The sequence below is a fragment of the Ambystoma mexicanum genome, chromosome 9 (assembly GCF_040938575.1).
Source record: "Ambystoma mexicanum isolate Mex_15411 chromosome 9, UKY_AmexF1_1, whole genome shotgun sequence".
NCBI lineage: Eukaryota > Metazoa > Chordata > Amphibia > Caudata > Ambystomatidae > Ambystoma > Ambystoma mexicanum.
In genome coordinates, this window is record NC_090931.1 from 968776126 (window position 1) to 968848214 (window position 72089).

The following is a 72089-nucleotide window of genomic DNA, read 5'->3' on the forward strand; positions in this document are numbered from 1 at the left end:
ACACATATGCCTGCATGGAACAAGTGGCATCAGATGTGCAGGTCACACTTCAACATGTTGCCACATGTAAATGTCTGGTTTATGCATGGGATTACTGATGATGCACAGACCTCCATCCTTCCACTGATGTGTTTCTCTGCAACTCATGTTCAGGTGTATGTATGTACCTTTGCACACACAGACCATGCCATGTTGCACTGCCTGATATGCCTGGACATGACTGTGCATGTCAGCATATACCATACATCTGTGAAGTACAGCTCACAGTGTGCAAGTTCACGATGCGTGATGTATGTGTGTCTAGCCATTTGTTGTCTGTTTGCATTGTAATGCACATGTGCATGTTTGTCAGGGTACTGCTGACTCAAAATGCTGTTGTCTGTCCATGTGCAGGTGATAATGCAGTGGATGCAGAGGAGGAGGAGGATGGGGTGGTTGTACTTCAGTCCACCAGTGGAGGCCGTTGTGTCATATGCCATGAACATCCACAGGTGCTACAGATGATCCTCAGTTGTGCTCCTGACTCTTTAGACACTTCTGACTATGCAGGTTCAGATGCAGAACCAGGTATGGATAGCACATTGAGAGACAGGGCGGGTGCCCCAATGGGCAGGTCGATGGGGCTGTTGAGTCTGCGGAGGTGCACCGGGCTTCACGTGTCCAGTCAGTGGTAAGCCCCATGTCAGTGGCGGTTACGGCTGCAAGATCATCCTCCCCTGAGTTGGGGTCAGGATTCTGGGACTGAGGTCTAACAGGGGGGTTGTAGATCTGCAGCCAATGATAGGGGTCCCACTGTGACAGGCCTGGGCCCTGACATCGCACTGCCGTCTGCCCCACACACATGGTGGACGTGTGTATGCCGGAGAGACAGTGTTGGAAAAGAAGATAATGTGTGTGGCTATACGGCATGGCGATATGTTGCATGATACTGCTGGTGGCTTGGATCACCTGGCTGAGAACATGTCCACACCAGCTTCCCAGGATGCACACCAGCAACAACTCTTGTCCAGTCTGTAGAATAAACTGCATGCTGAGATGTGGTCCTCAAGACTCCCCCACAAACTGCACATGGAGGCCAACATCAGCGGCCGACGTGCTGATCTGAAGTGTCTTCAGGACTACCTGCATGCAGATGCTGCAGCACATAGAGAAGCCCTGAAACAAGAGGTGTTGGGATCTAGAGACTCCAATAGCCATGAGATGGAGAGCTTAAGGACTTCACTGCACGAGGAACCTTCAGCCACAAGGTCACAGCTCCACAAGGAGATGCATGCCGTGAAGCCGACACTGTCTCAGCAAATTGATGCATCACGTGTGACCACACATGCAGACTCTGTGGCCACTCGAAAGGGCATTCATTGTGACCTCTCTGCCATTGGGCTGCTGGTACATGCATCTGTATCATTTCTGATTTTTTTTTTCTTGAATTTTAATAAAGCGCTAACTTGCCCGCAGGCCTCAGAGCGCTCACATGACAGTACAAACAGCGGGTTCTATGGATAATATGGTGTGCATCAAGAATAGGAAGGGGCCCATGGGTGGCCCTAGCCAATGAAGACCATGCTTTGCCACTGCGTGGACAGGATGCCCCACCACCCCGCCACCACCTGATGATCCACCGCAGGATGGCAGTGCTGGTACACTGACACCACCTCAACCGCCTGTGCCCTGATGTCCATGAGCCCGTTGAGTTATTTTAGTTTTTGTTTTTGTGGTGTTGACTTTTTGCATGCACTCATGTGGACATGGACACACACCCTGCCCCCTCCAGGGTGGACATTTTCCCCCAGTCCAAGGTGGACATTTTTGTACTTTTTTATTTGCCTGTCTGGGATGGTCTGATTTTTATATTTTTGCCCTCCCCCCCCGTTTGGGATGGACACATTGGTTTCCTTTTTAGTACCCCTGTCCAGGATGGATGCATTTGTATTTTCTTTTTTCTTTTACCCCTGTCTGTGATGGCCAAATGTTTGTTTTGTATGTTGTACCTTGAGAGATGTGTTGTTGCCCACTGAAGGAATTTATCAGTGAGGTACAGGACATGCAGCCATGCATAGCAGTGTCAACTGCCATGGTTCACTTGACTGCAAAAGGGTAATGCATATCGGTGACAATCAGTCAAAAGCATTTTGTAACATATATGCAGTGTGCATGATTTACTCCTATGACCCAAACAGTTTCCATTTCCCTTAAAACATGTGACCAGCCAACTGGTTTAGCCATGTTCATCTTAACTATTGCTCCTTGACTTCAAAGGGACTTTGCTCTGAGCTTAATGCACTTTTTATGTGGAGCCTAACATTAAAGGTTATTTCTGTTGGTCATTTTATCTGCACATCCCATACTATCACTTGACAACCATTCTTCCCCTGGGGTCTTTAGCCAAAGGTCTGGAGTTCAGATTTTCAAAGGGTCTTTGTTCAGGGCTAATGCACTTTTTATGTAAAGATTGAACCTTAAGTTTGCTTCTGCTGGTTGGCTTTATCTACATCATCCACAGTTTAGATCTCTGGCTTGGTATTTAATTATATTTTTACTGAACTTACAGGCCGGTTGCTTTGGTGAACCCAGACCCCAAAGGTCGGGTCACAATTCCAGATTCCCAGCAGCTCAATGCAGAAAACCAACAGCTGCCAGTTACCTGCATGGTCCTAAAGGACTAACATTTTCCATTGGCACTGTATCCCGGGAGGATAGCTCAGCGGCAACGTGATCGCTTTGGAAGCAAGGCGACATGAAGTGACATAGGTTCGATCCCCGGGTCCGCGCTTAGAAACCTCTGCGTGTTATAAATAACCTATCATATCATGTTTAACATGTTGCATTTCGGATTACATTTAGGGCCTGTTGTTCATGAATACAATCTTTCTTTACATACTGTATAAATAGTAATAAATTCACTCTATCCACACATATAGGTCACAGTTACATAAGGAAGCAATACTCAAGTCTACACCAAATGAAGTAAGCCCTTCTTTGTCCATTCTGTCATTTTGTACAACGAAATTAAGTATCTTTCTTCCTGATGAATGCATTCTGTCCTGCAACTTTATTTCTTAAATGTCAGGTATCATTCCTCCTTTTTAGTTTCCAAATGCATGACTTTTCCTTTTCATCCCTTGTATACTGCTGCATTTTTAATATAATCTGTCCATGTGTAATGTATTTCTTTAATATTACAGTTGAAATAACATGAGTATCCCTTTCGGTATCGTCCATGTATAGTCCATTATTTACCATGGGAAGCCAATGTCATATTTAATACTCCAAGTAGGCCTTTCCATTTAAATGTTAGTTCATTTGTGAAAAGTAAGTGTCTTTCTCCACTTGCGCACTTGTCTATTTTAGTAGAATTTAACAAGGCCCATTTCTTTCCATGTCACTAGGCATTAAGTCGGAAAAAGAAGTGTTTGGACTGGCCTGCATTTTCCAATGGATAGCACAAGCCACCTTCACTCTTAAATACTGGCCTGACATTTAGGGGCTATATTTTACCCCACAAATCCCCCCCCTTGCTCTTTGATTCAAGTGACTCAGAGAAAAGAGCAAGGAGAGAGTGGGGAACACCCCCGCTCTGTTTCCCGTCCTGAGGGAGTGATGCTTTGGTCTGCACTCCACTCTTTTTGGATTTTGTAGTTTTAGTCCTGGGCCTCTCCCTTTCTGGCAACTCCAACCTTCAAGCTGTAGAGGCAAGGAGTTATTTAATCTGCCGAGAGTAAAAGAGAGGTTAAGTATTTTATACAGTACTTATTTCCCGGTATTGTCGACGTACAAATTGACAACACAACAACAAGTTATACATTGCTTTTCACTTGACATATACAATTCACCACATGGTCTACTTTTGGTACATTCCTTATAAGTATACATTGCTTTACTCCCGCTAAATGTGTGATATTCTCCATCTGGGTTTTCATACTTTCCTTTCATTCTTCTGATGGTTTCTGTGTTCTACCCTCACTGGGCTCTTCAATCAGTCATAGCGCCTGTCTGGGGTGACAGCTCTTCAACTGATTGATAAGGACCCATTTGTCTTCCATCTGTTCTCCTTTAGGGGTGCAGATGGTATAGGCAACAAGTAAGATTTTTGCAACAATTTCAAAGGCACCAGGCCAAGAGGGGAGGATCTTCTGCTCTTTGGTTTGGTTCCTTTTGAAATTGTACATGTAGAGCCTGTCTCCTATTTCAAACTCCTTCTTGGTAGTTTTTAAGTCGTAGTAGGCTTTCCTTCCTTCTGCCGACTTTATTAAATTTTGCTGATCATAAGCAAAAGTGTGCTGAAGGTGTTTCCTTAAATTTTCAATCTAATCATGGGTCGTGGACACGTTGATCAGTGTCTGCTCTTGAGTTCGGGAGGGCAGATGCTGTGGTAGCACCCTTTTTTGTCAGGAGAACATGAGCTCAAATGGAGACATTTTTGTTGCAGAAGATGGCGTGGACCTAATGGCCCTTAGGACAAGTGGTAATCATGTGTCCCAACTAGGTTCAGATTCCGCCATGAACTTCTTCAAGATGCCCACAATTGTTTTATTGCACCTCTCTAGTCCCCCGCTCGAGGCTAGGCGGTAGGCAATGTGGAGTTTTCTCTTTATCTCTAGTATCTCCCACATCTTGGTCATCACCTCGCTGGTAAAATTACTTCCTCGGTCCGACTCAATCCTTTGGGAAAGGCTGAAACGAGAGAAGATGGGATTGATCATTAGTATGGCAGCTTTCTCTGCCTTACAATTTGAGGCCAGAAGACATTCTACCCACTTGGTAAACCAGCATGTCACGGACAACATGTACTTTTTTCCTCTAGAGGAGCGAATCACTGGCATGATTAAGTCGACTTGCAAATCTGACCAAGGCAGTGTCATTCCCCTTTGCTGTAGGGGAGCTCTGTGTGTGAGGGAATTCGGCTGAACCTGAGCACACACAAGATACCCCTTTAAATAGATGTCGAGGTCCTAGCCCATGTGTGGTCAATATGTGACCTCACGCAAGATTTCTAATGTTGTATGAAAGCCCCTATGACCGGCAGTGGCCGTGTCATGGGCATGACCTAACATCAGGCTTCAGAATGAGGTAGGTACACACACTGGTCCCATCCAGATATGGATCTCCATACCAACAAACCGTTATTGATTCGGAACATTTTGGAATACTTCATCAATTATCGGAGATCCTCTTTCCCAATATAATCGTATTCTGTCAGAGGAAAGTTCACAGGGTCTTCAATATGTTAATACAATTTCCCAATAATTGGGTCCTCTTTTTTTGCAGTAATTAAATCTGCATCTGGGGTTTCTTTACTCCCCTGGGCAGTTCAGAGTTCATATTTGGCCTGGGTTTGGGACCTGGTGACAGCAGCAATCTGGATTTCCCCCAACAGGGATTTGGTTTCTAGGAGATCCCTGTGAATGGCTCTGGTTTTGGCCAACTGGTCAGCCAAGTAATTTCCACTTTTGTCTGGTCCCTCTATTTTTTCCAATTGATGGTCATCTCATTAGAGGTTACCAGATCATCAATTGATTGGATTAATTTCCCGTGCTTGAACGGTTTGTTAATCGCACACAGCATACCTCGATTTTTCCAATTAACCATGTGCTCCATAAACCCATTCCTGACATAATCTAAATCAGTAATTATGACCAGTTCTTTGAGTTGGTGTAGCACGATAGTGAGGATGGCTTGATATACCGCCATCAACTCTGCCACCTGACTACTTCGGGGACCTATTTTGTACCCACCAGAGGGCTCTGGGATATCATTCACCCATGCATTCCCAATACCAGCCAGTAGCTCTTTTTCCCCATGATTGTCAACATGGTAGGAGCACCCATCCACATAAACTGTGGGTGTCCCCTGACATGTGTCATCCTCATAGACCTTTGTGCGGGTAAGTAAGGCACGCCTCCAGATTGTCATTGGTCCTTACACTTTCGTCCTCGAGACAGTTTTCTTGAGTACAGTCATGCATGTCAGCCAATCCTTGCGCTAGAAGACTCTTCTTGTTTTGGCCTTACCTGACCTCCACGGGAAAGCCTTGCATGGACAGAATCCAGAAAGTAATTCTGTAACTACTCACATTCCCTGTTCAGATTCAGTCACTTTGGAGATATTGCAAGGGTTGGTGAAGAGTCTCATGATGATGTGCTCCCCCTGGATGAACGGGTGGTAATTCTTCAACGCCCACACCATTATCAGGAGTGCCTTTTCGCAATCATTGAATTTTTCCTCCACATAGGACAAAGTCTTGCTTGCGTACAAGATTACTTTGTTGACCTTGCCATGCTTTTGGTATCATATCGCCGTTAAACAAATATCTGAGAATCCCATTACAAGAAGAATTCCTTGTTCTTTATGGGGTAAGCCAAACAAGGGTCATGGAAATGGTTCTCTTTAGTTGTTTTACTGCCTCAGATTGTTCTGAACCCCACTCCCACTTGACGCCAGCCTTTAATAAATGGACCATGGGTTTCTGTGACCTCTGCATAGTCTTCAGTTAACTTTCTACTATAATTAGTGAGTCCAAGAAGGCTTCTTAGTTCTCGCAGAGTGGCAAGGTCTTTCAATTTCAATAATGCTTCCACCTTTTTTTGCCTGTGGACTAAGTCCCTCAGGGGTGATTTCATGCCCTACGACGTTCACACAGGTCTTACACCACTGTGCCTTCTGAAAGACAGTTTTGCTGCGGCTTTCTGCAACTGGTTCAGAACATATCACATTTCAGCTATGTGTTCCTCCAGAGTTGAGCTCACGATTAAGACATCATCTACATAGGACAGGTTTCGCCCAAGTCGGGCAGGTCCTTTTGTAGGAAGATATTAAATTCACTGCCTGAGTTTATGTATCCAAAGGTGGTTTGGATCCATGTGTATTGCTGCCCCCCGAAGGTAAAGGCAAGCTTGTACTGGTCTTCCCTACTCACGGATACTGTCCAGTAACTATTGGACAGGTCAATGGCGGTATACACTTTTGACCCTTGGATCTGGGCCAATCCCTGATCGATGTAGAGAAGGGGCCATCTTGACATGTGGACCTGTTTATTTAAATCCCTAAGGTCTGCGCAACGTCTCCATTGGCCATTGTCTTTGGGTATCCCAGTACTGGGTTGTTAAAGGTACTGTGGATTTGATGAAATTATCCCATGGGATTCTTAGTTTTTAATAATTTCTGTGAGTGACTCCATAGATGTGAGAGGCAACCGGTATTGCTTCACAAATACTGGAGCCACCTTGGAGTCCATAGGTGTGGTGGTTGAATGTGGTGGTTGAATGTATCTCTGTGCGTCCACAATCATAAGAATTCACTGAAAAGATATCCTGAAAATCCAAAAATACCTGTTTCAGCTTCTGCTTTTGCTCCTCGGTCTCACAGGCATCAGAGAGATTGATTCGTTCTTTGACCATCTGCTTAAAGCCTGGGAAGACCTCAAGCTTGGCAATTTTGGCGGTATCCTCAAGTTGGGTGGAGAGATCTCTTGTTATGGTGTTGTCCTGGATGGGAGGTTCCAAGGATGGGAGGTAGTCACTGTTGACTCAGAATACCACCTCATCCTTCCTGACGTCACAGGTCACCTCTTCCCCACCATAAGGGAAAAAAGAGTACACCAAGAAATTCCCCTCTTGTCTGGTGAGGGATACCGTCTTCAAAATTGTGGCAGTCATTTGGAATTGGTCGAATGATCTCATTGCCTAAATCAATAGAATAATTTTGGGCATCAACCGCCATTCCAATAAAGGTGTCTGCACCCAAAGTGATACTTTGAGGGTCGGTGTTATCCACCAATATTCGAATGGTGTCATGTTGTAGGTCAACTAGGGGTGTCGGCTATAAATACAAACCTTGCTGTTGGAGATGATAGTTCAGATTTATATAGGCATCCTTGTTTTTGAGGTTCTGTCCCCGCTTAATTTTAAGTGACAATTTTAAATTGTCACTCCTGTCCTGGGATGGTAACCTCTTCTCTCACTTGAACTTCAACCATGTCTGGCAGCAATTGACCTGACTGAAATGCTTTCTCAGTGTTGTCAAAGCCCATGGGGTTACCCGCCAGTCTGAACCTTGCCTTGTGATTAATTAGGTGCAAATTAATTGTGAATCGATTGAGAATGTCACTGCCTAAGTAAAAGGCATAGGGGACATCTCTCACAACCCAACAATTATGTTCTATACTTTGTCGCCAATGGACATTTTTGGCATGCACCTAGGCAGGAGATGTTTGGAATTTGGAGTTTGCAGGCCCATTTCCCACTTATCAAAAACGTGGGAATGGTCTGATCTTTTGGGAGTTTCCTGAATAATGCTTCGCTGATTAAACTTCTTCCGTTGTTCAGGCATACTCTGGCAGGAACAGGCTCCTCCACCTCATTTACAGGAATGGGGGAAAACATCTGTTCAGCTTTTATCTGGATATCGGTCAAGCTTTGAGCTGGTTTTTCATCATCTTTTGTCATGGAATTTGGATTTTCTTCTGATTGTGGATTGGTATAACATTTCAGAGTATTTCCTTGCAGTGTGGAATGCCACTTAAAAGTGGGAGGGAGGTTGCTTTTCAAAAATGGAGAAGGGTTCCCGTCACCAGTTTGTGCTCCTACAGAGATTACGGTAATGTCTGGGACTTAATTATTCCTAAAATGGAAATCTATTTTGTCAGACCATTGTTCAATCATGTGGCATGTGGCATGTGGCATGTGCCATTCAAACTCACGTAATTTGTACTTTATTTTAATTTGATTGGCTGGTTAGTCGGAGTCCAGAGGACCTTGTTCACGCAGTCAATCAGGGGTGATAACCTCCAAAGGAGATCCTTCCCCAGTAGACAAGGTGTGCCCTCTTGAGTGACGACTATTACTGGGTGTTTTACCGTATGTCGCCGAATTTTGATCTCCAGATACACAGTCTCTTTGATGTAAATATCATTCACATACAAGTTTTGGAGTTCTCCGGGAAGCGGTGTGAGGGGAATTTGGTGACTCTCCCCCGTCCTGAATTTAGTTGGTTAAAGGCCTTTTTGGACAGGAGGGTGGCTTGGGATCCAGGATCAACCAGTGCTGATAATGCACACTGACCCTGTACCTTGATGGAAGCATAAACTCTTCCTTCTTTCTCCTCAAGAGGGCAAAGAAAATTTGCATTCTGTGCCAGCTTGGCAGTTAATTATTTTATATTGATCTCTGACACTGTGTGATCTTGGACAGTTTTCTGCGTCAGAGTCCGTCAATCTGTAAAAAAGATATTGCACCCAGAAACAAATGGGATTGAGAAGTCCCCTTTTTCCCCTGATTCTTTGCTGTTCCCCTTTTCCTGGAGACAGTTACCCGAACCTGTTTTGGGGGAGGGTACTGCAGTGCTTTCAGGGTCATCTGGGTGACAAAGTTGGGGTTTACGAATGTATTGCTCTGGGTCAGTCTCCATACTTATCTAGTCTAAATCAGGGTCTTTTGGGACCCAGTTTTCCTAGGGAGGGAACCCTCCATCCCTGAAAGAGAAGATTTTCTTCCCTGAATCCTCCAGGGATTCTTCTCCTTCGAAACGGATGATGATGACTTCCTCCACAAAATGGGTTATCTTTTGCTTTCGATTTTTCCTACTTACCCTCTGTTCCCTAGGTTCCAGCTTTACGGGGGTCGAAGATTTATGTTCCGGTTCAGATGTTTATAGGGGTTTTCTTCTGGTCGGAAAGGAAGCTTCCTCTAGAGCTTTGCATCTCCCTTCCATCCAGGCCCCCTCCTCTGGAACCGGTTGGTTGTCAGAGGTTTCTTCCCATCATTGCACTGGGGCACCAGACCCAGATGTTGAGTTATTTTTGGCAGCAGTTTCCAGTGGAGAATTCTGCTGAGCCCTCAACATGCGACCCAGGTCTTGGGTTAAGTGTTGGACTTGTCGCTCCATTTGAGACATCCTTTATGGTTGGTGGGGTGGCCTTAATTCATACCTTTGCTGCTCCCGGAAAGGGTAGCTGTCCCTTCTCCCAGAGTAGCTTGGGTATTGGCCGTTTCCCTGATAACCTTTCATCCTGGGTCTTCCTTCTCCCTGATTTGGGAATATATTCTCCTGAAAGTGGGTAGAGAGAGTAGGATTGCTCTGGAAATTGGGGTTTCAAGCATATCTGGGAAAGAAACTTAGGTTAGGGAGTGGAGTATTTCTTCCCTCCGGAAGGACGTTCTTAACAAAGTTTTGAGGGAGGTTTCCTGGGGCAGTATATACATGATTGCCCCCCCTTTTCCTGGGGGAGTCCATACATACCCCAGAATGGGTCTGTTACCCTTGTATCTTGGGCTGATATAAGTGTCAGGGTCAGATGGAGTGTTGGTCTGATACACTGCCTGGCTACCACCTGATTGGGTTGATCTGAGGGTCTCCTCTGCCTCGCATTCTGCTTGTTGGGGTTAATGGGAGGAGTATTTATAGGCCCCCCATTTCCAAGTCCAATATGGGAGTATGTATCACCTCCGCTACATTTGCAGCGGCGGGTATGTTGGTAGTTTGGGGGTTTTAGGGTTGTTTTTGTTTTCTGAGAGCTTTTGGACCTCATAAATCGAGATGGCCTGTTCGATTACCAAATCCAGGGTCCTACGCTCATGGAAATCCCTTACTAGTTGCGTCATAATGTATTTTGGGGGCGCATGGAACTATGTGTTGATGAACTCCCGGCTATTGGTGTTCACCCACCTAGCAGTCTGTGAAAATGCTTGCTTCAGCTCTTGCACAAACTCTCTAGGCGATTGATCTTCCCCACACTGCAGGTTGTAGGCCGTCTTGCGTTGTCTCCAGATGGTTCCTGTGAATGGAGAAGTGTTTTAAGATGGCCGACTTGTAGGTGGACCATTTTCAGTGATTTAGCCTCTCGCTCTGCATTTGCTTGCTGTTGCGTTGCTAACTCATCTTTTAGTTGTTGAATAATATTTTTAAATTTGTAGTCTACATTTTTACTCTGTTGCACTTTTTCTTCTAACTGGTTCAACTCTCTCTAGGCTTGATTCAAAAGCTCAGACTGGTTTTGCACAGAGGCTACACTATCCTGGTATCTTTATTCCATGATCATCATATGGAAGTACATATACGCTGTGAGCTGAGCCATTTGAACTTGCTCATCTTTACTGGTCTCATATAAAAGTTGGGCAGGGCCTGACGTAACATCCCATTATCCTGCCACATATCATTTTCAGAGGTAACCTCCTGCATCATTCTAGCATGCCACATTTCATGTTCTTGTTATACCATTCACCTTTAATAAACAATTTGGATAGCAGGTGCTTCCTGGCCATATGGATTTCTAGGTTGCTCATTCGGAAATGTGTTCTGTACCTGATATACTCTTGATGCAAGGGCAAAAATCTCAACCCTGTTCCTGCTTAGTTTCCACTCACAATGACAACTCAAAATCAACACTGTTTTATCTATACACCGCCCTAGAACCCAAGGTACATGTCTGAATGGCACCTTCAAAATGCAACACAACTTTCCATCCACTGCAATGCAATTACACCCATATGAATAGTATGCTGCTACTACACTGACACAAGCGAAGACTCTCTACCAATCCCAGACGAGTGCGTAGCTTTGTCACGGTTCAATATGCGGTCACACTCAACTCGGGGACTTCCTTTCCCCCCCAAGCAAGGTGGCACACAATAAAGCACTATTTCTTTCAGATTCACTTTGGTGGAGCCTCCAACCCGTCTCGCACCCACCCCAAAACAAATATTCTGTGTATCCAATGGACTAGTAACCAGGCTGGTGTATGGTAAGAATTTATATTTACTTTTTAAGGTTTGATAACGAAAACTAACAGTCGATATCAGCCACCAATACTGTGGCAACACCCAATATCACAACAATAACTTGGTTATTAAAACACCACAGTTACAATTTTGAAATATGCAGTGACAACTTACAACACATTTAATTTCAATTTAACCAATAGAAATCATTCACAATACAATGGTAAAACAGTTTTGCAATGCACATTCAAAGGGCAGGCAGTACTTTGGGATTATGGGTTGGTAGGCAAGGGAATCAATGGGGAATTTCGTTTTATGCTTACATTTGAAAGGCACAGTTGGGAAAGGGGCCTCAAATGTGGAAATCGTTTTTTCAACACACATTCAAATGAGAAGCAATGCCTGAAAATTCTGGTCAGAGAAAATGAGAACAAAGGGGAAATTTTGTTTTGCAACACACATACAGATGAGATGCCATGCTTTGTAATTCTGACTTAAAATGAATGGGAAATTTTGTTTTGCAGCCTCCACACTGACTTGAAAGGCAGTGTTTTGTGGATTACTTCTTTTGGGATTCAGGTCACCCCCTTTCTGTACAGAAGTCAAGGGTTTCAGAAAACAGTCAACCAGGTTTTATGGGCTATACCGGCTCTAACACGCTGAGCATGAGCTTTGTTAGTTACGAATTCTAACAACACTCATCCTGTGATTTTTATATGGGAATTAATTGATTTACTTTAATAAAATGTGCGAAGGGTCTACACAAAGTCTCCCCCTTTCCTCACAATTTAATGGAAAGGATTAAGGCAGGCAGTTCCCAACACAATTAAATTTCAACAGAGAGGGTGGATTTGAATGTGATTTGATAAATTGTGCAAAGGGCCTACCCAGTTTCACCCGCTCCCTGTTAAGATCACATGAAAAGGATACTCATGTGGCATGTGTCTGGTTGTGTGGAAGTAAGGGAGGTATTGTGACTGGTCATCCTATGATTCATTTCTCTCCTTGCTTAATCCTTCCCCTGAATACATGGTGTGTGACTGTAGGTATGAGGCCATGATTGTAATGCCAGGAGAGTGACGGGAATGTTGAGTGTGAATGTGATTACACCCAGGACAATTGGTAATGATGTATCCTGGGTGGTGGGAGCCTGTGGGCTTCCCTCTGACTGTATTTCATATCCTCCTTATGTTCCTGATGTGACTTGATTGGCATTGAAACCTGATTAAACCAACTTGAAGAACTGAAAGCTGACTACCTGAGTATCCTTCTCTGCTCTTTGCTCAGGAAGTCAGACAGATTTTTAGGACCCTCTTTTGGTAGGCATCTCACACCAGACCTCTCCCACAGCAAGGGCCCTCCAGATAGGCCTCTCTCAGATGTGTCTCCCAGGTTTCCAGGCAAGCTTTACCCTGATGGCCTTAGTAGCTCTCTTGGCTTCTCTGCTAGTTGTTCCTCGCAAGAGTCCACCATCAGGCTATCTCCCAGAATTAAGTCAAAAAGCCTTGTTCTGAAGCAAACATACACTCTTATAGGGCTGGTGACACTCCAACATGGTCATAATTCCCATGGTCAGGATTGGCTGGCTCGCTCCCTTCCACTCCCCCACCACACCCCCCTACCTGCTGATAGGACCACGAATTGAGTGGAGTGTATAATGTAGGCTGAGAGAGGAGAAAAGATACATCATTTCAAATGGACAGGGATTTGATTTTTACATTTTGTGTTCTGAAAAATCTCATAAGGTGACAACCCCCTTAATCTTTCATATAACCACATGACTATAGTTTTTTTTTGTTCTATGTTTTACGGTGAGACGGACAATACTAATTTTATTTCGGCACGCCCTTCCTGGGTGGAGATATCATTTTTCGCGGTTTTCTGCTGTGCCGAAATAGCAAAAAATTGGACCATTTCCAATTTAAAACTTGCTTTCATGATCTATCCTTTTGCCAACTTTCCCATTTTTCAGATGTATGAAAATGGCAGATCATAATTTTTCCCATAACTGAGTTTGTTTACAACACACTAATTTTATTTTCTACAGGGTCCCAATGGCTCTTTGGTCTTTTTAATTTAAGCCTGAAGTGAGCTTGGTTGGACACTCGTTGCACTTTTTAAGAAAACATGCGATCAATGTTTAATCAATGGCAGGGCATAACATGGCCCTAAGTTTCACATTCAGATCAGACCCAAGCAGTTTCCATTTCCCTTAAAACTTGTGACCAGCCATCTGGTTTAGCCATGTTTATCTTAACCTTTTCTCCTTGATTTCAGAAAGACTTTGCTCAGAGATTAATGCACTTTTTATGTGGAGCCTGACATTAAAAGGTTATGTCTGTTGGTCATGTTATCTGTACATCCCATACTATCCCTCTACTTCTTTGTATATCTTAGCATTTTACTTGACAACCAGACATTCTTCCCCTGGGGACTTAGCCAAAGGTCTTGAGTTCAGATTTTCAAAAGGTCTTTTTCAGAGCTAATGCACTTTTTATGTGAAGATTGAACCTTAAGGTTTCTTCTGCTGGTTGGCTTTATCTACATCATCCACAGTTTAGATCTCTAACTTTGTATTTCTTCATATTTTTACTGAATTTACAGGCTGGTTGCCTTGCTGAGCAAGCCCCCAAAGGTCGATGTCACAATTCCAGATACCCAGCAGCTCAGTGGAGAAAAACAACAGCAGCCAGTTACCTGCATGGTCCTAAAGGAATAATATTTTCCATTGGCACTGTATGTTTAACATGTTGCATTTCGGATTACATTTAGGCCCTGTTGTTCATAAATACAATCTTTCTTTACATACTATATAAACAGAAATAAGTTCACTCTATCCGCACAGATAGACCATAGTTACATAAGGAAGCAGTATTCAAATCTACACCAAACAAAATAGGCCCTTCTTTGTCCATGCTGTCATTTTATATGATGAAATTAAGTCTCTTTCTTCCTGATGAATGCACTCTGTCCTTCATCTTTATTTCTTAAATGTCAGGTATCATTCCTCCTTTTTAGTTTCCAAATGCATAACTATTTCTTTTCATGCCATGTACACCGCTGCAGTTTTTTAAAAATCTGTCCATGTGTAATGTATTTCTTTAATATTACAGTTGAAACGACATGAGTATCCCTATGGTATCGTCCACGCATAGGCCATTATTTACCATGGGAAACCGATGTCCCATTTAATACTCCAAGTAGGCTTTTCCATTGAAATGTAAGTTCATTTGTGAAATGTAAATGGGCCTCATTACGACCTCGGCGGTAGCCATGCCGCTATTGGCGGCATGGCTACCGCCGAAATCGCGTCTGGGTCCGGGTTCCCAGAATGGGAATTACCGGGCCATTCTGAGTTTGGAGGGCCCGGTAATTCCTCCCTCCAGGAACCCGAGCCCGGACCTTACCCATTCCCATTTCAGCCCACATAGGGCTGAATGGGAATGGGAGCAAACAACGGGCCGATTACGAGTGGCCCTTTGTTTGCTCCCTCTTCCCCTCACGGGACCCGGTAACGATGGCTGGTTTTACCAGGCGTCCTTACCGGGTCCCGCGATGGGACCTTGTAATGTGGCAGAACCGGTTTAATGGGTCCACCTCCATTTTCCATTGGATAGCACCAGCCAGCTTTGCTCTTAAATACTGGCCTGGCATCTTTATTTCTGACATTCAGGGGCTATATCTTACCCCACGCAATACCTGGTGTAGACACAAGGATTTCATTGCCTGCCATATGCCACCAACAATGGAAGTGATACGCTGAAAGGATCCTGTGGCTAAGAAATGTAGGGCTGTCAGCACCTTCTCTAGGGAGGTGAAGGCATGGGAGCAGATGGTGGATGATGCAAGGTCGTCCTCCCACTCCCTGACCAGGTCAAGGATGATATGAGGGAAACCTATACCTTGCATACACCTGGTCGTCTGGCAGCCCAAAAAGCATAATATGTGGTAAGAAAATTCTGTCCCTCATTATCCTTCTCCTTCTTCTATGGACAAGTAAGATGGCTCGCAGTATACCTCCATTCGTCCTGGTTGAACAAAATTTGAATGGTGTGCATTGCTTGCTTTATATGTGTTGGTACCTTTGCGCATTGTACTTTGCGTCTACTATCATGTGGCATTAAGATCACGTGGTTTGCGTGTGACTTTTCGCAACGTGACTTTGCATGTTGAAATCCATCAATTTGGTTATAGTTGTGCTAGAATGGCCGTATGATTTGTTTTTATGGTGCGTTCCCTCAACAGGCTCACGTTATTCCTCATTTTCCTCTTTTTGCAGGGGAAATGGATAATATGCATATTATTGCACCGTATTTATAACTTTGAATAGCCGATCCCACACTTTGCGTTGTGTGTCTCGCAAAGAGCTCGACTGCACGCAACATTGTCACAGACCCGTGCAAAGTCCAGGAAAGTCACGCAAAATCTGATCCATAAAGCAGTGAATGGAGTTTTGCGCACTGAAAATTGGGCTAAGTCACTTTTTAGCGTGCAAAAAATTCCATTAATAATAATTGACAGAAGCGTTTAGTGGCAAAACCCATTGGAAAAACGCTCTGTGAATAAGGGCCTAAGTTGTACATCTGCTCATGGTTTTATTTATGCAGCCACCCAGTGTTCCATCAAGAGGTTTCAATGGGGATTGTGAGAATGTATCATTGGCTATTTCTCATTTAGTACCCTAGTGTATCCATAGATCATAGTTATTCATATGAATGTATAAATCACAATAATGGTGCCATCACAGGTCAAATTCAGTCTATGATCGATGGATGTCTTTGAGAGATTACTTTAGGGTGACAGCCTCACAATTTAAATAAATGACTTAAAAGTGCACCACTATACTGAGCTTGTGGTTGGAATCAATGATCGTAATGTTTCAGTTTTCCACAGCGCTAAGGTACAAGCGCAGAAAAAATGGACTAACACCAAGTGAGAGGGTGAAAATATGATTGCAGTGGGGAGTTTAAGGGGGGAGATAAACAGAAAGTGATGCAAATAGATAGTGAGGCACAATGAATAAAGCATACAGGCAAAGTGAGACAAATAGAGAACTCCATGACTGAACGGTGGGAGACGGGGTGAATTTCGTAGAAGTGGGTCGGGAGACCTGGCAGGGCAACGGCACAAGAGCAATATTTAGACCTTTCGGGGTTAGAGTCCTGGTCCACTTAAAGCCTAGATTGGTGAGTACCTGCTCTTCTTTTTCCATTTAAAACACTACTTGAAAGCCATACAACACATATTTCTACTAACTAGAGCTGGGAAGATATTTTCTCACGTAACCAAGTTGCAGACTGTTCTCAAATCTTGGCTTTGCTATATAACTGGTGTGGTCCTCTGCAAATCATTTGATCTCACTGTGCCTTATCTGACAACATTATAATTGATTCAGTTCACACTGTATGTTGTTAAAAAAACTGGCTTCTGGTATTGCTTCCTAACAATAACAGTGATAATAATAAAAAGTGGTCTTTTATGTATTGCAAAACACAAAGATTGTCTCTTGGTTTAATTATTTCAATTTCTTGTAATCACGCTACCTGTGATGCCCTTGAGTATCCAACAATGAGGTCAGTCTCTGTGGCATAATTTTCTGTGGTGTCACGGGGATTTCGATACAGGTGGAAATTAGGGGAGTGCATATTTTGCTACACGGCACGGGGCCTCACAGAGCCTAGATCCGGCTTCGGACGTGGACACCCCAAACAGTGTCTCCAGAGATAAATGGAGGCAGCAGCAAACAAATACAGCATGCTTGCTGTATTTCACAAACCGTGAAAATGAACACGTGAAACGAATTATTGTAAAGTTCCGAGAGTAACAGAAAAAGCAGCAGAATACAGCAAACTGTAACACCATCAGAGGCGCCTAAACGTATGTGTAAAACTTGCACGGACTGTGGAGGCACAGACTCTCTGGCAACGCCGTCTTAAACCATAGAAATGAAGCATTGCTCTATTGGAGTGCCACGAGGTATCCACTCCCTCGTCACTGGGCTAGAACCAGAATAAGCAGGTGCCCTTCTGCTATCGGAAGTTGAATAGTATATTTAGGGATACGGTTGAACATTGTGCACGCGCATGGTGTTGTAAGATGTTTCTAATAACAACATCGTGTCGCTGGGTGCTGCTTGTGGTCCGTTTAGAGGTTTGAGGGGTATAGCACCATTCGTTCACTGATGGGCGTGTGTGGGAGGCTCACAGCTCCAGGTCTGATTGTTGGGGGCACGAGGGGGTGGCAGTTTTATTACTTGGAAACGAGTGGTTTTGTTCTCTTGCTGTCAGGTGCAGCGCCGGATGCTGGAGGAAGCCTTCTCTGGAGATAACAGAGGCGCATTGTCACTTTGAGCTTTGCCACAAATCCCTAAATTCAAAAAAATCTAGTGAGGGGGTGGGGATCCAGTGTCCGGGCATCCAATGGAGTGTTCTCCAAGCGGCCCCGAGCCCTTTGATCAGGGAAATCCAATTATTTGTGTATATACATTTCCCACACAGTGATTACTTCATTAATTGCCCCGCCTCCTGCCCTCCCTCGCCGGCCCCTAATAATCAGCTCTTTCATGCAGCCCCGCAAACACTCCACGGGGCTCAGGGGCTCTGCGCCTTCACAGGAGCCGCCGCTTTGATGATTGGGCGGCGCGGACTTCAAAGGGCCGGGCGCGCCTCTGACTGGCTGCGGCCCGGAGAGGCTTAGCACCTCCCGGGGGCGAGGAGCCCGGGCCGGGAAGAGAGAGTGGGGCTGAGAGAGGAGCTTCTTCGGCACCAGAGCCCGGAGGAGAGAGACGCGGGCAGAGCAGGCCCGACTAGTCCTGCCGCAGAGCGGGGAGCTGGCCGGACAGTGCCGGAGCCCGTCCCAGGCAGGGACTACACCCGCTGGCGCCCCCATGCCTGGCCTCTGCCGGGGCCCTCGCAGCTCAGGCCGGGGCCGCTAGCCATGGCCGCGGTGGCGTTGCTGCGCGGGGACTCGCTGCACGCTTTCCTACAGGTAGGTGCGCCCCCGAAATCCCTCCGCCCCACCCCTGACAGAACTCCCGGCCCGTGTTTTTTTTTTTTTAAGTTGGCCCGTTGGAGTCAGTGGAAGTCCATCAACAAGAGTTTTTTGTGGACGAGGACTTTTTACAAAGTGGTTGATTCCCTATCAGTCTGTAGGAGGCATTTCTCGCGCTCTGGGGGAGCGCGAACTCCAATGAGGGTGACGACCTGCAAATGCGGGTGAGATGCGCCGCTTTATACAGTTGCTGCCACCTATTCACTAAATGCGCCACAAACAGTCCACGCGCTCCCGAGCCTCTGCTCAGAGCGTCTGCGCATCACCTGACCAACCTGCAGCAACTTTTAATGCTGGCCCGTGTGTCCTTCCGCGGGAAGTCCCATCGTGTGTTGCCAGTCTCCGGACACATCCAATACACGAAGGTCACGAAGAAACCCCAGAACGCTCCCAATAAACCGAGTTGGGATCCCACACGGGCACTGAGGTGCTTAAGCTCGCTGAAGGCGGCACTTCCTATCCTACAATGAAGCACCCAGTCCCAAACCGACTAACTTTGGCCGAGTGCAGGTGCGGCTTGCGTTGGTACCCGCTATGATGCCCTGCGCTGAGTGCACACAGTGGTGGCAGCGCCGTGCTGGTCGTGTGGCGCTCGTGATTAAGGCTCTCTGCCCGAGGGAGTAAGCTCAGCTGGGACTAGTGCTTGCAGGTCGTGTTGTCTTTTTTTCCGGTGGACACACACACTGCCAGATTCCGGCTACGCGGCCAGTGGTAGGGAGTGAGCACGGGGCGCACCCCCTGTTGACATGCCCACCTCATCTGGATTGAGGTGCCAATCCAGTGCCACGATTTTCTGAGTGAGTCGCACTTTCGTCCTCATCTCTGAAAGTTGGAAGGTGTCGCATGCAAGTCGCCATCCATCGAAACCTTGCACCTGATGTATAGTGTTTTTCGATGGGATTGTGCCATTGTAAACCGCTTTTGTAAACCAAGCCCCTGTCTGCTGCTTGGGCCTTATTCCTTGGAAACGTTTGGCTGTGGTGGGCACAGCGTGGGCATACTCCCCCTCAGGAGATTGCCTTGGTCCAATAAACACTGTCCGAACGGGATGGCAGTATATTTGCTCACCCCCCCCCCCCCACCTGCCGGAAAACGAAGCCCCACGAGTGCGTTGTGCATAGGATGCCCGTCCATTGACAATTAAAGTTCGTTTGTGGAAGGCGCAAAATGTGGACGTTTTTGGCAGCCGGTTGGGTGGATTTCGCAGTTTGCACCATATTGCAGTGCAGTTATATTTCACCTGGTTTGTTTGGCAGAGGTGCCTTTGCTTGTGGTGGATTCTGAAGGCTGCTGGCGTTGGCTTGAGTTCCCTATTTGTGTTCAGAGGTTTTCGATTCGTTCTGGAGTTTGTGCTGCTGCTAATATTGCTGTGTTGGAGTTTGTGAATGAAGCGCTTAGTGTGCAGTGTTTCTTCTACGTGGACGCATGTCATGTGTGACACCATAGGCCAGTCTGGTTTGCCTTTGCAGGCTTGGACTTGCATCCCTTTTATTGGCGTGTGAAATGCAGAAACTACAGGGGTATCAGAAAAGGTACTTGTGCGAAACACAGCCTGCACAAAAGTAGAGTCGTCGAACTGTGGTAGAGTGTACATTACGACCAGTCGCACAATTTTGTATTTTGCACTGGGCCCCAAAAAAGTAAAATGGGTACCTGATATCTTTACTGTTTTAATCCTGCAAGCAAAGGGAAACTTCTAAGCGGGGCAGTAAACTTCTCCAGCAAAAGCAACAATTGAGCACGTGGCTTGTGAATTAATTCCACGAACAAGGACCATAGCTAAAGAAATGGCTGATTGTGTAGCTGACATCCCCAATCTTCTCCAAGTACTTACTATGATTGAATTTCTGTGTGCATCACAATGTAGACATTGGCGTTTGCACACTGAAAACAAGTGGCAACATTTTTTTTTTTACCAATAATTAAAAGAAATGTTATCAATGTAAACAATCAAAAAAGTAGACCACGATGAAATGCTATATATTACACCAAGCATACACCACAAAAAGCAAGGAAAGCAGAAATGGTTGCCGAATGGCGGCCAGGGACACGGATCGAGAGGTTTTGCAAATTTGTGCAATTCGGATTTTCTGACCTACAACCCCTCCTAAATGTTTTTGGGGGGCCTAGGGAAGTAGGTGGAAGGGCTTTGCCGCTACTGTTTGCTTGGACATGGCTTCAACATGCCAAGCCTCACCCAGGGCGGCCAACTTTTTGAGATCCTTTTGCGGGACACTTGCACACAAGGTGGTGATGACGTCACAGCATCATTCACGTTTGACCCCCCATTTGTAATTTAAACAATGTCTTAATGGCTCTTAACACCTACCTTAATTGCACTGAAAATGGTTTGTCCTTGGGAGGTGATGGTCACGTTTTTTAACTGCAAACATGACCATCACGACCCCAGCAACAAAACATTAGCGTTGGAATGAAGACAGGTGTTGGAGCATGAGCAGCAAGCCTGGAATAGCAGCTGTAGCAGCTCGGCCTGCAGGCTCAAAAAAGGACCTGGGGCCGCGCAGCCGCCCAGAGAAAGAAAACTGCAGGCAGCAACAGGTGGCAGTGCCTTAGTGTGTAGACGGCCACTTCAGTTTGCATATTGGCTGTGCTGGACGCAGGTTGTCCCGACTTGCTGTCTCCTGAGAGTCACACTACAGGGAACAAAACAAGTCGGGACAACCTGCATCCCGCACAGCCACTCTGCAAACTGCGGGACAGAGTCCCCAAATACGGGACGATCCCGCAAAATACGGGACAATTGGTCACCCTAGCCTCACCATGCAGTGAGTAAATTCGAGACTTAACTCTGGCACAGCAAACACCCCTTCTCCAGCTATCTTTCCTCTCATCACTGCGCCCCATAGAATACAATGGAGTTCCACGATAAATTCGGTCCAATTGTGCACATAGTTTCTCCACCTTTTCCTTCTATTGAGCATTTTAGCCCTCGCCCTCATCCCATCTATCTACCCGACTTGACTCCTCCCTTTCACTACTGAATATACTATCATACTCCTTTTTTGCCTCTCTGACAGGCAAAAGCCATTGACGCCATAAACTATGGCAAGAGGCATTCTACAAATGCAAGATAACATAAAAATGAGAGTAGCCGTTGAAAGGTAAAGTCCTAGAACTAGCTAAAGATTAATTTATACGAGGTTTCAGCGCCAGAAAAGGTCTCTTGTTGGACAAAAAGGGTGCTCTAAACATTTATTTATTAATTATTATTATTTTTTTTTTACTAGTGCACCCATGCAATCGGATAATCGCTTCAGAGCTCCCCATTCATAGTGATACGTCCCTTCCGTTCTTGGGCTGGTCCAGTAAATTGACTGTACATGGCCTGCATTGGTGACTTTGTCGGTGACTCTGGCGCTCCAGCTGTGACTGTGACTGTGCACGCCAAGTCCGTAAGATTAATTCTGCCTTAAGGCTGAGTATTGCACGAGTTGTGCAAGTCCCAGCATCAGTGGTCAGAACTGTAGAACAGGGATTTGTATTGTCTCGCCTGGACACTTCCAGCGCATTACAGTACTTGCTGTTCTCCCTAGGCCCTCTCTACTCTCATTCAAGGCAGTGCTTCTCCTTTGTACCCCAGCAGCAGAGTTCAGAACTGTAGAATGGGGGGCAGGGGGCTTGTATTAACTTACTCGGATACTTACACCTTAGTTCAGCACTTGCTGCCCCCTGCCCCTCTCCTGAGCCCTTTCCCCTGCGTCTCCCTTTTATCCTATCAGCAGAGGCAAGAATTTAAAGAACAGGCCTTTGCATTATCCTTTGCACTTCCAGTGCAGTTCAGTACTTGCTGGTCCTCCTGAGCCCTCTCTCCTCCCGCTCAAGCCAGTGCTTCCCTCTCTTATCCTGTCAGCAGAGTTCAGAACTGGGGGGTTGCATCATCTCCCCTGAACACATCCACCTCAGCTCAGTACTACTTGGCCGGGCCCCCTGAGCCCTTTTTATCTTATCAGCAGAGTTCAGAATCGCACTTTGTGTGAACTCTCCTGGATACTTGCAGCGCAGTTCCGTACTCGCTGACCTTCCGAACCAGCACTCCTCCCACTGAAGGCAGTGCTTCTCCCTTTTATCCTAGCAGGGCCAAAGTTGTTGCCAGAGGGGACTATAGCCCCGGGTCTTTTGGTTGTAGCCCCGGATAGAAGCTCGGGGGCTACAAACAAAAGGCAACCCCGAGTCCCGACAGTCCCAACATTAGTGTAGCCCGAGATCTTTTCTCCATAGCAGCAGAGTTCCGAACTGTAGCACAGACCTTTGTCTGATCTCTCCTGGACATTTCCACCTCGGTTAGGTAGTTGCTGCCCCCTCCCCGTGAGCCCTCTCGCCTGCTTCACGCTTCACACTTTTATGCTATCAGCAGAGTTCAAACCATAATGAACAGTGCTTTGTATTGTCGCTCATTGACACTTCAAGTGCAGTTCAGTACTTGCTTGTCACCCTGTGCCCGCCCACTCTCCTCCCGCTCAAGGCTACGCTTCCTGCTACAGCTGTGCTCCTGATTGGTCCCAGAAACGGATTCCTTTACTCCTATTCTTCCCATGCCTGCTCCCAGGAACAAGACTCACGCACACGATAACCTTACATAGCATTTAAGGCAATCCATGTCAGCCGGCCTGGCCATGAACCTGCCATGTTAGGCAGAAGCAGCTCTGAGGCACGAGATCACCACACCTAAGGCTTGAGACCTCTGGCCTGTGCCAGGGATGCCTACTTCTGCCTGGAATACTTTACCAGTGGCGCTCCAGCCTGAGCCCCCTGTGCTGGCTTTCCATATATGAGGGCTTGCCACTCTTTCCCTTCACGTCTGCATTCCATTGATTGGACAGTTCTTTCAACTTCATTGGCCAATCATAAACGGACTCTCCTGAATTTGTTGGCGTTAAACCTGAAGGCAGTCTGCTTTCCTTTCTTTGAACCTGATTTTAACAAGTAGAAAAATGGAGACTGGGAGGAAGTTTTAAATCAGAGACGGTTCGGCTGAGATTGCCTTCCCTAAAATTAACCATGTCCTAGCTTATGGGGTTCCTACCTCTGTCCAGCAAAAAAGCTGCTTGAATGGGAAGCATGGCAGCCAAGTAAATGGGACAGTGCAATTTCAGAGCAGGAAAAACAATACATGCATTTTTAAATGCAATCTTTGCTTCAAAGGGAACTACAGCAGATTGAAGGAAGAGTTATTTGAGCCCATGAAATTAATCTTGCGGCTGCTGCATATTATGCACTTCCAATCTCAATAGACTCAGGCTTGTCAGATGGTTCAAAGGGGATATATGTGATTTGACTGTGGCAAAATTCTTTGTGGCGAAATTGACCGTGGTTAATTTCGCCACAAATCTAATTTTGCTGCGGCCAAATCTGTCAAAATCTTGACCGTCTCACTTATCTTTTGCTTCTCCGCTTCCTTCTGACCCTGCGGTGTCAGTTTCCACCCCTCTTACATGGGTCAGATCAAACGCCAAAGGGTCTGCTTTTCTCTTCTTTTTTTTTCTCCTTGCCTCCAGTCCTTAAGAAGCGGGGGACACGGCTGCTACCCCCCAAGGCAATCACTACCAAACATGGGGAGCGGGGGACACCCCAAATTAGTTCGAATTTAATCGATCAAATGGTACTGGCTGAATTCGGCCAAATGTACCATACAATCAATTAAATTCGAACAAATTGGGCAATACCTTCAAAAAAGTCATTGGAAATGAGAAACTTTTTTAAATCATTCACAGTCGAGAGTAGAAAGATGAATCAATTTGTGTTCACTTGGTTAGGTAAAGAAAAGGCACAGGGCTGGGGCAGTTGACACCATTGGCTTGGCTGTGGACGCCTAGAGACTAAGGTGATCTCACTTGGTGGGAAATGCCAGAAGGTCCCCTTGAGTAGATGAAAGAGAGAAGCGAGGACAGGCAACACAATTCTGGTATTTGTAGCTTTGTAGGGGCCAGTCAAAGGAAATGGATGGACTGTTATCGTTTAGTATGGACATGTGTGGGTTTGTTGCCTAATGAGAAGTACTGTGGGGTAAAAATGGGCCATCTAGTACTTCTTTGACTGTTAGACAGTAGAAATTAGATGTTTGTATCAGGAGATCTCTTTTGCTGTGTTGCTGCATGCAGATATTTACCGAGTCTTGAGCTTGGCAGGATGTTTTTTTCCTAGCGTCATTTTTATTATTATTTAATGGTATTTATTGAGCGTGGACCTAGCTTTGAAAAGCGTCGGATCGCTTTACAGAGGTAAACACCACACCAGATACATAACAGAGCGCTTTTCAATGGTAACCACAGAACATATATACAGTGGGGGTTGGGGTGTAGGAAACAGAGGGGGGGTACAGCTGTACCGGGTGATGGGCAGGAGAGAGGCGTGCAACGTCTAGTAAGTTAGGTGGCGCGAGGGATGATGTGATGGCCTAGGTGTTGAGGGGGAGAGACTCCTTGAAGAGGTGGGTCTTGAGTTCTTTTCTGAATTGTAGGAGCGTGGGGTCGAGTCTGATGCTGACAGGGAAGTGGTTCCATAGTGTATATTTGTATGCTTTCCATGGTGCTTACACCCCATAGATTTTAGGAGGTTTCTGAGTTATGTTCTGCAGCTAGTTTTTGGCTTAGACTCCTTGGAGAGCTGTTTGTAACAACGTGTTTCTTCTCTCCATAGGACCGCACACCAAGCACCTCCCCAGACGGGGCCACGCACTCGCCCCTGGCTCTCCTGGCAGCCACTTGCAGCCGCATTGGGCAGGGCGCCATGCCTCCAGATTACTTCCAGGTCTCGTATGACCCATCGCTTGGATCTCCACCTAGGATCTTCCACCACTGGTCAAGCGAGATGTCCGCTCATTCCTCAGGAGGGCTTCCTTCCCACCACACATTTGGACTCGCCTCACAGAAAGCCCAGCACACTGGCCAGCTCCAGTCTTCTTTTGGCTCCCACGAACTTCCTCTGACTCCTCCGGCAGACTCCTCTTACCCCTATGAGTTTTCTCCAGTGAAGATGCTGTCCTCGTCTATGCCAGCCTTGCCGTCTGGTTGCTCAGCGACCTATGTGCCTGCTGTGTCTTATGCTGCCGCGTCTGCCATCCACAGCTACGTTCCTGGACACTCAAGCCTCATCCACCAGCCGCCCATGCAGCTCTCCCCGCACACGGCTGATGAACTGTCCTGGTGGAGCATCCAGCAAGCTAGCCCAATGAGCCCGCACCCCTCCATGGCCCACCACCACTTCCCCCTGCAGAGGGGACTAATGCTGGGGCCATCTGACTTTGCCCAGTACCAGACTCAGATTGCTGCACTGCTCCACACCAAGGCACCCATGGTCACGGCAAGGCGGTGTCGAAGATGCCGGTGTCCCAACTGCCAAGCTTCTAGTGGGGCTGAGGCGCCTGGCAGGAAGAAGCAACACATCTGCCACATCCCAGGCTGTGCCAAAGTGTATGGCAAGACTTCACACCTCAAGGCGCATCTGCGGTGGCACTCTGGTGAGCGCCCCTTCATCTGCAATTGGCTGTTTTGTGGAAAGAGCTTCACACGCTCAGATGAGCTGCAGCGGCACCTACGGACACACACTGGTGAAAAACGCTTTGTGTGCTCTGAGTGTGGCAAACGGTTCATGCGAAGCGACCACCTGGCAAAGCATGTGAAGACCCATCAGAACAGAAAAGGGAAGGGCGGGGAGCGGGCGGTGAAGCAGGAGCTGTACAGGGGCCATTAGGGGATGGCTGCACTGGACTGTTGGCAGAACATTCCCTCCTACAGCACGAGTAGGAGTTGCAGAAGTCGACTTGGGGATGTCTTGCCCCTGCCTGTAGGTAGAATTCCGTCCTCCAGTACCATCTTTCTGGAACACAGTGAGAGCAGGCAGCCGAACAGGGCACTTAGTGGGTGGGTCCCACATCTGACTGCAAGCAAATCGCGTCTTTCCCTCCATGTAAATCAAGGACCGCGTGGGAGTATGAGCTGCACGTGACCCACTGACTGGTGCCTATTTCCTAGCTACAAGCACTATCCCCACCTGCAAATGTGGGAGCAGGAGGTGCCCCTGGTGGGTGCCATGCTCCTAAATGCAAGCCCTTTCACATGTATTTGCTTGCCCTCTCCTTCCGCCAGGGGCACAGTGAGAGGACAGGCACCAATAGAGCTGCCCATGCTACTGTGGGCCATCACAACACATTGGTGCCGGTTTCATGCAGGGAGTTTCATGGGGCAAGAAGGCCGTGTACTAGATGCACCTCTCCGCATCGCACCCCATACTTCACTTTACCCAGGGCAAAAGCAGGGTCCACGCATGGGCCAACAGGGACTGCCTTGCCATAAAGTTCAAGCACATCCCCCCAGCCTTCTCTTTCCCCAGAGACCATGGGAGTACATGAGCTACACAAGCTATGGACGCGACTTCCCTGTTTGTAACTGCAAACACAAGACTCCTGTCCTGCAATCCCCCACAGACTGTGAGAGAGCAAGAACCATGCTCTACTTCCCGGGCTGCCTGGTTCCTGAAAGCTAGCCGAACACCCTACTCTACATTTCACCCGGAGATGCCCATAGAGCTGCAGTTGCACGGGTCCAATAAGAGTTTCCTTGCCTCTCTCTATCAATGCAAACAAGCACCCTGCAGTGAGAGGAGAGGGCCATTAGGAGGTGCTGTGCGTGCAGAACATCCCATCCACAATGTGTAACCCTGCCCTGGGTGGAGTACTGAATACGATGCAATAGCACCCCCCTCCCACCCCCCCATCTACTTTGTCCGGTGCAGTAGGAGAGGGGCCACTCTAGCAACTACTACAAAGCAGATCACCCAGAGTCCTCTTCACTCACCCAGCTGCACACGGTCTGCTGCAAGGCTGCTTTCCAAAACACACAGCACTCGCCCCCCCCCGCCCCTCTCCTGTGGAGATGGAATGCCCCAGGCCCTTCTTGCCCCAACACCTAGATCCTTCACGCGTGTAGTGTGCTGTGGATTGGCGCCGTACAGGAGCACCTTCTAGCTGCGGTGTCTTCTGCCCAAGTGAGAGTACTGGCCGGGAGAAATTAAATGTGGAGTGCGGCCGGGGACCCCACTCTACTGCAAGTCCCCAAGAAGCATTCAGCCAAAAATGGCTCCTCCTAACAATAAATGATGTCAAACCAGGACCATGTTTTAAATTATTCAAATTGAGCTGGTCTCCTGTGATATTTTCGACAAATGATTCTTGGAAAATGTGTATTCTGGCATTAACGTACATTTTTGTTTAATTCATGGAGTGCACTAATTATTCGATTCCCTTTTCCACTGGCTTACTTCACACAGGCTGTGTCTAGACTAGTGACTTCAAAATAAAGATGATCTAGATAGCTACTTCTATTAGATAATGTTGCTCCCGATGTAACACTCTTCAGCCTTTCCTTTGCATAGTTAGAATAAATGTCAACTATCAATTTATGAAAATTATGTTTTCTTCAAAGGCAGAGACCTTCTCATTTATTTTAGAAGGGACGTTTTTGGGAAATCAACGGAGCAGTGATCTTCAAACTGGGGCGGCTGCCCCCCTGATAGGGGGAAAAGGATGTCCAGGGAGGCCCCCAGACTCTTTACAAACCGATTACGACGTCTATTTTTTGTGTATATAAAAAGTATTAAGGGGGCTGCTTTTTATAGCAAATATATCCAGTAGAAAATGTGTGTATATTTTACAGACCCTGCTTCTCCCTTCCCCGGACATCCTTTCGGCCCGTAGGGTGGTGAACCCCTAGGTGGGGGCCCCCAGAAACTAGGTTTTTGCTGAAAGGGGGTTGGAGGTTGTTATGAAAAAATGTGAATACCAATGCGAACGAGCAAAGCTCCTTTTTCAGCCAGGATAAGGCGTGGCTGGGAAGGCCTATGTGTCTCACTTTCACATCGTGTCGCCCCTGCACCCCCTCATCGAGGACTCTGCCTCCAGGGGGGTTTGCTTTTCCCCTCAGCAACTCTTCCCAGCAGAGCGTGTCATCTGCATGCTTTGGTTTGAACAGCCTCCGCCGCTTATCAGAACGCTTGAGCGCATCTCTGGGCCTTACATGGCATAACAAGTCTCCCACAATAACCCGTTTATTCCTAAATAATGGCAGTTAATGCAACGTTTGATGTAGGGAAATCGAGCCAAAACGCCTCTTCCGCGGAGTCTTTTTCTTTCTTCTCCTCCATTGGAAACCTTGATGTTTGAAATCCTTTACTTGTGCACTCTTTATTTTGACTGTTCGCCCAGACGTCTACTTTGCTGGATGGATATGGGGCTGTGGATATTATTTCGGAGGTGCCAGTGAGTGGGAAATATTTGTAGGTGTTTCCAGAACCGCAGAGACCAGTGCTAACTACCCTTTAATAAAGTTGTGGGTGGCGATCATATATAGAGGGGCCTGTTCATAAAAGCAAGGCCCCACTTGGTTGTCACACGAGTGCAATACACCCATTCCACAAAAGCAAAGACAAGTGCAATTGACTCACATGTTCCTGACAAAGGTGTAACTACATACGTTTATTCATGTGTAAATTACACGTGTAAAGTGGATGTAAATGCTGCTTCCCTCCAGTGAATCGCCCATTGTGTTTTAAGAATTCTGAAAACACTGAGGGAATGGGAACTTCAGGAAAAACCCCAAATCAAACCTGTTTTTCCATGACTATGCGACAGACACTCCTGGCATGTAAAGTTTGCCGCGTCTACGGAACCCACAGAACCAGTTGTATGGCGAAGGTGCCACGCCAAAACGGCCTGCGCCCGAACAGCTGCGCCCAAACACAGCATTATGGTTGTATGGCAAGGCAAATCTGGTCGTCTGCTTATGGCGCCCTCAGCAGGTGGGCGCTGGTAATTCAAAGAGACCACCCGTCCCTTCCAGATCAGATGCTCAGAGCATGTTCAAATGCACACATGCATTGCTGCTCCGTTGCAGTCCGTGCTCTAGCTCCCCCCCCCCCAAAATTGATAACTAAACGCAAGGTACCAGAACTGGGAGGAATCTTACTCTTACACTAAATACCCCTGTCGCCCCACCCCTCAGTGAACATTTGGGCCAATGCATGTATGTTCTGCGGGAGCTTAACATTTTAGTTTCGAAAATTATGAGATATGAAAAGAAAGGTATTGTTTTTATTCAATAATGTGAGAGAGAGAGAGAGAGTGTGTGTGTGTGTGTATATATATAAATATATACATGTATGCACACGATGTACGTTTTTCTAAAACAAGGTTTTAACTTTCACATTTGCTGTTGGTGGTAGTGTTATAAATTAACGATTTAAAAAAGTAGCTTTTCTATTATAACCCCTAGTGCTCAAACATTTTACTAAATGGGCACAGGCGTGCATGCGCATTGGGTGCACTACATTCGCAGAGTGAGAAACATGCCTGCAAAGGACATGTGTGTCTGCACCCTAAAGCAATATAATACTCCGATTACCCACGTGAAACATTCACGCAAATCAACGCAGAAGTACACAAAGTGCACACAAAATCATGCCTGGTTGCCACCAAACGAAGAGAACGGGTTGGGAGACTAGTAACCACCCGCCCCCACTTGGCAGTGAAAGCAGTAGCCCAGGGCGAGCAATGCAAATTAGGGAAACCCAATCAAGTGACAGGGACATTTTAGGATTCAACAAACGGGCAATTTCAAGCTTTAGTTTAAGTCAGGATTTCACAAGTGGGAGTTAAAAAAAAGTGTCTTTTCATCTTGTAATGGCTTTTCATGCTGGCACGCCAGCCCCTGAGATTCCTCCATTGTATTGCCCTCCTTCTGCAGTGAGATGCATACATCTTCTCACCATTGGTGCCTGCTCACGAGGCGGGGCCGAGCAGGAAGCACCCATGCGTGCATTTCTTTCCCTGATTCAGAAACCTGTCCATGCGCATTTCACTCCATGTGCAACTTTGAGCAGAGACTGGAATGGTCTGTGAATCGGTTTTTAAATTATTATCAATATAGTGGGTTACCACCATTACAAATTCAAATGTATTTACAATCATGGGTATACAATTCAAACAACCAAATATAGCGCATTACAAAATACATTTGTTTAAACTGTCTACATCTTAAGATTTCCTATAATTGAGCAAGTCAATCAAATACAAACGGCCATTTCATCTCACAGTCTGTACTTTACGTGTACCTACATTAATTTCTCTTCTATCTGGTACCATACAATTACTACTGCAAGGGTCAAAGGAAGCAGAGTGTCCTCCAAACATCCTAGCAAAAAATCCAAATATTCCTTTGATAATCACGCATACTACTGCATTCAGTTATTAAATGTTGTCTAGATTCTTACTTTGTACAGGTAATGCAGCTTATTGGTTAGTACGCATTGGCAAAAAGGTTCTTCTGTGTTTAGCAGAGGGAAACAATAGCAGATAGCGTTGGGGTTGGCAATAGAAAGTTATGGTTAGTGCAACGTCTGTTAACGTTTTTTACTTTGTTACATGTTCATGATTTCTACACCCGTCCCACATTTTGACTTTAAATGTCAGCTGTTCTTTGAGGCTGTGATAATCAAGATCCCAGTCTATGGTATCAAAAAAAAGTGTTCATTTTCCCAGCTAAATTCATACAAGACATGTTTCTTCCTTCCTTTTTAGACAAATCCCAAAATAGACAATAGCGGGCACTTTGGGGCGTGGGCAAGCTATGAAATACCATAGTTCCCTCCTCACCAATAGACAGGCCTCCAAATGAGTATGGCCAAGTTCTACTCTTATTGCCTGTACTAAACACATTGTAGTAAATACAAGACTGAACGCCATATTTTCCCCTCAAGTTTATTGAATTAGGAAAAATGCTCTACATACTCCACCTCCCATGCATACAGTATGGCCGGCACTACGCGTTGTGTATGTATTAATGGCATGCCCATGATACTGTAACCAGCCGTCCTGACACATAACGCCAGTGACCTAGCTGTAGAGGCTTTCACAAGCTCGGCTGACCCATAACGTCAGTGACCTTTCTCTAGAGGCTTCGACCAACCGTCCGGACCCATAACGCCAGTGACCTAGCTCTAGACTTTAGAGGCTTCAACCAGCCGTCCTGACACATAACGCCAGTGACCTAGCGCTAGAGGCTTCGACCAGCCATCCTTACACATGACGCCAGTGTCCTAGCGCTAGAGGCTTCGACCAGCCGTCCTGACACATAACGCCAGTGACCTAGCTCTAGAATCTAGAGGCTTCGACCAGCTGTCCTGACACATAACGCCAGTGACCTAGCTCTTGAGGCTTTGACCAGCCGTCCTGACACATAATGCCAGTGACCTAGCTCCAGAGGCTTCGACCAGCCGTCCTGACACACAACGCCAGTGACCTAGCTCTAGAGGCTTCGACCAGCCGCCCTGACACATAACACCAGTGTTGTAGCGCTAGAGGCTTCGACCAGCTGTCCTGACACATAACGCCAGTGACCTAGCTCTAGAGGCTTTGACCAGCCATCCTGACACATAATGCCAGTGACCTAGCTCCAGAGGCTTCGACCAGCCGTCCTGACACACAACGCCAGTGACCTAGCTCTAGAGGCTTCGACCAGCTGTCCTGACACATAACACCAGTGACCTAGCTCTAGAGGCTTCGACCAGCCGTCCTGACACATAACGCCAGTGACCTAGCTCTAGAGGCTTCGACCAGCCGTCCTGACACATAACGCCAGTGACCTAGCTCCAGAGGCTTCGACCAGCCGTCCTGACACATAACGCCAGTGACCTAGCTCCAGAGGCTTCGACCAGCCGTCCTGACACATAACGCCAGTGACCTAGCTCCAGAGGCATTGACCAGCCGTCCTGACACATAACGCCAGTGGCCTAGCTCTAGAGGCTTTGACCAGCCGTCCTGACACATAACGCCAGTGGCCTAGCTCCAGAGGCTTCGACCAGCCGTCCTGACACATAACGCCAGTGACCTAGCTCTAGAGGCTTCGACCAGCCGTCCTGACACATAATGACAGTGACCTAGCTCTAGAGGCTTCGACCAGCCATCCTGACACATAACGCCTGTGACCTAGCTCTAGAGGCTTCGACCAGCCGTCCTGACACATAACGCCAGTGACCTAGCTCTAGAGGCTTCGACCAGCCATCCTGACACATAACGCCTGTGACCTAGCTCTAGAGGCTTCGACCAGCCGTCCTGACACATAACGCCAGTGACCTAGCTCCAGAGGCTTCGACCAGCCGCCCTGACACATAACGCTAGTGACCTAGCTCCAGAGGCTTCGACCAGCCGCCCTGACACACAACGCCAGTGACCTAGCTCTAGAGGCTTCGACCAGCCGCCCTGACACATAACGCCTGTGACCTAGCTCTAGAGGCTTCGACCAGCCGTCCTGACACATAACGCCAGTGACCTAGCTCTAGAGGCTTCGACCAGCCATCCTGACACATAACGCCTGTGACCTAGCTCTAGAGGCTTCGACCAGCCGTCCTGACACATAACGCCAGTGACCTAGCTCCAGAGGCTTCGACCAGCCGTCCTGACACATAACGCCAGTGACCTAGCTCCAGAGGCTTCGACCAGCCGCCCTGACACACAACGCCAGTGACCTAGCTCTAGAGGCTTCGACCAGCCGCCCTGACACATAACGCCTGTGACCTAGCTCTAGAGGCTTCGACCAGCCGTCCTGACACATAACGCCAGTGACCTAGCTCTAGAGGCTTCGACCAGCCATCCTGACACATAACGCCTGTGACCTAGCTCTAGAGGCTTCGACCAGCCGTCCTGACAAATAACGCCAGTGACCTAGCTCTAGAGGCTTCGACCAGCCATCCTGACACATAACGCCTGTGACCTAGCTCTAGAGGCTTCGACCAGCCGTCCTGACACATAACGCCAGTGACCTAGCTCCAGAGGCTTCGACCAGCCGTCCTGACACATAACGCCAGTGACCAGCTCTAGAGGCTTCGACCAGCCGTCCTGACACATAACGCCAGTGACCTAGCTCCAGAGGCTTCGACCAGCCGTCCTGACACATAACGCCAGTGACCAGCTCTAGAGGCTTCGACCAGCCGTCCTGACACATAACGCCAGTGACCTAGCTCTAGAGGCTTCGACCAGCCATCCTGACACATAACGCCTGTGACCTAGCTCTAGAGGCTTAGACCAGCCGTCCTGACACATAACGCCAGTGACCTAGCTCCAGAGGCTTAGACCAGCCATCCTGACACATAACGCCTGTGACCTAGCTCTAGAGGCTTCGACCAGCTGTCCTGACACATAACACCAGTGACCTAGCTCTAGAGGCTTCGACCAGCCGTCCTGACACATAACGCCAGTGACCTAGCTCTAGAGGCTTCGACCAGCCGTCCTGACACATAACGCCAGTGACCTAGCTCCAGAGGCTTCGACCAGCCGTCCTGACACATAACGCCAGTGACCTAGCTCCAGAGGCTTCGACCAGCCGTCCTGACACATAACGCCAGTGACCTAGCTCCAGAGGCATTGACCAGCCGTCCTGACACATAACGCCAGTGGCCTAGCTCTAGAGGCTTTGACCAGCCGTCCTGACACATAACGCCAGTGGCCTAGCTCCAGAGGCTTCGACCAGCCGTCCTGACACATAACGCCAGTGACCTAGCTCTAGAGGCTTCGACCAGCCGTCCTGACACATAATGACAGTGACCTAGCTCTAGAGGCTTCGACCAGCCATCCTGACACATAACGCCTGTGACCTAGCTCTAGAGGCTTCGACCAGCCGTCCTGACACATAACGCCAGTGACCTAGCTCTAGAGGCTTCGACCAGCCATCCTGACACATAACGCCTGTGACCTAGCTCTAGAGGCTTCGACCAGCCGTCCTGACACATAACGCCAGTGACCTAGCTCCAGAGGCTTCGACCAGCCGTCCTGACACATAACGCCAGTGACCTAGCTCTAGAGGCTTCGACCAGCCGCCCTGACACACAACGCCAGTGACCTAGCTCTAGAGGCTTCGACCAGCCGCCCTGACACATAACGCCTGTGACCTAGCTCTAGAGGCTTCGACCAGCCGTCCTGACACATAACGCCAGTGACCTAGCTCTAGAGGCTTCGACCAGCCATCCTGACACATAACGCCTGTGACCTAGCTCTAGAGGCTTCGACCAGCCGTCCTGACACATAACGCCAGTGACCCAGCCGCCCTGACACACAACGCCAGTGACCTAGCTCCAGAGGCTTCGACCAGCCGCCCTGACACATAACGCCTGTGACCTAGCTCTAGAGGCTTCGACCAGCCGTCCTGACACATAACGCCAGTGACCTAGCTCTAGAGGCTTCGACCAGCCATCCTGACACATAACGCCTGTGACCTAGCTCTAGAGGCTTCGACCAGCCGTCCTGACACATAACGCCAGTGACCTAGCTCTAGAGGCTTCGACCAGCCGCCCTGACACATAACGCCTGTGACCTAGCTCCAGAGGCTTAGACCAGCCATCCTGACACATAACGCCTGTGACCTAGCTCTAGAGGCTTCGACCAGCCGCCCTGACACATAACGCCTGTGACCTATCTCTAGAGGCTTCGACCAGCCGCCCTGACACATAACACCAGTGTTGTAGCGCTAGAGGCTTCGACCAGCCGTCCTGACACATAACGCCAGTGACCTAGCTCTAGAGGCTTCGACCAGCCATCCTGACACATAACGCCAGTGACCTAGCTCTAGAGGCTTCGACCAGCCGTCCTGACACATAACGCCAGTGTTGTAGCGCTAGAGGCTTCGACCAGCCGTCCTGACACATAACGCCAGTGACCTAGCTCTAGAGGCTTCGACCAGCCATCCTGACACATAACGCCAGTGACCTAGCTCTAGAGGCTTAGACCAGCCATCCTGACACATAACGCCAGTGACCTAGCTCTAGAGGCTTCGACCAGCCGCCCTGACACATAACGCCTGTGACCTAGCTCTAGAGGCTTCGACCAGCCGTCCTGACACATAACGCCAGTGACCTAGCTCTAGAGGCTTCGACCAGCCATCCTGACACATAACGCCTGTGACCTAGCTCTAGAGGCTTCGACCAGCCGTCCTGACACATAACGCCAGTGACCTAGCTCCAGAGGCTTAGACCAGCCGTCCTGACACATAACGCCAGTGACCTAGCTCCAGAGGCTTAGACCAGCCATCCTGACACATAACGCCTGTGACCTAGCTCTAGAGGCTTTGCTTTTCATAAGCTTGTGATTGATCCTGTTGTTGGCAATTTAAAAAGAGCAGATAAGCGTAGTTCTCCATCTGCATCGCTCTGTTGGGACCTATAATTCAATAACTGTTGCATTCTGTTTTATACCCAATGCACCTTGTTTTGGTCGGGTTAACTGTTAGCAACAGCATAATGATGAAGTGTAGAGAGTGCTCTGGCAAGCCCTATCGGAATGTGGGCCAATAGGTTTATGAATCAACAAAAAAGTGAATTCTAAATCACGTGCACATTTCTTGACCAGCTTCCTTGCACAAGCCCAGAGACAACAATCGTGCTTTAAAGTATCACAATAAAACGCAGCCGAAGCAGGTGGCCCAACGTGCCACCTTCCACTCGGCAGCTGATAGCCCACCCCTGTTTTTCTTTGCATTCTTGGAAGGGTAGTCCTGGATGTAAACTGGCGAAATCCAGGACTCAAGTCTCAGAATGGAAAGTGATAACCGGGTCTGGACTATCATCCCTCGAATGAAATGGGGCGAGTTGGCATGTGTGCTAAAGAGGGGGTATGCTACCTGACTTCCAGCGAACCCCTCACAGGGGTGTGAGGAAATGGACTTGATTTGTTACATGCGTTCAGTATTTCACTTTGAGTACCATCCAGCCATCGCTGGAGATGCAAGAGGAGCCATGTCATTTCATGTCAAAGTGTTTTGTATAGTACACAACCTGCTGTAATTGGCATGACTTGGCAGCATTGGATCCTTGTCCAAAGCACTATTTTTCTTGCATTTTATAGGAAATTACCACATTCACACACATGTACCTTGCAAAAGGGAGACAAGCTCTTAAAATGCAGACTACATGCGCTAAGCACAATGCAATTCAAATGTAAATTGAGAGCAAATAATATCAAGGAGATTACCAATTGTTCATTGTGGGTGGTCACCCAGAATCCAGTAAATAAACACGCTTTCCTATTCAGACTTACAAGCGGCTGCCACCCCAGGATTTCGAGCAAGTCTGGAGTTGCGGCCCAAAGTGGAATGGGCTCAAATGGATGGATTCCATGTGGATAGTCTGGCCTAAGCTCCACAGAGGTTGGGGACCTTGACCCTAAAAATACTGACTAGGGAGCAGGAAATCTCTGACTTTCGAATACATAAGGAAAACTGAGCAGACTGCAAAACGTAGAGTTGCCTACCAAATAGAGCAAATGACCTCAACATTATGATTATTCCTGCTGCTACTTTATCGACTGCACTCTAGGGCCAGCTCCACAGATGCGGCCAGTACACAAACCCACCTGGGAGTTTGAAGGAAGGTGTCCAGATGATTCCATGTCACCCAGGCCCCACTTTTCCAGTCCTGGGCTTTAATTTAACATCCTAATGCCTTCTAGGAGTTGTAGTTGTGGTTATCTTCTGCTGAATGAATTGTGCAACAGTCCTCCATACCAAGGAGAAGGATTTGGATAAGGAAAGCCTGGGACTGGAAAGTGGGTCACTTTCCCATGAATTTATCTGCTCACAGTGTCATGAAGGATTGATGGTTGTCAAGAAGGATGAAGGATTGATGCTGCTCCAGCTAGGAGGCCATTTCATGGATTTGCAACCCTTTCTGTTAAGAGCTTCTTACAGGCTAGACAAGAGCACATTGATATAAAACATGCCTTCCCCTTTTGCAAGCTTGAAATTTGCACTGCATACCGTCTTGCACAACCACATTTAAGCGGGATAGTTTCACTATTCTGGAGAGTGTAAAGAGGGGGTGGGCATGAGCACGTACCATTCCACAGAACCACATTCAAGAGGCACATTTTCACTATCCTTGAGAGTACAAGGAGGGGGCGGGCCTAAGGGGAAAACATGCAGTCTCACACAACCACATTTATGATGCACACTATCCTGGAGGGTACAAAGATGGGGTGGGACTGAGGGAATCGCATGCAGTCCCACACAACCACATTTATGAGGCACAGTTGCTCTATCCTGGAGAGTAGAAAGAGGGGTGGGCATGAAGGAAACCAACAGTTCACAATTTTGGGTATATTGTACAGTGGTTTTCAGTGAATTTGTGGATTCCCACATTTGCTGCATGTACATTGACGCCGGGCGGCGTGGTCTTGAAAGAGGGCACGAGGATGCAGGAGCTACTGCAGTGATTGTTTTTTTAGCCTTTTCATTAGAGCTACACGCTACCCCAATTTCAAGTTTTCTAATCACATTCTTTCCTTGAAAAGGTAAAGCTATGCAATGAGGTTGAAACGGTGCACATTGTTGATTAAAAAGCCCGGTTTTCAAACCGGCTTTTAAAAATACAGTTTGTTTTGGGCTTGCAAAATGGAAACGAGTGTGGTTTAGCTCAATGAAGCGGTTCCCAAAACCACTGCGCCACTGGGCTGCATGTGTCCTCACTCTCCTCAGGATGGATAGATAAGTGCGACTAACGTGTATGTAGGCCAGGAAGGATCACTTTGGTCAACTTCAAAACAGAGGGGGTAAGGTACTGAGGCTACCCACATGTTTCGGCCTACACCTCCCATCTGCCTATGCCACTTTAGTCAACAGTGTGGGATGAGGCGGTCGTAGGTTAAACCATCTGGATAGCCGCAGATTGCCTACGCCCAAATAATTAATTCCTTGGTTGCAGCATACAGAAGCATTAACAACAGAGTCCGTCACCCATGCCAGCTGTGAGCCCAAGGCCTCACGAGACACACGCGTAGAGGATGTGAGCTAGAGTGACAAGCACAATAGTAAATATCATTAGCACATTAATGTGCCAACCGTTCACTCCCTCTGTCATTTCCCGTACTGGAAGTTGCACATTTGAGTTGATAATACTGATGACTGGTATAGACTCCAGCTTATAGTGTAAAAATCGTGGGTGTTCAGGGAACATCTGTAAATACCATTGTGATCATTATAATGCTGAATAAAATGCCCTCAGCAACAATCACTCCTGCTTGGTGCAGTAGGTCAACGGGTTGATGCACCTGCTGCAACAACCTAGGTGTACTCAAACGAAGTTCACAAATTCGGGTGGTTCTAGATCAAGCTATCTTCTGTTTCAGCTGGTTGGTATAGCAACCAGGTACGTTGATTCAACAAAATTCCTGGGGTAGTGGAAGTGACATCACACAGCTGATGACATCACAGGAAGTGATGTCGCATGGCCTTTGACCCAGGTGGCATCAGTTCCTCTTTAACCTTGGTGACACCACTAGAAGTGGCTTGCAGGTGTAAAAAAAAAGTACATAAGGGTACCATTTTTAAAATCCCAAATAGGTACTAAAGCAGACAAGAATATTTTAGTTACCAACCACATCTTAACAAGGGTGCTGCCTTTATATGCCATGGGTGGGGTCATGAAATGACAGGCTCAGACCTAATAGAATCAACTTAGGCCAAAGTGCTGCCCTAGATATGCCAATTATAGCTTCATGTCGGGTAGTGTCATTTTATGATGAGTAGAGCCCCTACCTTGCCAGTTGCTGGGATAATATAGTATCCAAAAATCCAATAGATGAAAGTCACCAACAGTGCACATAAGCATTCATGCTTTAATTAATGAAAATGAATTGTTATTTATATAGCGAAAGAGCTGTAAATAGCACATCTACATTGAATTATCCTCCCAACCAAAGGTGGTACTCATTTATCAACCTCAGAAGAATTAAAGACTGAGCTGGCCTTGCCAGGATTCAAACCTGCAACTTGCATATCACACATAGATTAAAGCAGTGAGTCCTCAACGCACTGAGCTATCGTACCGCTTTGATATTAAAAATTCAATACAGAAATAAGAAAATATGTCAAAACTGGCTGCACAATGTAAACCAGACAAGTAATAATATTTATCATGTTTCCTGTAGCCTTGATGATGTACAGTAAAAAAAACACCATGCCAAAGTAAGACATACAAGACTGGTTGCACCAAAATGCCAACCTAACCACATAATAACACTTATCATGCTTACTTTATCATAGATACCCAGACAAATAGACAATGCCACAGTAAGGAAAGGCTAGACTGGCTGCCAATATAGTCACGTAATTTACATTCTTGATGCTTACTTCATTATAGATGCCCAGAAAAGTATGCCATGACACAGTAAGAAATGGCTGGACTAGCTGCACCCAAATGCCAATCTAGACAGGTATAACACGTACCATGCCTGCTTTATCATGGATGCCCATTACGTTTTAAAGCTCCCCTCGGAGCTTTGAAACGTAACGGGAACGGAACTGTCGGAGGCGGCCTTTCAGAGCTGTGCGTGACGTGACGGCTATTGCGAGGTGCGGCCTGACGGTCCCTTTGGACTCCCAGGTCCCTTACTCTAACCGGAAACTCGGCGAGGGAACCAGAGACGGAACGGCCGCTAGGACGCGAGCGGCGGAGAGCGAGCGGCTGCAACGGACGTCCAGCGCCAGGACGCGAGTGGCTGAGTGTGGCCGAGAGCGAGAGCGAGCGGCCATAACGGACGGCCTGCGCAGCGGGTCTGACCCCCGCGGATTCTCGCGGATTCCCGCAGATTCAGGGACATATCAGGAATATAGCGACACGGTAAGCCTGCTTTAATCAGGAGTGCGGGCGGGTTGGGAAAGTGGCCCCCAGTATAACTACCTCCGATTTTGCACAGAGGGGAGGCGCTACTTACGGAATAAACGGATAATACTCCGCATTAAAACACATAGAGGCCCATGGTGCAGTGAGCCATTATGAAAGCGGTCCGCTAGCGGGATTTCTTCCCTGAATATTGCACAGCACAGGTGCACAGGTGTGAGTGCTCAGAGACACCGAGAGGCACCAGCGGGGGAGACTGCGGGGGGGTAAATCCCCTTGGAACCCATCTGACCCAATAAACACCTCGGTGCACACTGCTGGGGGGTGGCCAGTAAAGACTACCCCTTTCGGCCCAGTGTGAGTTTACTAGAAGAGGCTGCTGCAGGCATCTCGCTTTCATTTAAATAGCGAGGTGTGTTTTGAGCTGGGACCCAGATAACTGGACTGGGGCTTAGCCGTAACAATGCAACGAGGGAAAAGAGCTCCCCATTCTATCTACAACCTACGGAAAATTAAGGCAAAACCTGCGAAGGAAAACAAAGTGACCAAAAAGAAAGAAGACAAGATCAAGAAGAATAATGGGGCCCAAGGAGCGATCACCGATTTCTTTGCAGCAAATCCTCCCCTTGAAATAAACTCAACTATTAACGAGGAAACGGTGGTACCTGTGCCAATTAGTAACATCACCCTAAACTCCACTAACTTGGACGATATAGACAACAACTCGCTGCTTGACCTCTGTTTAGACATACAGAGAGGTATGCTATTTCAGATCTCCCAGAAGGTATCTAGCAGTACAATATCTCCCAAGGCTAACCCTAACACACACACAGAGAAACAAACATCTGAGGGTAACGCCAGTCGTCTGTCCGCTTCTCCAAATCTAGCGATGGCATCTATGGAGGATGAACTTGAAAACGAGGTTGAAGATGATAAAAATCCACATCCAAGCACAACTGCGATAGCCGAGCTACAATCCTCGATGGCCTCCCTCCAATTCGCACTTAAAATACTTTTGCAAATGTCAGGACGTATCCTGACAAACACTAACACAATTACCTGGGCATTAGAACACAAGGATCCTCTCCATGAAGATGCATAGAAAAATCTATCCGACGCTGTACACTTTGTAGAAGAATCTGAAGAGCCTGAAGTCCCGCTTGAGGAAGTGGGGGAAGTCGAAACGCCTTACGGGAACTTCCCGGAGGGGGAAACACCCTCAGTATCCGCTAAGGACTTGGAGCCCACACCAAGTCCCGGGGATATCTCATTTCTTACTCGGAAACAACGCAGACTGGCCAAGAAGGCACTTAAAAACAAGAAGGCAACAAAGAGTGACTTTATTCCCACTGCTGAGCCATTGATGGCCCCGGAAACTCGCTCTAAAAAAGCTAGGAAAAGACAAGCACGGGCAGCAGCCCGAGCGGCGGAAACAAAGGGTCCGCTCTCCGGATGGTTAGTACCGAGAGAGAAATCCATAGTGGAGGAGCCAGAAGATACCTTTCTGGGGGACCCTGAGTTAGATCCTGATCCCAGCTTCCACGTAGGTCCCGAAGATTTGTCGGAGATAGGAGCAGTAGTAGAACCATCTGAGCCTATACGGCATGCCCTAAAAAGTACAGTGGAGGAGAGCAACAAGAACCGCATCTGCTTCATCAAGAATCTGTATCCTAGTCGCAAAAACCCCTGGCTGTCACGCTCAGAGTTTCTAACTAGACTCCATTACATACCTCAACTCAGAGTTTTGAAATCTGACGACTTCTTGTTTATTGAACCATTACAGGTGCCTAATTCACATGTCTCGGCCATACACTGTACCTTTCTGGCCTCTGCGCATCTAATTAGAAACTTTAAGGAAGAATTGAGGGCTGTAGACATTGACATAGAGGTGGATCCGCAGGAGAGGGACCCTCTTGACGATTCTGAGGACACGGTTACACCGGCACCAGTTGCCATCGAAGCCAAGTCTGTAGCTGCAGAACACTCTGCCTTGGCTGAAATACAGCTTGCACTCCAACAACTTCTGGCATCCCTCACACGAGTACTTCAGAATCACTGATGTTTTTCTTTAATTTCTTGGAACTGTCGAGGTTTTACGCATCTCCTGAGGCCCGAGGGTTCAGTTGCTTTACTGTCTAAACACAGTTGCATCTGCCTTCAGGAAACTTGGTCCTCTGACCCCCTATTCCTCGACGGTTTTGTCACATATCAGTCATTTGCAAAAAGGGGTGACAAGGGCCGCCCATTTGGGGGTTTACTTACAGGGGTTGTGAACACAGTGACATCACGAAAGATAAAGTGTAAAGCTGAGGACTACCTATTAGCGGTAGAGATTGATTTTGTAAATGAAGGTGATCTATGTAGATTCCTACTGTTAAATCTCTATAATCCACCAGGTGCCGTGATAAGAGAATCCTTACAAGAAGCAATTCAGGATGTATTGTCTTATTGGGCACACAGGCCCGGAAATACTGCAGTAGTGGTGATGGGGGATTTCAATTGCCATATGACAGGCGACCTCCTATTATCCCCTAATCCTGATCCCAGTGAAAGATGTGTGATGATGCATGGAAGAAGGGAGGGGGAAGGTTTAGGTTGGTTGCAACTGTTCGACTCCTGGGACCTTAGTATGATCAATGGTCGCACACTGGGAGACCGGCCCGGCAAACATACTTGGACTAATGGCAAATCGTGCAGTACACTGGACTACATCTTTATGTGCCCTGAGTTGCAGTCTAGAGTGGTGGACATGACTGTTACTCATAACATATGGAGCGACCATGCGCTGCTCCTTTGTTCTCTTCGTCTCCCCACTTCCTCTATCTCTCATTCTAATATCGGAAGCATACAAACCAACTGCTCTGGTACCAGAATAATTTGGTCAGAGAAGAATATAACGAAGGCTTCTGTAGCTCTCAAATCAGCTGATGCACGGGTCCTTCCTCACTTCGAGCACATGACATCGAATGACATAGAGGATTGGATTCAGGGTTTTACTGGCCTACATGCTACAACAAAAACTAGGTGCATGTTAAAGCCCAAGGGCAGAATTCCCTATTATAACAAGGGTATCCGGGATGCTAAGAGAGGATACAGAGCGGAAATAAGGGGGCTTAGGAGCATGAACATGGTGGGAGATGACTATTATGAGAAAGTTAGAAAAGCGAAATCCAGATATAGAGCCTGGGTTAAGAGCATAAAAATGTCAGAATGGAACAATAGACATCAAAGGCTCATACAAACTATCTGCACCAGAAATTCTCGTAATATATGGTCACTCCTAAACGAGAACAGAGAGAAGGTTAAGGGACCATTAGCTAATCCAATAGGCGAAGAAACATGGACAACATTCCTATTAGGGTGAAATTTGGAAGAGGTTGAGACCACTAAGATAACACTAGAGAAGGCTCCCTTTCCCCCGCCTTTTGATGTCTCTACTGAGGCCATCTATAAGAAAATGGTTGCTCTTAAGGCCTCCAGAGCCCCTGGCCCTAACGGGTTGGCAAATGTAGTTATAAAGAACTACCCTGCATTCTGGGCTTACCTCTTCTCTATTCTCTTCAAGAAGATCCTAGCCCAGGGGACTATTCCCAGCTCTTGGCAAATGGCTATTCTGATACCTGTGTTTAAAAAAGGTAGCCGCACAGACCCTAACAACTATAGGCTCCTTTCTATGTTGGACATCACTGGCAAACTTTTTGCGGCATTACTGCTCAATGAGCTACAGAAATGGGTGGAACAAACTAACATCCTCAGTAGGTTCCAATGCGGTTTCCGGCGTGACTATTCCACCTCCCATAACCTTTGTGTGATGGATATGCTTCGCACACGTGCACTTAGTAAGGGACAGCCCCCGCTATATGCGCTATATATAGATTTTAGGGCTGCTTTTGACACTATACCTAGAGCAAGGTTATGGATGAAGTTGGAAAAAATGGGTTGTCCGCCGGGCCTATTATATTACCTTAGACAATTACATCATAATACTTCTGCCTGCCTCAGACTAAATCAGGAAGGCAGTATGACTAAACAGGTGACCCAGAATAGGGGGGTAAAGCAGGGATGCGTAACCGCACCCCTCATTTACAATCTATATGTATACGACATCCCTGCAGCATTGGCGGAGACAAACAATTGCCCCCCAAAAATTGGTGAGGCTCCCTGTAGTGTTTTAGCATATGCTGATGACCTGGTCATATTTGATAACACCATAGCCGGACTGAGGCGTTCAGCGGTCACTCTGTGGGATTACGCTAAGAATAACGGCTTGTTTATAAATCTAGATAAAACAAAGGTACTTAGATTCACCAGGAGAAGAGCCTCCAGAGTGAACCTATGGGTATATAACAATAATATACTCTATGCCCCATCCTATAGATATCTTGGAGTAGATATTGAGCCACTGGGCGACTATTCCTTATGCAGGCAAGGGCGTATAACCAGGGCTATGCAAGTAATAGCATTAATATCATCTTTCACAAACAAGCAGGGTGGCTTTACCTTATGGGGGACAAGACATCTATATATTCAAGTGTTTGCACCCATGATTATCTATGGCCTGGAGACTCTTCTATCTACTGACCTCGCCTGGCTGCAAGTGATAGAGGGCAAATTTTGGCGCCGGATACTCGGCTTACCCCCTAGTGTCCCTATGGCTCTGATTAGGCTTGAACTCGGCCTGCCCTCTCTCAAAGTATTAGTACTTAAGAGGAGAGCAGGATTCTATTTGAAAATGAAGGGTGGCACTTCCAACCAATTATTGGTGGTGATCCATCAAGAAGTGAGTAAAACACATTCCACTTCCCCCCTTCTGAAAGAAATGACCACATTTCTTGCGAACATAGGCTGGATGCATAGAGGAGAAACAGTCTCTAAGGAGGTGCTAATAGCACTTGGTAAAAAGGTGGATTTGTGGGATTGGCTAGAGAATTTTTCACACTTAAGTAGCCTAAACTCCTACCACTTTATGAAATATAGATTATATACCCTAATGCAACCACAAGGATATTTATATCTCTGCCCCACCAAAAGGCTTAGACGGTTCATTATTCTGTTCCGAATGGAGCAACTACCAACCCTTTATAACACAAGAGTCAGAGACAAAATCCCTGCTTGTGACAGAGCCTGCCGTGTATGCAAATTACCTGAATGTGTGGAAACAGCTAAGCATCTGTTAACGGAGTGCTTGATGTTGGAACAGCCAATACTTAAATATCTTAGGGAATTCGTACACGACCCACTTAACATACGTGGAACCTCTTTCTGGCGCTATTGCACTAATACCAACAATATGCACCTGTTTATTGCATTGTACAATGTGTGGCAACAGATCGAAAAACACCTGGGTCCTTTACTCTGATCTGAAAAGTCTGATTACGGTGGGCTAAAAGATTGCCGATGTTGTATGAACTGGTTAGGCAGGTTACATTTAAAGCACCGTTATTTGCTGGAATCCTAGATCTATGGCACCCTCTGGTTAGGATAGCTGTGGGTGAGAGATGTAATGTTCTTACTTACGGCGCTGATTCTGGAAACATAACGGACAAAGATCTGTCATAATGGAAGTCTTAATATTTTATTTTATTTTTATTTCAAAGAAACTTTGTCTGATGTTTGATGTTTTATTATATATAGATTCTTATATATTTGTTGTTAGATTGATATTTCATATGATATATGATATATTTTATGATTTGCTTTTCATTTTTGTCAATGTATGTAATTTATATCATGTGTAAAGTTTGAATTTATTTTCAAATCTATATCACATTAAAGTTATTATTATTATTATTATTATTATTAAAGCTCCCCTCCTGCCCTACATAACCCACACGTCCCTTCTACTGCCCATTCTCCTCCTCCAACCTGCAAAATCAGCTCCTCGGCCAAGCATTACCATGCCTGCTTTATCATGGATGCCCATTATGTTTTAGCGCTCCCCTCCTGCCCTACATAACCCACACGTCCTTTCTACTGCCTAATCTCCTCCTCCAACCCGCAAAATCAGCTCCTGGGCCCAGCATTACCCCCATGTGCCATTCCTCATCCCAGCACTTGCATATGAGGCAAGGTATAGGCAAGTACTGGGACGAGGAAGAGTAAGAACAGGAGTAATGAAGATTCCCAGAAAGTAATCCGGACATTGAACATAAGCACACACATTCACACACCATTCACTTGCTCATTTACACATGCACCCATTCACCATTCACTCACAAACGCGCACCAGCCACCTATATATCATGCACTTACTCATTCACACATTAAATAATATATATACATGCATACATATACACACACACCATTGCATTCACACACATTTACAAAAAATACATTTGCTTCCCTTTTCCCGAATCTGTTAATCGGGGAACTCGTCTATAGGCCATGCAGGTCTCTATCTCCGATGCTCCACGCACGCATGGTAATGTGCAGAGTAGAGGAGCCAGAGGACTCCATGTTCTGTTTGGTTGGGGGGGCTCAGATGTCAAAAAGTAATAATTTCTTTTTGAAGTCACTGTGACAAAAAAAATGATTTAGGTTACAGAAAATCGTAATGGAACTAATACAGGTTTGATCCTGTTGGGGGCTGCTCCGGATCACCGGGCAGCCCCGTGTTCGGGTCGGGTGGCACCCGACAACATACCCACTTCTGCGGCGCCCATGCCGCATACTCAGGGGTGGGGGTTCAGCCCACCCCGCTCCAGAGCACCGGAGCTCCGCACACGTGGCCAGGTCCACCTGGCCACCACGGCCCCGGCTCTGGGGGCACCCAGGCCGGGGTCGCATCCCCAACCCGCCTCACATGGCTGGGGGACCCACAGGGACGGCGTTGCCCGGCAGGGGCACCGTCCAGATGGCGTTGCCCGGCAGGGGCACCGTCCTCAAGCTGGGCCCCATCCTTGGGCCCAGCACACGTGGCGAGGCACCATCCTGGCACCAACACAACACACACACGCGGAGTCAGTTTCACTCGTGACTGCCGAGCCGGAAGCGGCTCGGACCTTTTATTAGGTTGGTCACATGGGTAACCATGTGACCACACAACGCCGTGGAATGTACCATGGCCCCTCACAGGGGTGCCATGCAACACTCCTCCTTTTTCATAACAAAATAAAACCCCAAAATCCCACCATAACTACCACTACTACTACTTGAGCCACTCTACTACTTTACACACCCTTTATTAACCTGGGTGAGTGGCTCTCATGTCCCTGAACGGCACCAGTGAGGGCTACTGGCACCACATAAAGCACTCGGAGTCTACAGGTGCGCACCACACAACATTGCCCACTAACTGGACCATTTTAAGCAAGTCCGTGTCTGCAGGCTCACAGTCTTCCGGGGGAATGGCAATTATAATGTCCACCGTGCGCATGGAGTCGCCGGAAACCAGCTCGCACCCTCACCAGAGTTCGGTCAGGACATTCACAGCAAACAAACCGGCAAAGCCGCACCTGGGTAGGCCCAGGGGCCACATCGGCCAAGTCCACAGTCTTCGGGGGAGGCCCCCTCCGTACGCCTCCTTTCCTCTCCAGGGGCAGGCGGCAGGCAAACACCGGGGGTAGGGTGCCCTATCTACAGGCCCCTCCCAACACACCCATCACCAGCACCTGCTGCGCCCCCAGTCCTCTCCTTCATGCCTGCCCTCTTTTTTTTTCCGTTGGGGGGAAGGCAGGCAGCCCCCCTTCGTTGTTGCAGCTGCAGCCGCCACTACTCCCCCCCCAGATGGGAGCGGGGCAGCCGACCCCCCCCCCATTGCGGCGGATGCCGCTTCATTGCCTGTAGGGGCAGGGCAGGCAGCTCCTCTGCCCGCTCCTCAGAGCGAGCACTCCATCTTTCTTGCGAGCCCCGCTGGTGCTGGGCCCGCCTTTCCTTTGTCGTGGCACAAAGCCGCATCTTCCTCCGCACCGCAGGGACGGGGAGGTCGCACCAGTCTTGTTTTGTTTGCGGCCCAGTTGGAGTTGGGCCCGCATCATCTCTTTCCGTACAGCGATGGATGCCGTTATTCACACCCGCGACTTGCGGGTTGGGGAATGGGGCAGCGTCTCCTCCTTGCGGCCGACGCCGGGGCACCCTCACTCCCGACGGGGGAAGAGGCAGCCCCCGCGTTCTTCACTGCGGCGCGGGCCGCACACTTCTCCCCCCTCCGTTCCCGCGGCGGGGTACACCGACACACACACGGCCGATGCCGTGGACACTCTCTCCCCCGCAGGGGAAACACCTCATCCCTGCTCCTGATGGTGGGGGAAGATCCTCTTCCTCTTTGGCGGGCCCTGCCGGAGATGGGCCCGCCTCCTCCATGCGGCACAGCCGCCGACCTGTTCCGTCTCCCTCGGGGGACGGGGCGGACAGCTTGCCAGCCTTCTTTTGGGCGGGCCCAGCTGGTGTCGGGCCCGCCATCCTATGTTTGCCGCTCCTCCCCTCCGCGGCTTGCGGGTGGGGGAGGGGCAGCACCTCCTCCGTGGCCGACGCCGCAGAAACTTCTCTCCCCCACGGGGATACGGGGGGGAAGTCGTCTCCGCTCCTCCACATCGCGGGCCCAGATGGAGATGGGCCCGCACCATATCTTCTTCGGGGCACGCGGGGCCCCTCGCCTCGTCGCCATTGTTGGGGGCTGCTCCGGATCACCGGGCAGCCCCGTGTTCGGGTCGGGTGGCACCCGACAACATACCCACTTCGGCGGCGCCCATGCCGCATACTCAGGGGTGGGGGTTCAGCCCACCCCGCTCCAGAGCACCGGAGCTCCGCACACGTGGCCAGGTCCACCTGGCCACCACGGCCCTGGCTCTGGGGGCACCCAGGCCGGGGTCGCATCCCCAACCCGCCTCACATGGCTGGGGGACCCACAGGGACGGCGTTGCCCGGCAGGGGCACCATCTGGATGGCGTTGCCCGGCAGGGGCACCGTCCTCAAGCTGGGCCCCGTCCTTGGGCCCAGCACACGTGGCGAGGCACCATCCTGGCACCAACACAACACACACACGTGGAGTCAGTTTCACTCGTGACTGCCGAGCCGGAAGCGGCTCGGACCTTTTATTAGGTTGGTCACATGGGTAACCATGTGACCACACAACGCCGTGGAATGTACCATGGCCCCTCACAGGGGTGCCATGCAACAGATCACCGGTTCCGCGCTTAGAAACCTCTGGGTTTTAAGCGCGTTACAAATAACCAATCATATATCATATCATGAAGTCAGAGTGATATAAAACATACATTATTTATTTTTGAAGACTGAGAGCCCCCCCACCCCCAGGGGGCAGTGGGTGCTGCTGAGTGTAAAGGGGGCTCTTGTCTGAGCCCTTTTTACTTTCGGTTTCTCTCTGCCTCTGCAATCCTGAATCAAGCGTCGCAGAGCCAGTGCCACAGGTCGCAGGGGAGTTACCAGGGGTCGCAGTAGTAACGCCTTTTAATAACTCCTCGCTATAATTCTGATGATATTGCGTGCTTTATAGTCCTGGGGATGGGAGGGGGTTTGCCACATGGTTGAACACGATATCATTTGAATTTCAGAAACGCCCGTGCCCCTTTCCTGCCAGGTGTCCTAATGTTAATCTTGTAAACATTAACATTTCGCCATTACATGGCGTGACTCCTTTCCTCACATTCTGGCTCTGAAGTGCATGTTTGAAATTATGTGCCCTCCAGGTCTGACTACCTGGGGTTCTCAAAATAATGCTAATGTCAAGTGTTTTGTATTGCTGAACTTGCACCAACCTTCCAGCGTATTATTAATGACCCTCATTTTCAAAGTTTATCTAAAGTTTTGGCCAAAGAAAGCCCACTTCTCAGCTGTTGCCATGGCATCTAATGCGGTGCATTGAAGCACCAACCCTGCTAGCCTCTGTGGTCCTGGGGCACTGCCTGGCAGGACTGGTCATCAGAGGGCGCGTTCCCAATGCAGGATGTCCTTCTGGAGGTTTGTCCACGGTGCTGTGTATGACGAGGAGGTCATTGCATTCGTGTAACTCATGATTGAGGGTGAACCTTTAGTGGGGAGCATTAAGTGTACACATCTCGAAAACAACAAAGGCCAATAGATTATTTCAAACCGTTTCTTGCAATTGAAACGGTACATTCTGAATTTAGTGATGTGCGTGCGCAAATAGCCCAGTGATTTAATCTCTCGCCTATGACATGGGGTCATGTTATGCATTCCAATTTTTCAATCGTGGCATTGCTGGCTCAGCCCTTCATCCTTCCCAGGCCAATCAAACATGAACGCACCCCTCGCTTCAGATCTGCCAGTCCTCCTGGAAACCATGCAAACGGCAGTGATGCGCGCAACACAGGACTGTTACGTTTGTACTTTTCCTCCTAATTAATTAGTGGTCTGTATGTATGAGCCCCTGATGGAATGTTAGTGTAGAATGTTATTGATGAACTGTGTCTGTGTGTTCCACAAAGTCAGTTGGGGCCTGAGCTTAGATGATGAGGGGGCGGTGGATGTCTCTCCCTCCTAATATACTTAATCTACTTGTTTCATGTAACTTACCTCCTATGTCTACTTAATAAAGTCCTGCTATACCTACGTGCAGTTTGACGCACTTATTGACACAAGCGTATAACCCAACATTGGCGACGAGGATTGTTGGGGAACTTTGAGATCGTGTGCTGGAGAAATAGGAGTAAGAAAAGAAACAGTAAAGCAAAGCGTGCACCAAGAAAAAGGAAAATGGAGCAACAGGACGGGCTTAGCAAAGAAGCAGAGTGCCAAAGGAGACATCCACCGGCCACCCCCCGGCCCCAAGGTAAGCGCGCTCCGTGCCAGCGTTGATTTAAGAGGGTCGGTTTTACTTAGGAGTTGTCCTGTCAACCCTCGTATTGACTTGTAACTGGCACTGATGCTGCAGCAGCGCGAAAGGGCTGGGGATCAACATATTAAGGTGATCAGCGTTTCATAAGGCGGCGGAGTGAAAGCATTGAAAAGCAGCATTAGTGAAGCATTTTAAAGAAATTGTGTTGTGGCATTACCCCAGGAGGAGCTGCATGACTTGTGATATGTGAGTCTCGAACGCCGGCCTGTGAGAGAGCGTTTTCCGGGGGAGTTTTATGCGGCCCTGAAAGGAGAAGTGGGTGGCCCTCAGCAAAGTTCGTTGGTGCAGAGAGCTCCGTTTCACTCAGCTGCCCAGTCCGACTGATGACGTAGTGTGGTATGCTGGAGGAGTTAGTGATTGTTGCTATGGAGGCTTCGGAGACATTGACATCATAGAAGCAACGTTCGGTTGCTGCGTAGAAGCGCTAGAAAAAAAAAAAAAGTGAACCTTTCTACGTGCCTGAACGTGACAACGCAGCGTGTGTTTCTTCTTCCGTGATGTGGTTTAGAAGCACTGCCATGGGATCTCTTCATTTACTTGCCACCAAAATCATCATATAGTATTCATCACGGAAGCGGAGCCTTTTCCTGTGTGTGTGTTTACTATTTTGAAACTATGGAAGGGACCGAGCAGCTGTGGCGTTTTTCTTTTGACTGGGTGTTTTGTTTAAGGCGCTCAAAGTTTTCTGGCATTGGTAAAGGCAGTATGCTGCTTGTGAGAAGAGGAATGCAGCACTCTTGGATTGTAAACGGTACTGAAAAAAAAAAAAAAAACATGTTTTATTGTCGAAGCGCCACATGTCTTTTGAGGAGAAATGTGATATGTGATGATTAGCTGACATATCGGCCCAGTTATTTTTAGTGTCAACAATTAGTGTCAAAGACGCTTTGCTGATTGGGGGAGTTTTCTCCGTTTGAAAAATAAAAGAGGATATGAATTGCTGTAATGATATCCTAAAGTGTTATTGTGGTATTAATATTGCGAAGAGTTAAAATGTCATGTGAGGCCTGTCATTTTAAAGTTATGTTGTGGGGTCTAGTTCCTCACACAGGTGTCTAAGTGGGGGACAATGTTAAATATACTGTGACAGTGTGTATGATGATCAGGATGTCAGCTGTCTCTGAATGAGAGTATGAGTTTAATGAGTTTATATGACGTGGCCTTTGTTAGTGGGGAAATATTAAAGGTGAAGTTGATATTTATGCTGAGGTATAAATGTTTAATGACATTTTCTTTCCACAGGATCATTTTAGCTAAAGGACTTTGTATTATAGAGAACATGGACTCGATAAGTAGTGTATAACTCTCGTTTTCCATACTTATATGTGCAATTTACCGAAGCTTGCATGAATAGAACCTGTGAATGTCTTTTGGTGATGTGATGAGTGTGATTGCCAAATTTTAAGGGGGCTGGTGGTCCCGGTAAAGGGTACAGGTTTTGGTTGAACTTGCATCTTTCGCACTAGGTGCATTATAACTATTTGGTGTGTCAGTGGGATGTATGGTCCCGGTAAAAGGTTCTGGTTCTGGTGGAACTGGTATCCTTCGCACTAGGTGCATTTCTGACTATTTGGTGTCTCAGTGGGATGTATGGTCCCGGTAAAAGGTTCTTGTTCTGGGTGAACTGGTATCCTTCGCACTAGGTGCATTTCTGACTATTTGGTGTGTCAGTGGGATGTATGGTCCCGGTAAAAGGTTCTTGTTCTGGGTGAACTGGTATCCTTCGCACTAGGTGCATTTCTGACTATTTGGTGTGTCAGTGGGATGTATGGTCCCGGTAAAAGGTTCTTGTTCTGGGTGAACCGGTATCCTTCGCACTAGGTGCATTTCTGACTATTTGGTGTGTCAGTGGGATGTATGGTCCCGGTAAAAGGTTCTTGTTCTGGGTCAACCGGTATTCTTCGCACTAGGTGCATTTCTGACTATTTGGTGTGTCAGTGGGATGTATGGTCCCGGTAAAAGGTTCTTGTTCTGGGTGAACTGGTATCCTTCGCACTAGGTGCATTTCTGACTATTTGGTGTGATAGTGTATTGGGATCTGTGTCCCACTCACGCTTGCTTGGGAGCGTGAAATATGGTGATGTTGTTATTGGTGGGAATTGGTATCCTGTGTTGGTGGGTACAGGTAGAGGTGTTTAACATTTTATGGTGTCCTTGCACACCTTGTTAAGGCCTGATGGATGATGATGGTACTGTGTCTGAGTTATTGGTTTGGTTTTGTGAGTGAGGGCTGGTTCCCTGTGTTTGATGTCCGTTGTGGGCCCGCTACGGAATTGGTTGAATGTATGTGTTGGAGTTTAGATTACAGAAGCTAGTTTAAGGTTTGGTGGAGTTGAGCAATCAGCTTTGCTCTGAGCATTTTGCTTGGTATGGAAGTCTGAGTTAGATGGCTTTCTTGAATCGTTCTATAGAGTTCTACATTAATGTTCCCTTGTTTCCTCCTCTGTTGCTTTCATGATTTCATAAAGGGGGAAGATGTGTTACGTTTGTACTTTTCCTCCTAATTAATTAGTGGTCTGTATGTATGAGCCCCTGATGGAATGTTAGTGTAGAATGTTATTGATGAACTGTGTCTGTGTGTTCCACAAAGTCAGTTGGGGCCTGAGCTTAGATGATGAGGGGGCCGGTGGATGTCTCTCCCTCCTAATATACTTAATCTACTTGTTTCATGTAACTTACCTCCTATGTCTACTTAATAAAGTCCTGCTATACCTACGTGCAGTCTGACGCACTTATTGACACAAGCGTATAACCGCACTCACACTACTATCCACTAAAGACTTCCTGGGGCCAATACCATTACAGGAGATTTTATGCCCCAAGTAATCCACTTCCGTAACAGCAATCTTGCATTTCTCCCTCTGTACAGTCAGACCCGCTTCTCTCAGTCTGACTAAAACCGACCTAAGTATTTTGTCATGCTCAGGACCATCATTTGCAAATATCAAAATGTCATCTTGAAACACCGTTACTTTCTCAAGAACTTTCAATACCGTTTCCATCACTCTCTGAAATACGGATGCCGCAGAGGCCAACCCAAAGGGCATCCGGTTATACTTGAAAACACCCTGAGGAGTGATGAATGCAGTCAAGTGTTGACACTCCTTACACAACGGAACCATGCAAACGGCAGTGATGCGCGCAACACAGGACCCAATCCTAAAATGCCATATGCCAAGCGCTGCACGAATGCCAGAGTAACAGCATCTCATGCCAGTTAATGCCCCATACGCATGGTGCAGCCACCACGGTACAGTGCCAACAAAAAGATGATTATAAATCTAACAAATAATGATTTAGGTGGTTCAAAAGCTGAGTAATATACCATAAGATAACATAAACAGCACACTCCAGAAGGTGGCATTTTAGATGTCCAAGTATAAGCCCCTCACTATCGCAAAGCACATTGATGAGGAATGACATCTTAAGCGTGTGATTCCAAGAAGTCATTTTCTGCATAATTAAGGAGGAGGTTCAATTCCAAAACACTTTAACTTACTCCAAATGGGTCAAACAAACTGTAATCCTAAAAGGAATTTGAATCCAAAAATGCAAACAACATTCATTTCACAATCCGAAGGCAGTGGTAAATCACCAGGATGGCATTCGTCTGACATGAGCGGGGGTGGGGGGCTCCAAAATGCCAAACGAAGGTCCAAATTGTAACATATTATATTTCTTGCATGTGCCACGCAAGCTGAGCACAATGAGACATGGTTCAAGTGTTCAGGATCTTCCTAGAAATAGTGCAATTTTTGGAATGTTGGAAAATGATCAAGCAATCAAATGAGCAATATGGCAAAAACATATTAAATTTCATATCTTTTGGGACTACTTTCAAAACTGTGCACACTCATTTTCAACACTCAAGCTAGAATTCATACCAAATTGTATATAAGTTTACACATGCAAGTAAAAAATTCAGTCAGGACACCACCGTATTCGAGAAGGGCAGCCCCTACTTCCCTTTTTTGTAGTGCAAATAGCCATCAATGTGTTTCCTCCTGACTCCAGGACACCCCTAGTTGGGACAATAAACACCTTGTGCAGAGGATACATTCTGGGAGCCACTCCCCATGCCTGGAAGTACAGCACCCTGGAATTAGATAAATAATGCCTACCCTCTTGAAAAGTCGCTCAAAGGCCTTGCCCCGGGCAGTGTGATCATTGGTCATGGCCACCGGCTGTGAGCAATGGCCCATGGACTCTTTATAAGGGTTAAGGGGCCACTGGCCTGGCTGCATGTCAGAGCCAGTAACCTCTTTGAATTGCAGGAGGGGAGAGGGGCATGGCCAAAGGTCATGCAACAGGCAATGTTGGCAGCATGGCCATGGTTACAAGCCATGGCCAGTGGCTCACAGATCTGCTATAGTGCTTGAGTGGCCACAATTCTCGGCACAGGCTACTTTGCGTGACTTGGCAGGACTGGCAGGGAATGTGGCATCAGATCAATGGCTCTAGTTGCTTGTGATGTCAGCAATGATGTAATAAGTGATGTCAGTATGCTCATACGAGGTTCAATGGTGGGTCCAGATTTAAAGTTAAACTGTCAGATTTAAAGTTAAACTGTCACAGTAAAATAATTCCTTCAAATTATTTTCACTGAATTTACATATATTTTACCAAGTCGGTGATGGTGACCCTGTAGTTATCGCAAAGTTAGTCTCCCAATAGGAAGAGCATTTTTTGGGTGGCTTATACCATTAGGGCCATTCGACGAATCTGCACAAAGCTTTCCAAAATAAATATAAAACTGATTCTGGATTTTCTAGAATGTTTGGTGTGTTTTCACCAAGGCGGGCAAAGTTATAGGGGGGTCCAAACATTTTTGAAATTTAGATTGCCATGAATAGGGAAAAGATTCTGTCCCAGGTACAGCCCGAAACTCTGGATGCATTTTCACCATAATTGGTGAGGAGTGGCAGCCTTGTTACAAAAGCATGCTTTTGCAATGTTGGTGTTTATCCTTCCTATAGATTTTTTTAAAAATGGGCAAAACAAACAGTAGGTCACAAAAAGTTAGTGGTATCTCGGATAGGTGCAGAGACTCACTTCCTGATTCGGTGTCCGCAGATGTTTTCTGAACCAATCAGGGAACAACTTAATGTTCACAGACATTGCATAAAGGTGCTGACTGGTCAATTGAAAAATTTGAAGAGCGTCAAAAATGTCTTAAAATGGACACCAAGTTGGATTTGCTAATTGTACCCACATCTATACCCACAATCTATGAACAGCGCAGTAAGAAAATATTCAAAACCACAACATTACCCTTGTCTTACACATGAAAGAAGCTCTGGGAGTACCAACTGTAAAACTCATACTCTCTGTGTACGTGATTGCAGCGCATGTTATAGGCACCTCTGTGGTAGGAGTATGTGCCGTATGAGCCTGTGTCGTAGGAGCATGTAACATAGGAGCACGTGTTCCAGTTGGAGTTGAGGACCACTTGTCGTACGTCCATCAGGGTAACTCATGGAATAAATGTGTGCTGAAAACAAGCGCAAAACTGTCAGATTTAAAGTTAAACTGTCACAGTAAAATAATTCCAAGCGCCCTTTTTTGCGTTCATACGTATTCATGGAACAGATTGCACATGGCTTACCTGACACCTGCGCTGAAACCGCAAGGGTCCAACACGTCATTGCGACATCACGAACGCCTAGCGCGATACGGCCAGCGAAGGCACACACCGTCCAGCCCACACACCTAAAAAGGGGGCGGAACACGTGAAATGGGGAACAACATGCGAAAATGTGGGTGTTACGGGGGATGCACCGCAGTAAAATACCTGCAACGCCCACACGCGTGCTAACAACCCGTATTCATGGAATTGAACAGGGCTCACCAGCACACGGGATAAGACGCACAAACCCGGAAACACGTATGCCAGGTGAAAGCAGGTGGAAGCACCCCCGCGCAGCAAAGCCAATGCATAAAAGCGTGGGCAAACAACAAACGCGCATATACAGCTACAATGAATGTACCATTCCTCGCAGCGTGATCGTGAGGCACCCCAGGAGGAGGAGGAGGATAGCCAGGCCCCACATTTTTTTACCCAGGACCAGCCTTTTTGGATGCCCGATGACCAGGTCTATGGCAAGTATAGGTTTCCATCTCATATCATCCTAGACCTGGTCATTGAGTGGGAGGATGATCTCACATCACCCACCCTGTGCTCCCAAGCACTGAGCCCCTTGGAAAAGGTGCTCAATGTCCTTCATGTTTTGACCACTGGGTCATTTCAGCGGACAACTGCCATAGTTGGGGGTGTCTCACAGCCCACGCAGTCACGCTGCCTACACCAGGTGTTGGCAATCATGACTGCACGCCCCTCAGTCGGCAGGCACATATACATGCCCAGAACACCAGCAGAAAGGCAGGCCATGGTCCAGGACTTTTATGGGGTGGCACACTTCCCCAAAGTGCTTGGTGCCATTGATTGCACCCATGTCGCCCTACGTCCACCTAGGGCCACTGAGTACATCTATCGCAACCACAAGCACTGGTGTTCCATCAACGTGCAGGTTGTATGCAATGCTAAGGGAATCATCACCTCTGTCTATGCAAACTATCCAGGGTCCACCCATGACAGTTTCATATTCAGAAAGTCACCCCTAAACCGGGACCTGGAAGCTGGGAGGCATGGCAACACATGGCTTATTGGGTTAGTACAAATGCCTGTGCACATGCATGCATGTCAAACACAGACAAATAGACAAACGCAACTAATGACAACCATTATCACCTCCCCAGGGGACAGTGCCTATCCTCTGAGCACCTACATGATGACGCCAATACGGAACCCCACCACACCACCCCAGGTAAGATAAAACGCAGCACATATTGCAACCAGTGCCATAGTGGAGCACACATTCGGAGTGCTGAAGTCACGTTTCCGCTCCCTTGACCACTCTGGTGGACAGCTACTACATGCACCCACAGGAGTGTGCAGGATCATTGTGGCAGCATGTGTCCTGCACAATGTTGCAACAAGACGGGCCGTACCAGTGGACATGGTGGTGCCCCCACATCCCCAACCACATGCATGGCTGCTGAGCATGGGAGGGGAAAGGGCACGTGGCGAGGCAGCCCGTACCCAGCTTGTGGCTCAATTTCTCACCTAAAATCCCACCCCTGCGGAGTGCACACAGGCCTGGCACATTCCAAGTGACAATCGATGATGACAAAGGGACAGTGAACTGTCACAACCTTACCACCCTGAGAATGTGTCCTTGGAAGTGCTACACTGTGTGCATCCCTAGCTACTTAAAAAAACCCAATCCTGTGTGACCAAAAGGCACACATTCAAGGTGCATAATCCACTACCCTCTTGCAAAACAGCACATCCAAATACTGGTAATTTATTTTATTTTCATTTATTTGCATCAATAAAGTGCTCATCGGCCCTGGGGCATTGTGGCGCTGTTACAGAGTCTCACTTGGAAATAGGCAATAGCAATGAACAGGGGTGACAGCATGTAGACGAGGCAACAGTAGCACAGAGCATGGCAGCAAGAGTATGTATGTCACCTAAACGCTCCCAAACCCCATGTCACCCGCCCAACACACCATGCCATGGCATGCAATGTAAAAACAAAAGAAATGCACAACACATGACACAACTGTCACAGAGTGCACCATGACAAATGGAAACAGGCCAGAGACAATTCCCTCTGACACATCAAAATCAAACCTTACACATGAACATATATTTACCAGCATAACATATCATGAACCCAGGACCCAACAGTGGCAACGTCACACAGTGACCAATCACAGTAGCATAAGTGTCTCAATGTGACAAAGCCACCACATGGACCCCTCCCATCCTGAGTGTGTCACTGCTTGCTAAATGTGGCAGGGTACCGCATACAGCATGAAGTGCATCAACAATGGAGACAGGCATGGTAACCCCACGAAATTCATACCCCGCTGGCACCTGCCAACTAGCGTGAGACTCCCATCACCTGTGACCATACCCTACAGGCAGCCCACATGGGACCATACTCTGCAGGTAGCCCACACCACAAGGGACCCCCCAAAACCCATGACCATGCCCCACAGGCAGCCCACACCACAAGGGAGACCACCAGGGGCGTTGCTGGGGGGGGGCTAAGGGGGCTATAGCCCCTGATCTTTTGGTTGTAGCCCCGGATAGAATCTCAGGAGCTACAGCCAAAAGACTACCTAGCCCCCAGTCCCAACAGTTCTGACAACAGCTTAGCCCCGGGTCTTTTCCAGACCTAGCAACTCCCCTGGAGACCACATCACCTGTGACCATACCCTGCAGGCAGCCCACACCACAATGGACCCTCCTTCACCTGTGACATGCCCCACAGGCAGCCCAAACCACAAGGGACCCCCAACACCTGTTTCCATACCCCGCAGGCAGCCCACATAGGACCATACCCTGCATGCAGCCCACACCACAAGGGAGACCCCCATCACCCGTGACCATTCCCCGCAGGTAGCCCACACCACATGGGACACCCAACACCTGTGACAATGCCCCGCAGGTAGCCCACACCACAAGGGAGACCCCCATCACCCATGACGATACCCCGCAGGCAGCCCACACCACCAGGGATCCCCCAACACCCATGTCCATACCCCGCAGGCAGCCCACATGGGACCAAACCCCACAAGCAGCCCACACCACAAGGTAGATCCCCATCATCTGTGACCATACCTCGCAGGCAGCCCATACCACAAGGGACCCCCCAAACACCCGTGTCCATAACCTGCAGGCAACCCACATGGGACCATACCCCGCCGGCAGCCCACACCACAAGGGACCCCCCCATCACCCGTGGCCATGCCCCGCAGGCAGCCCACACCACAAGGGACCCCCTAACACCCGTGTCCATTACCCACAGGCAGCCTACATGGGACCATACACCACAGGCAGCCCACACCACAAGGGACCCCCCAACATCTGTGACCATGCCCCGCAGGCAGCCCACACTACAAGGGAGACCCCCATCACCCATACCCCGCAGGCAGCCCACACCACAGGGGACCCCCCAACACCTGGTACCATGCCCCACAGGCAGCCCACACCACGAGGGAGACCCCATCACCCGTGGCCATACCCCACAGGCAGCCCACACCACAAGGGAACCCCCATCACCTGTGACCATGCCCCGCAGGTAGCCCACACCACAAGGGACCCCCAACACCTGTGTCTATTCCCCGCAGGCAGCCCACATGGGACCATACCCTGCAGGCAGCCCAAACCACAAGGTAGACCGCCATTACCCGTGACCATACCCGACAAGTAGCCCATACAAGGGACCCCCCCAACATCTGTGACCATGCCCCGCAGGCAGCCCACACCACAATGGAGACCCCCATCACCCATGACCACAACCCGCAGGCAGCCTACACCACAGGGGACCCCCAACGCCCGGTACCATGCCCCGCAGGCAGCCCACACCACAAGGGACCCCCCAACATCTGTGACCATGCCCCGCAGGCAGCCCACACCACAAGGGAGACCCCCATCACCCGTGACCATACCCCGCAGGCAGCCCACACCACAGGGGACCCCCAACACCCGGTACCATGCCCCGCAGGCAACCCACACCACAAGGGAGACACCATCACCAGTGACCATACCTCGCAGGCAACCCACATGTCAGGATGCCCAGGTCCAAGGCGCAGGAGCGATGCAGAACCAACCACCCCCTCTATGGTCTCGGTGTCTGCAAGTCAAGGCTTACACAGACCTCTTTGACCAGAGCGGGGAAGGAGGGTTAGGGTCTCGATGTTTGGGTAGGTAGAGGAATTAAAGGGTAACCGGATTGAGGGTTAGGTAGAGGTTATTGATGCGACTGGGGGATTTTAGGATAAAACAATGATTGCACACTTTTGCTTTGCCAATGATGTGACTGGCATATTAAACTGGCTGTTGTAACTGCCTTAACACCTTTACATGTAAAGGTGTTCCCCTTCACATTTCACTTTTGAACTGAACATGCACCTGTTCCTTTGAACACCAAGTTAAACCAAAATTTCACTGGTTAGAAACAATTACTGACGTGAGCCCATTTACATTTACACAAGAGTCACATGCACTGCACACTTAGCTTTTGCTTCTGTCTTTAAGTCCTGTCCTGCAAAGGCTGTCGAATCCTGTGCCACGTCCTTGAAGTCTGAGGATCAGGTACAAACTAAAAGAAAACAGAAGACAAGCATTAGCGTATGCTTTCTAGTTTTGATCGTCACTCACACTCCCAAATGCATTCTACACGAATCCGGCACTCAGTGTATTCGAGGTTCTCAGGTTCCATCTGGTTGCGCTGCCGCTCGTGGCTTTCAACATCTAATGACAGCTGTTAGCCCAAACACAGTCTTCCTTCAGACCGCCTTTTTAAACAATGCGCTTTCGTCTCAGGAGCCTTCCCAGCGTAACGTTCTACGAGATGAAAACACGCGGTACATAGACAAATATCAAGCTTTCTTGTTTTCACACATCCACTGAAGTTTGCAGCCAATGCAATGATCCATCCCCGAAAACCCGCCCACTTAGCTTTCTATGTGGCAGTGCAGGGGCTCTGGAGGGGTTGGGAAATGCCCCCTGCGCTTTCCCCGTGAATCACAGGGACTGCTTGAGCTGAGCGGTACTTATCTCTCAAAGGCGAGGGGCCAGATCGCTGCTCCGGAGGCTCTGGGCCCCTCGTGTGTGAATTCCGTGGAGCTGCAGGGCACACGTCCTCTCTCCTCGGATTCTCAAGCACAAGCCCCGTGCCTTGGGACTTGCGCATGCGCGTTCGCATGCCACACCCAACGTGGCTTCCCATTGGCTAGCGGGCCCGCGAGGCATGCTGGGTAATGTAGTTCTGGCGAGTCTGATGCTGGGATTTGTAGTTTTTAAGTGTTGTAAGTGCATTTCGTCTACAGAAGCTACAGAAAGGGCATAACAGCCTTTTATAATGTTGTAACCCTCTTAATAAAGGTTTCTTCATGGACTCCAGACTCACAGCCCCAACAGTTCTTGGTCCATGCCCAATCCTGCCCCTGACAGCACCCTCCCCCCACGGAAGGATGGACCCCCAGGTTTATCAGGGTAGTTTTTGTGAAAAGTGCGCAATAATCGTGGGGCATGTACATGATGAGAGGGCTCCCAAGAACGATCCTCGGGTCCATACCCCACCCAGTCAATCAAATAATAGATTTGTCCATTCCTTTGTTTCTTAGAGTTCAAAATGGCTCGGACCTCATACTCTGGTGCACCCTGTATGAGCACCAGGGGTGTTTTTTGGGTAACTACGCCTTGGGGTTCTGGTTTTACCAGCGACGTATGAAATGTGGGGTGAATTTTCATCTGGGGTGGTAGGGCAAGTCGGACTGCTACTGGGTTAATTACTTTTTCAATACTAAATGGGCCTAAGTAGCGAGGTTGTAGTTTTTTGGGTCCCTCTAGTCGTACATTTCGGGTGGACAACCTTATGAGGTCGTTCTTGTGATGCACAGGGCTGGCATGTCGATGTTTGTCGGCATAGGTCTTATATGTATTTTTAGCTTTTATGAGATTATTCTGTACCTCCTTCCAAACCTGCTCTATACCGATCATTTGTCCTGCCAATGTAGGCAGTTCTGCCTTTGCTGTTGGGACAGATAAAAGTAAAATCCGTGGATGTCTTCTATACAAGCAAAAGAAAGGGGATTGTTTTGTGGATGAATGAACAGCATTATTGTATGCCAATTCTGCTAGCCAAGTGTGTTGGACCCACGTTGTCTCTCTTCCCGCGGCCAACCAACGCAGAAACTGTTCAAGTCCTTGGTTCACGCGTTCGGTCTGACTGTCCGTTTCAGGGTGATAACCTGAAGACAATCGGACCTCCACACCAATGATGTTACAAAACTCGCGCCAGAACCTGAAAGTGAACTGTGGGCCCCTGTCGGTCATTACACGACATGGGAGGCCATGGAGGCGAACCACATTCTGTTGGAACAATTCAGCGATTTCCTTGGCCGACGGGACCCCTTTACAAGGAATGAAATGAGCCATCTTTGAGAAGGTGTCTACAACCACCAATATGGAGGTGTAACCTTGCACCTGCGGGAATTCTACTATGAGGTCCATGGTGACTGTGTGCCATGGTATAGTAGGGGTTGGCAATGGTCGAAGAAGACCTGCTGGTTTTTGATGATCGGCTTTCTTTTGGGCGCAAATTGCACACCTGCGTACGTATTGCTGAACGTCATGCCGCCATTTCGGCGACCAAAAATGCCTCGCCAATAATTCTAATGTTTTTGCCTTACCGGCATGACCCGCTAGGGATAAATCATGACACCATGACATAGCTTTTTCTTGTAGTTGGATTGTGGGCAAATCTAAAGATTGTCCATGAAAGGGGAGCCCGTCTATAATGGTATGCTGGGAATCTTGTTTGCACCATTGATGGAGATCGTACATGGAAAGTTCCTTTTGGATACTCTCAAAAATATTAGTGGTTAAGCCCACTATTCGTGTCGGTGGGACTATTGGCCGGGACACTGTTTCAATTTCTTTGGAGACCTTTTCTGGATAGCGTGACAAGATGTCAGCCTTCTAATTGCTTGTTCCGGGCCTGTAAGTAATAATAAAATCAAACTCGGCAAAATATTGGGCCCAACGCAACTGACGTGGGCTCAAGGTCTTGGTAGTCCTGATGAACTGGAGATTGTGATGGTCGGTAATAACCGTCACAGTGTGACGTGCCCCCATCAAATAATGCCGCCACTCGCTAAAAGCTGCCTTTATAGCCAAAAGTTCCCTATCGGCAATAATGTAGTTCACCTCTGCGGGAAGCAGTTTCCTCGAGTAATAGGCCACTGGATGTAATAGGTCCGTCTGAGTATCTCTTTGAGATAAAACGGCTCTTAGCGCGTAACTGGAAGCATCCGTTTCTACCACAAATGGCTTGGACAAATCTGGGTGTTTTAGTACTGGGGCATCGGTAAAGGCCTTCTTGAGCCGTTGAAATCCCTGCTCAGCTGAGGCATCCCAAACGAATGGGCAACCTTTACGTAGAAGTCTTGTGATTGGTGTGACCAATTTGGAGAAATTCTTGACAAACCGCCTGTAGAAATTTGCAAAACCTAAAAAGGATTGCACATCCTTTACATTGGCTGGTGGGGCCCAATCTAGAATGGCCTGTACCTTTTTGTGATCCATCTGCACGCCTGTTGGGGTAAGGTAGTACCCTAAGAATTCTACAGTAGTCTGGTGGAATTCGCACTTTTCTAGCTTGGCGTAAAGGTGATGTTCTCTTAGGTTTTGCAAGACAGCGCGTACGTTCTGGACATGTTCCTGGAGGCTATGAGAATAGATGAGGATGTCGTCAATGTACACGACGGCACATATGTCCAGATATTCTCTCAGGACCTCATCTAGGAAATGCTGAAACGCAGCGAGTGCGTTACATAGACCGAATGGCATAACCTGATATTCATACAATCCGAATTTTGTTCGGAAGGCGGTTTTCCACTCGTCACCTTCAGGCACCCGCACCAGATGGTATGTGCCAGGAAGCTCCAGTTTAGTGTAGATAACCGTGTCCCTAACCTGATCTAGAAGGACTGGGATGAGTGGAAGTGGGTAACGGTTTTTGATGGTTATCTGATTTACCCCGCGGTAATCTATGCAAGTCTTCGGACTTCTTCAGTACGAAGAACAAGGGAGAGGACACCGGCGAGTTAGAGTGTCTAATAAATCCATTTTGCAGATTGGCTGCTTTATACTCCCGAGGCGCTCGCTTTCGGCCTCGGTCAAGGCGTATATACGGCTGCATGGTAATAACGCCCCTGGCTCTAAGTCTATTCGGCAGTCGAATGACTGATGTGGGGGTAAAGATTCTGCAGCCTTCTTGTTGAAGACGTCTACGAAATCAGTATATTCCGCAGGTAGATCCTCCGGGCGTACCTCGGGTTGGTCACCCGTAACACTTGCAACATGGGGGTTCGATGGTGTCAGCCGTTCACAATGTTCTCGGCAATAGGAGGAGTTAAGATTTACCAATCCGGTGGTCCATTGAATCTGAGGATCATGTTTTCTTAGCCAAGGCAATCCTAAAATAAGCCTGAATTGCGGGGCGGCAATTAAGTCAATGGCAATATTTTCCCAATGCCCATTACTACATTTTAGGGTCACTAAATGAGTGTGTTATAGGTCCGGAGCATAGAGGTGTACCGTCGACCGCTTGCACAGGCTCAGGCTTAGCTTTTTCCTGCACAGGAATACCCAGCTTAACTGCAAACTGGGCGTCTATAAAATTACCCGTTGCACCCGAGTCAATCAACATGGTCACCTCTTTTAGTAGCCCCCGGAACCCTAAACACCCCCTTAGAGAGACATGTGGGGCAAAGTTGGGACAGCCTGCAATTGGGGCCCTGCTATCAGTCAGTCTCGACCGGGTGACCCCCACTACTGACGAGCCAAGGCGTTTCCCTGAATTTTGGGTTTTGTAGGGCATTCGCGAACAAAATGTCCCGACTTCCCACAATACATGCATCCTTCCTCCACTGTTCCTTTTCCTCTTTAGATAGGGGACCTCAAACCGATCCGATTTGCATCGGCTCGTCTCCATCAGACCTGTCCACTGCCCCTCGTGTCCCTTTAAATTGGTCAAACCGCACTACTGGACGCGACTCCCCTCTTCTCTTGTCCCCCCGCCATTCTGCCAGACGATGATCCAAGCGCATGGCTAGATCGATCATATCCGAACACTCTCGGGGTTGGGGGTCAACTTGGGCCATAAGGTCTTTAATATCATCCCTTAGCCCCTGATGAAATAGGGACATACATTTGTCACATGGCCACTCGACTTCGGCCACCAATCGGTTGAACTGCGTGACATAAGTCACCAGTTCCTTGTTACCTTGCCTCAAGGTCAGCAATTCCCGATCCTTACATAAAGTGGCAACCCTCCGATTAAAGATTTTCTCAAACTCACCAAGAAACTCATCCCAATCATATAGGATTGTATTGTCCTTTTGAACTAATGGGTTTGCCCATGCTGCAGCATCCTCTGTGAGGTACGAGATAACAAATGCAGTCCTAGACTGATGTGACCAGAATGCTGTCGGTTTTGTAAGGAAATGGAGACGGCATTGTGTTATGAAGGTAGAGAATTTCTGTGGGTCTCCTGAATACCGCTCAGGTGGTGCTAGGGGAACCACTGGCTCTGGGTTAACTTGCACCTGCACTGGTGCATGACCTGGCAATGGCGAGGTTTGAGCTGCCAGACTACGTACTTGCACAGACAGGGTAGCATAATCCTGCCTGGACGCAGCCAACTCCCCCTGTAGGTCTTGCAAGGCCTTGGCGATTTCATCCATGACTAGGATGGGGGTTAGCTACACCACTCGGGCACCTGTGTATTACGTGGGCTTGTGCTTCTGTCAGGATGACCAGGTCCAAGGCGCAGGAGCGATGCAGAACCAACCACCCCTTCTATGGTCTTGGTGTCTGCAAGTCAAGGCTTACACAGACCTCTTCGACCAGAGCGGGGAAGGAGGGTTAGGGTCTCGATGTTTGTCTAGGTAGAGGAATAATAGAGTAACAAGATTGAGGGTTAGGGAGAGGTTATGGATGAGACTGGGGGATTTTAGGATAAAACGATAATCATGGACGTAATTTTAGGGGGGGACAGGAGTGTTTGTCCCCCCCCCAACTTTCATGGCACACCATATTGTCTCCATTCATTTGGCTGGTGCACCTTTTCTTCAGATGTCATGTTCCCCCCCAACATTTTCAGCAAAGTTACTCCACTGACGATGATTGCACACTTTTGCTTTGCCAATGATGTGACTGGCATATTAAACTGGCTGTTGTAACTGCCTTAACACCTTTACATGTAAAGGTGTTCCGCTTCACATTTCACTTCTGAACTGAACATGCACCTGTTCCTTTGAACACCAAGTTAAACCAAAATTTCACTGGTTAGAAACAATTACTGACGTGAGCCCATTTACATTTACACAAGAGTCACATGCACTGCACACTTTAAGTCCTGTCCTGCAAAGGCTGTTGAGTCCTGTGCCACGTCCTTGAAGTCTGAGGATCAGGTACAAACTAAAAGAAAACAGAAGACAAGCATTAGCGTATACTTTCTAGTTTTGATCATCACTCACACTCCCAAACGCATTCTACATGCATCCGGAACTCGGTGTATTCGAGGTTCTCAGGTTCCATCTGGGTGTGCTGCCGCACGTGGCTTTTAACACCTAATGACAGCTGTTAGCCCAAACACGGTATTCCTTCAGACCGCCTTTTTAAACAACGCACTTTCGTCTCAGGAGGCTTCCCGGCGTAACGTTCCACGAGATGAAAACTCAACATAGACAAATATCAAGCTTTCTTGTTTTCACACATCCACTGAAGTTTGCAGCCAATGCAATGATCCTTCCCCGAAAACCCGCCTACTTAGCTTTCTATGTGGCGGCACAGGGGCTCTGGAGGGGTTGGGAAATGCCCCCTGCACTTTCCCCGCGAATCCCAGGGACTGCTTGAGCTGAGCGGTACTTATCTCTCAAAGGCTCTGGGCCGGATCGCTGCTCCGGAGGCTCTGGGCCCCTCGCGTGTGAATTCCGTGGAGCTGCCGGGAACACGTCCCCTCTCCTCGGATTCTCAAGCACAAGCCTTGTGCCTTGGGACTTGCGCATGCGCGTTTGCGTGCCATACCCAATGCGGCTTCCCATTGGCTGGCGGGCGTGTGAGGCATGCTGGGTAATGTAGTTCTGGCGAGTCTGATGCTGGGATTTGTAGTTATTAAGTGTTTTAAGTGCATTTCGTCTACAGAAAGGGCATAACAGCCTTTTATAATGTTGTAACCCTCTGACTAAAGGTTTCTTCATGGACTCCAGTCCCACAGCCCCAACAGTTCTTGGTCCATGCCCAATCCTGCCCCTGACACCACACCACAAGGGACCCCCCCATCACCCGTGACCATACCCCGCAGGCAGCCCAAACTACATGGGACCCCCAACAACCATGTCCATACCCCGCAGGGAGCCAACATGGGACCATACCCCGCAGGCCGCCCACACCGCAAGGGTGACCCCCTCACCCGTGACCATTCCCTGCAGACAGCCCACACCACAAGGGACCCCTCCAAAACCCATGACCATGCCCTGCAGGCAGCCCACACCACAAGGGAGACCCCCATCACCCATGACCATGCCCCGCAGTCAGCCTTCACCACAAGGGAGACCCCATCACCTGCGACCATACCCCGCAGGCAGCCCACACCACAAGGGACCCCTCCCATTACTCGTGACCATGCCCCGCAGGCAGCCCACACCACAAGGGACCCCCAAAACCTGTGACCATGCCCCGCAGGCAGCCCACACCACAATGCACCTCCAACACCCGTGTCCATACCCCGCAGGCAGCCCACATGGGACCATACCCCGCAGGCAGCCCACACCACAAGGGAAACCCCCATCACCTGTGACCATAGCTTGCAGGCAGCCCACACCACAAAGGACCCCCACAACACCTGTGACCATACCCTGCAGGCATCCCACACTACAAGCGACCCCCCAACACCTGTGACCATGCCCTGCAGGCAGCCCACACCACAAGGGAGACCACCAACACCTGTGACCATGCCCCGCAGGCAGCCCACACCAGAAGGGAGACCCCATCACCCGTGACCACACCCTGCAGGCAGCCCACACCACAAGGGACCACCCATCACCCGCGACCATGCCCTGCAGGCAGCCCACACAATAAGGGAGACCCCCATCACCCGTGACCATGCCCCGCAGGCAGCCCACACTGAAAGGGACCCACCAACACACGGGACTCCCAACACCTTGTTGCTGTCCATTTATGACAAGCATCAGAAGTATTAGCCTAATGAAATTCATTTCCAAACTAGTTATTGTCCTAGGCAGGACAAATACTGATATGCAGGGATATTTCTTCTCTGTGAAAGGGACAGTGAGCTAAAGACTTGGTTGAGACTCCCAGGGGCCATCCACCCAAGAACAACACCCATGACCATGGCTCTTTGCTCATCTGCCTCCAGCTCCCTCAGAGTCAGTAGCTTCTCCAAAAAACGAGTTGGTGGCAGATCACTCTCTTCGGCAGGGGCCTCTCTCTGGAACAGCCTTCCTGCATCCCTGAAACTTGAGGAGAACCATCTCCGGTTCCGGAAACACCTCAAAACCTTCCCCTTTGCTTCTGCTTTCTATCCTCCCCTCCCACGCTGAAATTCCATACTGAAAGTGCACTGGTTACCTGGCCACCCTTTTCTGAACTCTGGCCCAGGCCCCGTCAACTGCCCACCTGCACTGCCTCCCCGGCAACCTCTGCACTTGGGGACCGTTTTCTGTATCCCTTCAGTCCCCTTTCCAGCACTTTGTCTGCACTTCCTTGCACTTGTCACCAGCTGGCTGTTTTATGTGTTTTATTAATCTTATTTATTCCACTTCCCATGTACTGCACTTTCCCCTCTCCCTTCCCCCCTCGCACCTTTCCTTTCCCCCCTTCCCATGCACTTGCACGATCTGAATGACACCTGGCTTAGTAGGATCATTGTCTGTCCTCACTTTGTTCCCCCGCCTTGCCTCGTCGCGCCTTGAAACACTTGTGTATAGGCGCGTTATAAATGCCACATCATATCTTAACAGGTCAATGGGCAGTGTTCGTGCCGGTAGAGAGACTCCCAGAACCCCCTTTGTTTTGCGTTAGTTATTGTCACAAGACTCCCCGAAACACATACTGAAGACATTAGTCCACACATATATTTCATTTAATGGTGTTAGGTGTTATCTGTCAAAGGAGGTTTTATCACAACACAAATGTTTTTAACTTCTTTCCACATTGCTGGCATCACAAATATGTACTCCCTCTTCATTAATCCTGTGGTCTTAGACGGAATAGTCTCTACAGACTCTTCACTGCACCTGAGTGCAACACATGTCATCATATAAGGCAACACTATAACCGCAAGACCTAAAATATTAGACAAAAACAGCCAACAAATGCCTGCACGTGCTAGTCTGATCACAGATGACTATGGGATGGACGGACATCTACACCGTAACACCGCCTGCACAGAACATTAACACTTTTATGCAACATACACGCATTATAGCACTTTCAAACCATCAAGGCCCCTACAACGTAGATTGGCATTTATGCCAACATCAGAACCATAACATGTTAGACTACATCTGGAGGCCATTCAATACATAACATCGCTGCTATACCTCTAATGCACTTTATGTATTCCACAAGCACAACAGCACTTTTTTGGATAGCTGAGAACAGTCATCCCGGAGACAACCCCCCACTATCACTGGAGGTTACCATACATGACAACATCTGATGTGGTTTAAAAAGCATGACAGCACTTTACAACCTACAGGATTACTTTAATAAATTAATTGAGACAGATTTATTGTACAAGTGACGACGATGCAAGCACAGGGTAGACCGAATCACATTAACAACCCACTCCATGCCGAGCACACAGATAATAACAAGAATGCACAAACTTAATGGCGTAGAGTAAGGGAACCGACACAGCAGCATACTTGCACTTGATTTTGCAACCGACAGCTATCAGGCCGCCCTGTCATCACTTATATGACGTGAAGATGCCACTTTGCAGGAATATGCCAGATGACACCATATTTATCGAGTGCCACCTGAGGCACTTTTTGTACCAGAACAGTGCGTAAACATCTAGACCTATCACAAAAAACATCTAGTCTGCCACACAACAGATATACAGAATATCTTGAAGATACTGACATCTACATGAGCAGTGTCTTCCGCAGGTCAAACTCTTGAGCAAGATGGCACACAGCCAAGCATAAAACACTGTATCAGACATAGAGAGCAACGCCCAGTAGAAACTGAGGAGGGACCAATCTCAAAATGCACTATTACGGAAGCATGGCACGTTGGCACCCACTTAGCCAACTCTGACAAAGTTTTGAAGGCGAAACGTGCTGGTTGACTCTACAGAGTCCTCTTTTCTGCCTGCCATTGGACACTGGTGGCTTTTACAAACGTTTTCATGTACTTGGCTGAATTTTAAAGACATTTTGTCTAATAAAGTAATTATAGTCATACCACTTGGATTGGGAGTGCTGTCACAGTTTTTTCAAAGAAGCTGACTGCAACACACCCCTGCACATGGGGATATACCAAGAGGGACCACTGCGAGTGTGAAGGCAATACAAGGAGTTGTCCCCTTCCTATATATATATATATATATATATATATATATATATATATATATAAGAAAACTGGCAGCAGGGGTCCCCCTTTGCCAGGAAACAGCAGGGCACTCACACCAGAAAAATTTAAAAAAACTTTGGTTTCTTTAAGTATAGTTCATCTTTCCTTTATTTATTCCACGGTGAAAAACAGACAAAAAACACAACAACACGTTTAACCCTACTTTATTTATTTATGTATTTATTAATTGAATATGCATTTAGCCACAACTGGCTTTACATATCACACATATATATATATATATCACATCAAATACATCCATCAATCACTAAACACAATGTACAATGTACAATATTCAATCAAACATATAAAATACCTAAGGACAAATTTCTTAAAATCGTTAGAAGTTGTCTCATAAAATTTCATCATGTGGTAGATCAGATTAATATCATTACTTTCTAATAAGCATTGCCATATCGTTTCAATTTCATCTGTGGTGCAAGCGTTATTATAGCGCTTCAAATATTGATATCTACTTCCTTAAACTTTCACAGTCACATAATAAATGTTTTGCAGTTTCTATATTTGCACACCAACATAGTCTACATAGAATTAAATTTCTTACAATACCAAGTTTAGCACCAACAATTTC

General features: G+C 47.9%; 1 protein-coding gene across 1 annotated transcript; it reads left to right on the forward strand.

Moving 5' to 3' along the window:
* Positions 1-18301: 18301 nt before the first annotated feature.
* On the forward strand, positions 18302-28184 carry SP5 (Sp5 transcription factor). Its single transcript, XM_069616182.1, has 2 exons — positions 18302-18698; positions 25419-28184. The coding sequence occupies exons 1-2, from the start codon at positions 18648-18650 to the stop codon at positions 26469-26471; spliced, it is 1104 nt and encodes a 367-aa protein (XP_069472283.1). The 5' UTR covers positions 18302-18647; the 3' UTR covers positions 26472-28184.
* Positions 28185-72089: the final 43905 nt, after the last annotated feature.

What these genes read in the sequence shown, in the direction of transcription:
- SP5 (XM_069616182.1), top strand. Translation starts at nt 18,648, where the DNA reads ATGGCCGCGGTGGCGTTGCTGCGCGGGGACTCGCTGCACGCTTTCCTA. An exon ending in CGCTGCACGCTTTCCTACAG is followed by an intron (nt 18,699 to 25,418) that starts GTAGGTGCGCCC and finishes TTCTCTCCATAG; the next exon opens with GACCGCACACCAAGCACCTC.